Source organism: Haliotis asinina, chromosome 9 (assembly GCF_037392515.1).
Source record: "Haliotis asinina isolate JCU_RB_2024 chromosome 9, JCU_Hal_asi_v2, whole genome shotgun sequence".
NCBI lineage: Eukaryota > Metazoa > Mollusca > Gastropoda > Lepetellida > Haliotidae > Haliotis > Haliotis asinina.
This window is the reverse complement of record NC_090288.1, coordinates 1,234,082-1,306,170: the sequence shown is the minus strand read 5'-3', so window position 1 is coordinate 1,306,170 and position 72,089 is coordinate 1,234,082. Positions and strand designations below refer to the sequence as shown.

Below are 72,089 nucleotides of genomic sequence, written 5' to 3'. Positions count from 1 at the left end.
TACCCACCCCAAGCCTGCCACCCGAGATGTTTGTGTGTGCTGCATGGTGGTTACAGGGTGGAGCAGAGACAAGGTACCCACCCCATGCCCGCCACGCGAGATGTTTGTGTGTACTGCATGGTGGTTACAGGGTGGAGCAGAAACAAGGTACCCACCCCATGCCCGCCACCCGAGATGTTTGTGTGTACTGCATGGTGGTTACAGGGTGGAGCAGAGACAAGGTACCCACCCCATACCCGCCACCCGAGATGCTTGTATGTGCTGCATGGTGGTTACAGGGTGGAGCAGAAACAAGGTACCCACCCCATGCCCGCCACCCGAGATGCTTGTATGTGCTGCATGGTGGTTACAGGGTGGAGCAGAGACAAGGTACCCACCCCATGCCCGCCACCCGAGATGCTTGTATGTGCTGCATGGTGGTTACAGGGTGGAGCAGAGACAAGGTACCCACCCCTTGCCCGCCACCCGAGATGCTTGTATGTGCTGCATGGTGGTTACAGGGTGGAGCAGAGACAAGGTACCCACCCCATGCCCGCCACCCGAGATGCTTGTGTGTGCTGCATGGTGGTTACAGGGTGGAGCAGAGACAAGGTACCCACCCCATGCCCGCCACCCGAGATGCTTGTATGTGCTGCATGGTGGTTACAGGGTGGAGCAGAGACAAGGTACCCACCCCATGCCCGCCACCCGAGATGCTTGTATGTGCTGCATGGCGGTTACAGGGTGGAGCAGAGACAAGGTACCCACCCCATGCCCGCCACCCGAGATGCTTGTGTGTGCTGCATGGTGGTTACAGGGTGGAGCAGAGACAAGGTACCCACCCCATGCCCGCCACCCGAGATGCTTGTATGTGCTGCATGGTGGTTACAGGGTGGAGCAGAGACAAGGTAGCCACCCCATGCCCGCCACCCGAGATGTTTGTGTGTACTGCATGGTGGTTACAGGGTGGAGCAGAAACAAGGTACCCACCCCATGCCCGCCACCCGAGATGTTTGTGTGTAGTGCATGGTGGTTACAGGGTGGAGCAGAGACAAGGTAGCCACCCCATGCCCGCCACCCGAGATGTTTGTGTGTAGTGCATGGTGGTTACAGGGTGGAGCAGAGACAAGGTACCCACCCCATGCCCGCCACCCGAGATGTTTGTGTGTACTGCATGGTGGTTACAGGGTGGAGCAGAGACAAGGTACCCACCCCATGCCCGCCACCCGAGATGTTTGTATGTGCTGCATGGTGGTTACAGGGTGGAGCAGAGACAAGGTACCCACCCCATGCCCGCCACCCGAGATGTTTGTATGTGCTGCATGGTGGTTACAGGGTGGAGCAGAGACAAGGTACCCACCCCATGCCCGCCACCCGAGATGTTTGTGTGTGCTGCATGGTGGTTACAGGGTGGAGCAGAGACAAGGTACCCACCCCATGCCCGCCACCCGAGATGTTTGTGTGTACTGCATGGTGGTTACAGGGTGGAGCAGAAACAAGGTACCCACCCCATGCCCGCCACCCGAGATGTTTGTGTGTACTGCATGGTGGTTACAGGGTGGAGCAGAGACAAGGTACCCACCCCATACCCGCCACCCGAGATGCTTGTATGTGCTGCATGGTGGTTACAGGGTGGAGCAGAGACAAGGTAGCCACCCCATGCCCGCCACCCGAGATGCTTGTATGTGCTGCATGGTGGTTACAGGGTGGAGCAGAGACAAGGTAGCCACCCCATGCCCGCCACCCGAGATGTTTGTGTGTACTGCATGGTGGTTACAGGGTGGAGCAGAGACAAGGTACCCACCCCATGGCCGCCACCCGAGATGTTTGTGTGTGCTGCATGGTGGTTACAGGGTGGAGCAGAAACAAGGTACCCACACCATGCCTGCCACCCGAGATGCTTGTATGTGCTGCATGGTGGTTACAGGGTGGAGCAGAGACAAGGTAGCCACCCCATGCCCGCCACCCGAGATGTTTGTGTGTACTGCATGGTGGTTACAGGGTGGAGCAGAGACAAGGTACCCACCCCATGCCCGCCACCCGAGATGTTTGTATGTGCTGCATGGTGGTTACAGGGTGGAGCAGAGACAAGGTACCCACCCCATGCCCGCCACCCGAGATGTTTGTGTGTGCTGCATGGTGGTTACAGGGTGGAGCAGAAACAAGGTACCCACCCCATGCCTGCCACCCGAGATGCTTGTATGTGCTGCATGGTGGTTACAGGGTGGAGCAGAGACAAGGTAGCCACCCCATGCCCGCCACCCGAGATGTTTGTGTGTACTGCATGGTGGTTACAGGGTGGAGCAGAGACAAGGTACCCACCCCATGCCCGCCACCCGAGATGTTTGTATGTGCTGCATGGTGGTTACAGGGTGGAGCAGAGACAAGGTACCCACCCCATGCCCGCCACCCGAGATGTTTGTATGTGCTGCATGGTGGTTACAGGGTGGAGCAGAGACAAGGTACCCACCCCATGCCTGCCACCCGAGATGTTTGTGTGTGCTGCATGGTGGTTACAGGGTGGAGCAGAGACAAGGTACCCACCCCATGCCCGCCACGCGAGATGTTTGTGTGTACTGCATGGTGGTTACAGGGTGGAGCAGAAACAAGGTACCCACCCCATGCCCGCCACCCGAGATGTTTGTGTGTACTGCATGGTGGTTACAGGGTGGAGCAGAGACAAGGTACCCACCCCATACCCGCCACCCGAGATGCTTGTATGTGCTGCATGGTGGTTACAGGGTGGAGCAGAAACAAGGTACCCACCCCATGCCCGCCACCCGAGATGCTTGTATGTGCTGCATGGTGGTTACAGGGTGGAGCAGAGACAAGGTACCCACCCCATGCCCGCCACCCGAGATGCTTGTATGTGCTGCATGGTGGTTACAGGGTGGAGCAGAGACAAGGTACCCACCCCTTGCCCGCCACCCGAGATGCTTGTATGTGCTGCATGGTGGTTACAGGGTGGAGCAGAGACAAGGTACCCACCCCATGCCCGCCACCCGAGATGCTTGTATGTGCTGCATGGTGGTTACAGGGTGGAGCAGAGACAAGGTACCCACCCCTTGCCCGCCACCCGAGATGCTTGTATGTGCTGCATGGTGGTTACAGGGTGGAGCAGAGACAAGGTACCCACCCCTTGCCCGCCACCCGAGATGCTTGTATGTGCTGCATGGTGGTTACAGGGTGGAGCAGAGACAAGGTACCCACCCCATGCCCGCCACCCGAGATGCTTGTGTGTGCTGCATGGTGGTTACAGGGTGGAGCAGAGACAAGGTACCCACTCCATGCCCGCCACCCGAGATGCTTGTATGTGCTGCATGGCGGTTACAGGGTGGAGCAGAGACAAGGTACCCACCCCATGCCCGCCACCCGAGATGCTTGTGTGTGCTGCATGGTGGTTACAGGGTGGAGCAGAGACAAGGTACCCACCCCATGCCCGCCACCCGAGATGCTTGTATGTGCTGCATGGTGGTTACAGGGTGGAGCAGAGACAAGGTAGCCACCCCATGCCCGCCACCCGAGATGTTTGTGTGTACTGCATGGTGGTTACAGGGTGGAGCAGAAACAAGGTACCCACCCCATGCCCGCCACCCGAGATGTTTGTGTGTAGTGCATGGTGGTTACAGGGTGGAGCAGAGACAAGGTAGCCACCCCATGCCCGCCACCCGAGATGTTTGTGTGTAGTGCATGGTGGTTACAGGGTGGAGCAGAAACAAGGTACCCACCCCATGCCCGCCACCCGAGATGTTTGTGTGTACTGCATGGTGGTTACAGGGTGGAGCAGAGACAAGGTACCCACCCCATACCCGCCACCCGAGATGCTTGTATGTGCTGCATGGTGGTTACAGGGTGGAGCAGAGACAAGGTAGCCACCCCATGCCCGCCACCCGAGATGCTTGTATGTGCTGCATGGTGGTTACAGGGTGGAGCAGAGACAAGGTAGCCACCCCATGCCCGCCACCCGAGATGTTTGTGTGTACTGCATGGTGGTTACAGGGTGGAGCAGAGACAAGGTACCCACCCCATGTCCGCCACCCGAGATGCTTGTGTGTGCTGCATGGTGGTTACAGGGTGGAGCAGAGACAAGGTACCCACCCCATGCCCGCCACCCGAGATGCTTGTATGTGCTGCATGGTGGTTACAGGGTGGAGCAGAGACAAGGTACCCACCCCATGCCCGCCACCCGAGATGCTTGTATGTGCTGCATGGTGGTTACAGGGTGGAGCAGAGACAAGGTACCCACCCCATGCCCGCCACCCGAGATGCTTGTATGTGCTGCATGGTGGTTACAGGGTGGAGCAGAGACAAGGTGCCCACCCCATGCCCGCCACCCGAGATGTTTGTGTGTACTGCATGGTGGTTACAGGGTGGAGCAGAAACAAGGTACCCACCCCATGCCCGCCACCCGAGATGTTTGTGTGTACTGCATGGTGGTTACAGGGTGGAGCAGAAACAAGGTACCCACCCCATGCCCGCCACCCGAGATGTTTGTGTGTACTGCATGGTGGTTACAGGGTGGAGCAGAAACAAGTATACCCTCAACTACAGGATTTCCGTCAACGCCAGGATACACTCAACTCTAGAATACCCTAAACTACAGGACACCCTAATGCTTCAGAGTACCCTCATCTTCAGGGTATCCTCAACTCCAGAATACCCTCAACTAATGGATACCCTCACCCCCAGGATACCCTCAACTACAGGATACACAGTTTGGTTTGTGTTTGCAAGCCATTAGTGTGTGAGTGAGTTGAGTTTTGCACTCAATAAATTTCCGGCTTTATGGCGGCGGTCTGTACATAATCGAGTCTGGACCAGACAATCCAGTGATCAACAACATGAGCATCGATCTGCGCAATTGGGAACCGATGATATGTGTCAACCAAGTCAGTGAGCCTGACCAGCCTTAGTCGCCTCTTACGACAAGCATAGGCACCGTTTAGGGCAAGCATGGGTTGCTGAAGGCCTATTCTACCCCGGACCTTCACGGGTCGCAGTCATATCATTAGGCTCATCCTCTGGCGTTGGTATGAAGCTTCACATGGCAGCACGTAAACACAGTATATGGTGAACAGGGTCAGCATTGCTTCTACACATCCATAACTACACACGCCCACATGAGCATGCGCGGTATGTAATTGGGAGACTGCACACATGTATATAGAGGTGCATGTGGTCGGGCTCTTCTGCTGAATACACTATAAGTCTGCATACATCGTCTGTATATACGTCTGTATACAAATCTGTAATAGAGTACAGTTGTGCATGTCCAGCAGGTTTGACAGTATATTATTTACTCAAAGACAAAGGTTATTGTGACACATAAACAACAAACAGAATCAATATTAAATGTTTACTGCTGCGAATGAAATGTCACTACATAGAAGGTATGGTAACGATCACCAGTACATAAGACTACCTACCCGGTATGTGCAAGTGTGCAGCTCATGATCAGGACAGCGTGGTCAGTATGCCCACCTTGTGCATTGCACGGATCTGGGACGTACACCTCGCTGAGACCTCCAAACGTCGATGTATGTCTCGGAGAAACCATTCCATAGGAGTGACTTGGGCGAGTTTGAGGACGATTTGTTATCACGCCGTTAACGTCGCTCCATTTTATCATGTTTTCCCATGGGTGACAGATCATGGCATCTTGTGGGTATTGCATGCAAATCGCTACAAAGGCATAACAGCCTAGTGATGACAGCCTTCCTTCCGGTTCGATTCCTCACCTAGGTGCTATGTGTGAAGCCAGGTATGGTAGCGGCTGTACGGGTTGCTGCTTATAATCTGTGTAATAGGTGCGAGGTTCGAATGCATCGGTCTCGACTTGGAGTAGTTATCTGGAGAGCTACCACTACGAGGTCGGTCAGGCACTTGATTGTTTTGCCATAGGCGCTACGTGCTATGGATACATGACGTCATGCTGCGAGGTAGCAGACTGAAAGATGCCTGTAGCCATCTGTCATTTCCTCTTGGAGTGGGAAGTTGGACCTGTTCCAGAACAACGGATGGAAGTGGTTTTTGACTCGATATTAATGATAAGCATCTGATTGTCTGGCCGTTTAAAGTGAACAGATGAAGCCATTTTTAATGAATGCATCATACTTTACGAATGCATCATATTTTACGCAAATTTAGTGCATTTCAAATCACAACTGTTTGCATACATGTCTTCGACGATTTTAACACTTTTCGGGTTCAAATCCTAAAATCAATTTATAATATTACCAATAAAACCCTCTATGTGACAATCACTATCATGTCTGAGTACATATGCTGGTGTCTGTGTTTGTATGCGTGAAGCAAGCAGTATCTTGGGTCCAGTAAATCCTGGCTACTGAAACAGCGCACAAAGAGTCTCAGGCAGGTTTATAGTCACTCGACTGTAATTAATTTCCTTGAGTTTCTTCTGTTACCAGGGTGAGGTGGAGAGGGAACACATCGTGACTTGTTTGGGAGTTGATCTACCTGACCTCTGTCCCTACCTATAATCCGCACTGCAGCGCAACCTTGAGAGGTAATCACCTGATAAACTACCCGACACGCGCATTACACATCCAGGTAAACACCATAGATCACCAGGTTTGACAGTATCCGGTGACAAAGGTCAGGTCAAGGGTCACTTCCTGCCGACGATAAATGTCTCGGTGATGGTCGTAAACCAACATCACAATCTTTCAGATTTGTGGGAGTTGCTTCCCCTTAAAATTATAGAGTCCAATTTCTGAGGAAAAGGGCTTTGACAAACTTTTTATAATGGCCTATTTACGATAACCTGTTATCAAATCAGTATGCTCTGAATTCTAAGAGGCGGTGGAATAGCCTTGTGGATCAAGCGTTCGTTCGTCGCGCAGAAGACCCAGGTTTAATTCCACCCAATATGTGAAGCCCATATCCGATTGCCAAAAGTCGCGTGCAACTGAACTCTCGCACTCTGAATTTTCCCGGTATTAAATACCTCTGGAAGTATACAGGGGTACCTGTGGACATGTGTGTCACCTGAGTGTCTATGAAAGATGTAATCCATGTAATTCAACACAACAATTCAGCAACATAGCAAGGACACGAAACAACAGCGAAACAACGCAGTGGCGAAACCCCATAACACAAAGCACCTCGACGAACCATCACAATGCAACAACGAAACAATTCAAGTAACAGTGCAACAATGATTAAACAATCGATCTAATAGTAAATGCAACATCTTACGAGAGTGTATTTTCTGTAAATTGTATTATCAATTAAGTAATAATTATTATTGGGGCACAACGTTTATTGTTTTGAATGATAATTATTACGGTCACATTCCGTATCATAAATGTTCAGCGGTATTAGTATTTTATCGGCAGGCCGTGAAGGCTGTTCTCCAGAGTTACCTCCTTTTCAAAAGGTAAACACGAGACAACTACTGTTCTAGAGCTTTCCACGTTAGTGGCGATGGTCGTATGTGCTCAAACTTTCAGGAGATGACTGACTGTATATATAAAGGCTAGTTGCCGTGTTGACGACAAGGAAATACACACAGACTACTGAAGTACATTTCTGCCAGCATCTCCGTCAACGCTTTACCTACATAACCGCTGTCTGACCACTCGCTGTGTTACATTCTGCATTACTGTTTCTGACTCTCAGAATACAACAACGATGACACAATTGGCATACATACAACACAACAGAACAGCACAGCAATGATGAAACGATCCTACATACTTGTAGTAATGCAATAATGACGAAACAAGCAACATAGCAACACATTAATGGCGAAACAATCGACATGGCAATATAACAACGGCAAAAACATTGGACGTAGCACTACTGCAATAACGAAACTATCGACGTAGCAACCCACCAATGACGAAACAATCGACATAGCAATTCAACAGTACAATGACGAACCGCCACAATACGACATGACGAAACAATCGACATAGCAATACAACAGTACAATGACGAACCGCCACAATACGACATGACGAAACAATCGACATAGCAATACAACAGTACAATGACGAACCGCCACAATGCGACATAACATACTAATACAGTACAACGACGACACCTAAGACCTAAAGACGGCATAGGTCTGTGTATGAGTGTAGGAAGAACACCAATCGATCGGGACTCTTGAGTAAAGTCTGCTGACTGGCTTGTTTCATTGATTAGATGAATTGACAGGCGATGGAGCGATGCGGTAAATGTGGAAACAGAAGAAATATCTTGGGGAGTACACGGTACAATGAAGACAGAAGAAACATTGTCACACTCATTCATTATTCAGTAGTGGTTACTGTCCGGACACACTGACAATGGAACTTCTCCAAACCTCAGTGTAACTTACTGTCCGGACACACTGACAATGGAACTTCTCCAAACCTCAGTGTAACTTACTGTATGGATGTGTGCATTGGCAATGTCACTTCTAAAAAAACCTGCGTTTAACTTACTGGCTAGATGCACTGACAATGGAACTTCTCCTAACCTCAGTCTCGATACACTGACAAATGCAAATACGACAAAGGCCAATGTAAATGAAACAAAGAACGGAAAACACTCTTCTTAAAAGCAAACTTGGCTTCAGTGACTCATGCTGTAGGTTATAACTATGCTTGTGTGACGTCAACAAGTGTGATAATTTTGAAGAGCCGGGCACAATCCTGATGAAATCCCTGATGTATCAATAACGAATCACAAGGTCGATATCTGGTGCAACCTTCGCCATTGAATATATAAGATGTTGAATTGTTCGATAATCATATGTTCGTCCGGTGGAGAGGGGGCAAGTAATAGCCCAGAGACGGTGTGTAAACAATAAAGAAGAAGTTGACATCCATAACATTTTGTCATACATTATCATAGAATACCGACTTCTAAATGCCTCTCCTGTTCCCTCAGAAATGTTCGACTTGTCGAACTCATGAAGCTATTCTCGCTGAGGTACCCACAGACTTACACATTCTTTCAAGCTGAGATGAAGAGCCTGACTATAGACGGTATCCTTTTACTGACACATCGAAGTGCGCCTTTAAGCACACTCTATATTGGCCGCGTAGGGACACGGCTATTTCCCTGCATCAGTCTTGTTACGTAATCATATGCATAAAAAGCCGGCACTGCACTTTGATAAATGATTTTTAGAATTAGCTGCAGATTATCGACCAAGCCAAACTACCATCCATGCAATCACCACGTCATACTGTACACATCTACACTGATCAACAAAAAATACTTATAAAGTTTTGTCTCAGGGCGTTATATGGCCTCCCGACATGGATTCATATTGTACAGCAGTGTACATGTCAGCTTCATTCAGGGTACACAAAGCGAGACTTGGTGGGAATATCGCGTAGCTTTTCGAGACACGTGGATTCAGTAATGATTATCCGCATCTTCAAATATTTTCAATTATTTTGATGAAATCGCAGTTTGATGAATAACACTAAACCACACTGGAAAATGTTTTTATGGATTTCAATTATTTCACTCTCGGTAGATCCCGATGCTGTTGCGAGATTTATAAAAATCCAGTTGGAAATTTCTCTGATTTAGAACGCAGTCGATCTCACTGGATCTCTCACGCTGAGTCTGAAAATGAGCAAAAAGATTACTTTTATCGACCAGCGTGTGTGTATTCGGTAGTACTTTCTTCTGAAAGCTAACAAATAATCTCATGTTTCTCTAATTTGTCCAATGGGATGTTTGGGTTAAGTGAAAGCCATCCGCAACCTTCTCCCTGATTGATTATGCATGAGACCGCTGCTCCTCAAGAAGTTCGGCAATATCTCCGAGTGGTTTCTTGTGCAATAACAATGGAATAAAATGTTAAACTATGCTGTTGACTTGTATCGAGAAAATTCCACGTTTTGTACTTTAGCCTGGGTTACGAGCCGACGAGGATGTATATTTGGTCCGTCCTGGATACACAAGTGGTCAAGGCAGTCATGTGTAAGTTGTCCGGATTTTATCATGATTGCTAACCAAAGTTTAATATACAACAGCATGTGGAATCCCCTTGCGAGAAGTCCATATTTATGTGTCCGTTGTTTTAACGGTTGTGATAAAACAACGTTGTTAATGTGTCCATGTTCAAATGACTATCTTATATTACATTTCCCGGTCATGTTAACTGTCAGCATTTCAAACTATCGCCCTTGGCATTACATCGACTGAACTAGAATGAGAAGGACAACAAACATATTATGCTGATCTCACGGGCGAACGCGCGGTCGTCATTCAGGATAAACATCTTCAAGGCACATGTCAGACACCATGCTGCGGGTTGAGTGTAATTATGAAATATCAATTTAAGTCAATAAAAGACAAACAAACACACAACGGTTAGATGCGGAGAAGGTAATTTTGTTTAGAAACCTAATCTCCCTGATACTAACGGAAGACGCACGTGGACCCGGTAGAAGAAAGGAGGGGTGGGCGGAGAGCCCCTGGGGTGGGACTTATACCTTTGCTTGAAGTCCCGTGGGTAGGGCCAGGACGTGGGTCGGGGCAGAGCGGGGTGAAAAGGGCGCGGAGTGATACACCTTGTCTGTAAGGCACGTACAGTCTAATGCGTGCCACCTGGTGGTTGTAGAGGAAAAATACACTTTGTCTCCTTACAGACAGCAGCGTTGTATGATAATGAATATATGTGTGTCGATTTATGTGGGGCTAAAGTCCACTGGGACGTGCTCATAGCGCATGCAAGGGTCAAGGAAAATTGGTGGAAGTGCAAAGGTCACTTTAGAAGTATAGACGGAAAAGATGAGTCTTAAAGAGACACTTAAATTGTTCCAACGTCTAGTAGTCTGTGAGTGAGTCTGTCAGTGAGTTCCATTTAGTGGCAGCTGCAACATTAAAGGACATGTAACCAAAGAACGTTTTCCTCCTTGATAGCCTCTGTGTCATACTATCACAGTGCAGACACTCGCCTCTGTGTTATACTACCACAGTGCAGACACTCGCCTCTGTGTCATACTACCACAGTGCAGACACTCGCCTCTGTGTCATACTACCACAGTGCAGACACTCGCCTCTGTGTCATACTACCACAGTGCAGACACTCGCCTCTGTGTCATACTACCACAGTGCAGACACTCGCCTCTGTGTCATACTATCACAGTGCAGACACACGCCTGTGTGTCATACTATCACAGTGCAGACACACGCCTCAGTGACATACTATCACAGTGCAGACACTCGCCTCTGTGTCATACTATCACAGTGCAGACACACGCCTCTGTACCGTACTATCACAGTGCAGACACACGCCTCTGTATTATAGTATCACAGTGCAGACACTCGCCTCAGTGTCATACTATCACAGTGCAGACACTCGCCTCAGTGACATACTATCACAGTGCAGACACTCGCCTCTGTGTCATACTATCACAGTGCAGACACACGCCTCTGTACCATACTATCACAGTGCAGACACTCGCCTCTGTATTATAGTATCACAGTGCAGACACTCGCCTCAGTGTCATACTATCACAGTGCAGACACACGCCTGTGTGTCATACTATCACAGTGCAGACACACGCCTCTGTGCCATACTATCGCAGTGCAGACACTCGCCTTTGTGTCATACTATCACAGTGCAGACACTCGCCTTTGTGTCTCTAAAGAAACGATCGACATTATTCGACATAATACTCGGTTATATATCAGTAATTAACGCACAGCATCGCTGACATTCCGATTCCCTGCACAAACAAATGACTATCCTGCCTATCACACCCACCCGCCAAGCCAGCAGCCATTGGATGTACCCTACCCACCGACCTACAGACCATCGAATTTCCGCCCTCAACCAGCCATCTTATCTAACCTACCCGTCAAACTACATTCGCCACCCTATTCCCGCCACCAACGAAGCACCCGATTAACCCTACCTTCCCCACCGATCTACCGACCTCCAGACGATCGAATCCCACCCTCCCATCCTTCCGCCCTCCAACCAATGTCACAATTTGATTATGTTGGTTTCCCGAATTCGGCCCTGATTCAGAAAAGATCACGACATGATTGAAGTCATCTTTCTCAAGTCATTAAAATGAGTGATTGACAATATTCAAGGCACTCGTGTGAATTACAAATTGCAGCCCCCATCGATCAGTGTGCAGAGTACTGTTTTTGGACGGACTGACAAGAAACAAGCTCTTCAACACCGACACACGCGACACCAGTAAATCCCAGGGAATGGCGACTCGGCAAAAACTTACATTCAATTTGTTTTGTTTGTAGGAGAATCGATCGTGATTGCTGTGGGCCAACACCCCCGGGTGGTGGAGTGACGCAACTAGTTGTCTCCTACAGAGAAATGTCAAGTAAAACAGGACCGTTCCGGAACGAACGGAAGTGCTGTGTCGTGTCAAACAGCTGTAAAAAGAGAGAGCGTGTTTGGATGTCGGAAGCGAGGGGTTATTCTTTAAGATTTTTCAAAAACATTTTATAGGTCTTTGATGGCACTTTTTACACTAAAGCTGCATTTTATTTTTTTTCTTAAAATAAAAACTGATTTAATGGAACATAGTACATTATGAGCTGATCTCAATGTATGGGTTAGTCCTTCTAAGTCTCCAACAGCAGGTTCAGTAGCTAGGCAGCTCAAGGTTTATAAATATCCAAAGTAGACACCTCATTAGGAGTGTCTGAAGGTGTCTCCACCACCCCGTCAGTAGTACTTACAGGTGTCTCCACCACCCCTTAAGTTGTGTCTGAAGGTGTCTCCACCACCCCGTCAGTAGTACTTAAAGGTGTCTCCACCACCCCTTAAGTTGTGTTTGAAGGTGTCTCCACCACCCCGTCAGTAGTGTTTTAAGGTGTCTCCACCACCCGGTCAGTAGTGTTTTAGGGTGTCTCCTCCACCCCGTCAGTATTACTTGAGGGTGTCTCCAACACCCCTTCAGTAGTGTCTGAAGGTGTCTTTACCAACCCGTAGTGTGTGAAGATGTTTTCACCACCCCGTCAGTAGTGTTATGGGGTGTCTCCATCACCCCGTCAGTAATGTTTTAAGGTGTCTCTACCATCCCGTCAGTAGTGCTTTAAGGTGTCTCTACCACCCTGTCAGTAGTGTTTTAAGGTGTCTCTGCCACCACGTCAGTAGTGTTTTACGGTTTCTCCACCACCCTGTCAGTAGTGTTTTACGGTTTCTCCACCACCCCGTCAGTAGTATCTGAAGGTGTCTCTACCGCTCCCTCAGTAGTGTTTGAAGGTGTCTCTACCACTCCGTCAGTAGTATCTGAAGGTGTCTCCACCACCCTGTCCGTAGTATCTGAAGGTGTCTCTACCACTCCCTCAGTAGTGTTTGAAGGTGTCTCTACCACTCCGTCAGTAGTGTTTGAAGGTGTCTCTACTCTCCGTATGCAGTGTCTGAATTTGTCTCCTGACAACGCAGCAGTGTCTTTGTGAAGGTGCCTCCATCCCCATACATCAAACACTCACACACTTCCCGACAGGTAACTGACTTCCACTGTGAAGAGGACAAGGTGTAAATGTTTCTCTGATGCATTGCTTTTTCTTACTTCCTCCTTAACTGCAGCAGGGACCACGATCACATGTTATAGTTACGCAATGTATAGAGCGTTCTAGGAACTGACAAAAACCTGTACATGCCGACTGCGCCGATTGCTAAAAACTGCCCTCTTCATTCAAATGCTCTTCCACTGGCTACAACAACGACAATGTGTCACTGCGCCGCTCCCCATGAATACATCATGGGAAGTGTTTTCTCAGATACAGCTACAACAAAACGACTCCACAATGGTTCGGCTAACATAGCGAAATGTTTGGTTCAATATGAAACAGCTATATTTGGTTTGTGTGAGAGTCTTTTCCAATCGCCCTGTGACATTGGTCGGTGTTCCTCTTGATCACATTAAATATGCCGTTAGTGCTGGCGTTTAGTACCGGGAGGAATGCTTTTCAAAATTGGCTTGTTTGTCGTCGGGTAGACTTGCGCATGTCGTAAAGGTAATACTGTTACGAGAGTGTATTTTCTGTGAATTGTATTATTGATTAAGTGATAATTATTATTGGGTCACAATGTTTACAGTTATTATGGGTCACATTTGTTATAAATGTTCAGTGCTTTGAGGTAGTGCTCTAGAGTTGCCTCCCTTGACTAGTTGTGTGTTTACTCCCGGGAGTGTGCGAGGAAGATCTAAGTTGGTGACGATGTGGTCGAATATTCAAGAATCGGTGACTGTGTATATAAAGGTAACACACCTCTGTAAGTAGTGTTTGGAGGTTTCAACATCGACCTACATCAAAGACTGGCCGCTTGCCGCGCAACATCCAGTATAACCGTCTCTCGCTCTCAAAGCAAGACTTGGGTTAGTTGATGCCATATCTGTGACCAATTACTGTAGATTGGACTCAGTTGCGTTGTACTAGAAGTCTCAATTGTGAATCTTTCTATCTTGGCTTTGTTTGCTCAAAACATGATATTGAATATTTTAGGCTTGTCTGTGTTATATTTTGCTGGTTCCGAGGGGATTTCTTGCACCTTTTGTCTCATCAAATTACTCACCGTGACAACGCTTAATAAATTTTAGTTTAAACGATAATTCCGAAAAAAATATAAATATTCCTCTAACAGACTTGTCCTTACTGTCTCTTTAAAGGACAGAATTACCATTCATGCATTGACTTTGCCTGCCTTACAGCCATGAAGCAAGACTAGTCGGGGTTCATCGGTTACCCTCCCCTAGATGCTATTTATAAACGTTATGCAAAGCTAATATAAGTACATGGTGGTATAGCCTACACATGTTCATCACGGCGGAGCTTGCTATCTGAGGCTTCTGTAAACTTTGCTGTATGACGTCATCATGTTAATCTGATCGAACGCTTACCTGAGTGAGTATATACAACATGAGCGCTATCTCTGTAGATACTAGGAGGTACACGGCTAAATCTATATGTACGCTTTATTAGGTTCAGCAGTGTGCAAGATTATTTAAGACCTGAAAACCATTATTTCTGATTAAATTGATGAAACGTTGAGATATGTACTGCTCAGGTCGAAGAAAGGTAAGGGTACTGGTTTTCAAAAATAGGATTTCACAAATACCCATGTCAAGTGTTTTGTACGAAAACTGTTTATTTTCTAAAAAAATGTAAACGTTGTAAATTAAATTTTATATAAAATCGCTAAGATAAGACAATACCAATCTAAAATTAAAATATGACAAAGTGAATAGTGACTGAAGATGAAACATACAACTTTATGGATTAAAACGTCTTGTTTATTACGTTGAGGGACGTTTCGATGTAGATTCTTATATTGTTATCAAGCAAAAAGTGAATACAACCAAATAGTGAGATGCTTTGCATACATGGTATGTTGTGACAAACAGCGGATTAACATAAACAACGGCAAGTAATAGACAAAACAAACGGTACATGATTGAAAAAGGCCAATCGGGAACAAAAACAAGAAATAGCACCAGTGATGAAGTCAGTGACAAGTCGGATTGAGTAGTAACAACAAACAGAAACAATGCTTAGAAAGACTATGGCTGAATGTTTCAGTTTTGACTCACCAACTTCTAGAATTCCCATTAAACAAAAGTGTAACTGATTCCTCCGGTCATCTCCTTGGAACGATACCTACCGAAACATCGATTTTTCACTTCATGTGAAAAGATAAGGTAGTTTACCCGTATTTCAGCGTTAAGCTACGACAAGTCTACAGGTATCCCCATTGGCGTCAGTGACTGTGACGACGATCCATCCTGGGGGCTTAGAGTAGCAGGTGTGTGACACCCCTCTGTCCCTAGCCAACACTGACTGGCTTGGTTCTGTCTGGGCGTTTGACCATGTAGAACGATTCAATGACCGGCTGCTCAATTCAGTGGCACAGCTGCAATAAAAGAAAGTACATATGTTTATCTTTGTATGCCTATTTGACCATAAGCGAGGCCCAAGGTGCCTGTGTCCAGCCAGAACGCGTGTATACTACCAGGACCTGGACCCCCTCGGCTCTTCCGTGTGGAATTGATTATGATGACATTGTGTAATTCACATCGTTGTGTTATCAAGTTGTCATCCAGGTAGGGCACCTTGGGGTATCTTAACGGTTAAAGCGTTCATTCCTCACCCCGGAGACCCGGGTCCGATTTCCCACATGGGTACAATATGTGAAGTCCATTACTGGTGTCTCCCGTGGTGATATTGCTGGAATATTGCTAAAAGCGGCGTAAAACAATACTCATTCACTAACTTACTCACCTAGATAGTTTCTTTAAAATACGGACGAGAATCCTGGCACATACTCGAGTGTATATCTTGTTTAGAAACTGTGTATCGACTTTGTTCTTCATTCAGTTCTAGTTCTAACCTGACACATGCGTTTGATCCTGGTGAAGCGAGGACGGACGTGTGTCTCAGCATCACTATTCTAGATCTGTTCTTGAACCAGTCACAAAGTCATGTATATTTATTCCGTCATCATGTTCATAACGTGAATCTGAGAGTCAGTTCTTGAAGTCTACATGGACTTGAATGTGCGCACCACTAAACATATATCCAGAAAGTTGGGCGCTAGTTTGTTTTCAAGTTTATATCCTAGGCTTCCTACTTACAGTTTTATTTAAGTTTGCATAAATAGTGTGTGTTATTTAAATACCCGTATCATACACACTTTAAACAGTTATTCCAACACTTGTCCATTCGGCACCTGTATTTAACACGACATCATGCCCTAATAGCCTTCTGTCGGGTCACCAATAAGCATCTCCAGACTCAGAAATAAACTTGGATCTATTTTACCCATGTATACAATTTCACATATCCCGAAATATGCCATGTATTTGTGTGTGAGCGTCAGCAGCCGGCTTGAGTGGCCATTATATATAAGGTTACGGCACCTGGAGCCGGTGGCGCAGTGATGGTCTACAGCTTGTTGTTGAAGGATGATACTGGCAAATGTTCTGGGTTGCCGGCGGGAACGTCTCTGTTTATCCACTGGGCAATGCCTTGTGGTAAGGCATGTCTTTGCCATGGCCGTGCTCCTCTCTGTATGATGCATAAAGACGCTTCGCAAGCTGCGCGTATCAAGAGACCCTGTGGAAGTCACATGTAGACACGCGTTATGTGGAAGAAGACATAAACAGTCTGAAATAGAAACATAAACTCGACGCAACATGCCTGACCTTTCAAAGCTGACATGCGACAAGGACTACAGCAAGAAAAGCGTCTATCATGCAGCATCTCACAGGTGTCAACAGGTAGATACTGACTTCTAAATAAACATATTGATTTGTCATACAAACACTTGTCCACTCAATGTGAGCCTAAATCTGGATGTTTGGGACGTTTAACTAAATGCTGAAGAATTCCAGCGGAATTTTAACCAGTGGAACATTTACACATAGCTTATTTAATCGTGAATGCTTCATGTTGACGTAGTCACAGATGACGTTTTTGTAGTTGACGTGTGTTCAGATGGCTTCCTGGCACGTACATACACGTGACATATGTGCATGAAACTTGGTGAGGTAATTACAGGTGACACATTCACATGGTGAGATAATTGCAGGTGACGCATTCACATGGTGAGATAATTACAGGTGAGGCATTCACATGGTGAGATAATTACAGGTGACGCATTCACATGGTAAGATAATTGCAGGTGACGCATTCACATTGTGAGATAATTACAGGTGACGCATTCACATGGTGAGGTATTTTACAGGTGACGCATTCACTTAGTGAGGTAATCACAGGTGATATACCCACTTGGTATGATAATAATGGGCTATGTATTCACCTGGTGAGCTAATTGTAGGTGACATATTCACTTGTTAATGTAATTGTAGGTGCCATATTGACTTGGAGAGGTATTTTACTGGTGACGTATTCACTTGGTGACTTTCACAAAGGTTGTTCCTCTCTGATTACAGATCATGTAGCACACTGGTTAAGTCGTCCGCTTACAACGACAAAGTTCTGGTTTGATTTGGCCAGGAACATCGTGTGAGGGCTGTTCCAGTGTCCACTCTCGTTATACCACTGCAGTACTAACAAATCAACGTGTAACCGCTATCCCCATCCTGTTGACTACTTATAGACAGGTGTATGGAATGTACACTTGTGTGCGTGGTATGCCATCAACAGTAAACAATGGTCAGCCCTTGGTCTGTGTCCCAGAAACCACGAGCTGGTCAGTCCTTGTCAGATCCTGACACGGCTTGCCTGGGGCAGAGATTCCTTCTGTTATAGTGTCTACTTCAGGGCAGCCATGTCAAATATTTCTACAGACCAAAACCTATGTGACCAGGCTATATGATATTTAGTTATTATCATTCAATCTACAATCTTGATCTTTATCACTACCGCAGAGTACGTTGTTTTGTCAGCTACCTTGTTCGTCTTTGTCACTTCCATTAATTACTGTATATGGCATTTATGGCCTTTATTGGTTATCCCCCTTGGCTGTGTCTGTCATCACATCAATTGCAGAAGGAAGTGCTATTAGTTTCTCTATCTGTCCATTGTTGAATCTTTGCCTCTCTATTGTTGTTGAAAACTGTATATATGTATGCTCACATCTATACTGCACGTTAGACGTGAGTGTGGAGACCGGCATTCCGATTGTCTTTGTAGGGACGACCGCGAGCAGGATTATGCCGCTCGCAGGAAAGGCCCTGGGGTTGAGCTGGAAGTCTGTTCACCTCTTTCATGTATACTTGTTTGTCATGTCTTGTGAAACCAACTAAAGAAGTTTGAACAACTAAACTATGCCTTCGTCTTCATCAACGTATTCATTCATCATTTCGTCAAAGCATTGCATGTATGTAATCACGTCAACCATATACTGCGCGTTGACACTTCAACCACGTGGGAGGATTATTGGACATTTATAGTGAAATAAACCTCTCCTGACCCCCACACCTCGCCCCGTCATCAATGACGACTAGCAGTAGGTGGGAGATTTACAGTGGGTACACATACCAAATGGTCTTTGAACAAAAATGGTTTCAGGTCTAACTTTCGAAACGAAGGAAATGAAATATAGTGAGAGTTCTAAACACTTGTCTCAGAATGTTTGGCAGAAGTGACTAACGGGATCGGAGGTCAGGTTCCTTGACCTTGATGTTCTATGTCAATTTATCCTCCGTTGATATGTGCTCATGATGTCAGTCACCGATTGTGTGCTGCTCAAGCTGCTGTCATATAGATAGGCGTTAGAACCAACCAAACAAACTGGAATGGACAAAGGAGTAAAGTTTAACTTTAACAATGGCTTGAACAAGCACAAGGAACCAGCGGGTTGCGGACATTGCAGTACGTTACAGAGGCATACACCATGGATTACAAGAATTAGTCGTGGAAACTGAAGCTGTATTCGCATGTAGAAGAGTATAACATACGTTGAGCACTAAATGAGCTTAAACAATGTATCCATAAGTAAGACACATCAAAATGATATACTGAATTTTAAACCTTCAAAGTATGCTTTGTAAGAATGGCAGTAATGGATATCGCTTCGAGGCTACTTAAAATAGTATCTTTCCAAGATAACAGCACAGCAAACTATGGCATGAATGTTGGCAATTCCATGATGCCAAAGTGCTGGTACTATTGGTTTCGGAGGCTGCGCCGTAGAACGACGCCATGGATACATGTTTGTAATACGAACCAGCACTTGGTCGGTCTTCAGCAGATATTAAAGAGATTGCGTAAGATGGAGTGGGCTGGTGTTGCTCTCTTTCCAAAGAATGTGATTCATATTGCTGCTCCGTGACAAAAACACAGGCCCCACGTAGACTCTCGGCACCGGGATCGCTCGTTAATCAACCCTCTGTTGCAGGTAAAAACCCAAGGACAGTCGGATCTCCCTACATCTCGGAACCATTCGTTACGTCGCGAGAACCCAGGGGGCACTGAATTTAAACCTATAACTTCCGGTGAGGAAACACACGTTGTTAAGCTAGTTGGTTTGACCAGGTCAAGATGACCTAGTTGCGGTACTCTCAGACTCCAGTTTCACAATGTATGTAAACTTAAATGTTGTCAAATATCCAATGCTACCGACACAACGCCGGTTAGACTAGATTATGTAATTGACGTAGCCCGGGGACTGGAATGGTTATATACGGTCCAAGACGGGCACCTTGTTAATGGATCATACACAGATCCGACAAGCGACCCTCTAGTTGTGACTGTACAATCAACCCAATCAGTGTACACGACACGATCGGCTCTGTGTGACGTCGTTCCTGACCTACTGTTATCCCGCTACCCGCACCCCACTGGAAGGATTTCATGTTGACGTATGACCATCAGAAGTTCTTCATGCAAGAACAGCTACATTTCTGTTTTCTTCCACCGGTAATACACATGAAGGACGAAGTTGGCTACTTTTACCAATTTCGTACAATAATAATATTTGTGTACATCACGGTTCTCATGTTTTCTGTTTTCACCAACGAGTTCGTTGGCATGCTTTCATGATTTTACGTGCGCTTTCCGACATGTACATGTTTCAAAACCTTTCCAATTTACAATTCTTATTTAGAAATTACATCTGAAAATATAAGGTGAACAATTGTAATAATTACGTTGGAGTATGTTTTCAACATGTCGCCATCGTCACCATTGAAACCGGTTAAAATCTCTAATAAGCAGAACGACATTGTGACGATAATGTGAACTCTTTCCAAAAGGTGAGAGGATGGGTGAGTTAGCGGGTGAGCTGGTGGGTAGATGGATGAGAGAGTGAATGAGTGAGTTAATTATGGGCAACTTCATGTAGACCGGAAGTGATGAGGATGCCAGTTACAAGTGACGCCTTGAAGGAAGAGTATGGTAGTTGCGCCATCCTAACTTGGCACTCGAGTCAACAATCAGACAGAGGATTCTGAAACGGGCAAGGGGCACAAACCGGTGTCCGAACGAAGTAATCACATGACGTTGCGGTCAGTTACTGCGTTTATTTGCTCAGGTAAGTGTGAAGTGAGGTCACTATTCGTTGGAGTAGAAGTCGTCAACGTCTTCGTCCTCTTCAGCAGCACGTCTCAGATCCGGATCTGACAGCAGAGAGTGGATAGGTACATAACACCCAATACATAACAAAGGAGACATTGATCTGACAGCAGTGAGTGGATAGGTACATAGCACCCAATACATAACAAAGGAGACATTCATACGTACACGTATTTCGAGTGAGTACGTTGGATGGAGGTTTCGTTGGTCACAGTGCCTGTTATCCTTAACCATGTTATCCTTGATTATCCTTGATAGCGTCTTTCCGCTTTACTCAGTGATTTCAATTACTGGTTTGTCTTGTCAAGACTTGACTAATTTTAGGATCAATATTGTTTCAGTTTAGTCGACTGTGGTGTTACAGGAACATTCACTGGAGTATGAACTCTGATATGCTTATAGCTGGGCTACCTGCATCAATAGTCAGCAGGCCTCGCATGGTCCTGGTGAACTCATCGACGCTCACTTCAGAATTGCCTGCCAATATTACAACATTACAACATTACAATATAAGATTAGAACACAATAATACAATGAAATACTACAATAAAATATAATAATGCGATACACAAAATGTATTAATACAGTAAAATAACAGAATGCGTCCAGTTTAAATGTGTTACTAGCATGGTGACCAGTCACGTCCAGGGTAGATGTGTTGCCAGCTGGGTGACCAGTACCGTCCAGTGTAAATGTGCTACCAGCAGGGTGACCAGTCACGTCCACTGTAAATGTGTTACTAGCATGGTGACCAGTCACGTCCACTGTAAATGTGTTACTAGCATGGTGACCAGTCACGTTCAGGGTAGATGTGTTGCCAGTACGGTGAATAGTCACGACCAGGGTAGATGTGTTGTCAGCAAGGTGACCAGTAACGCCCATGGTAGAGATACTAGCAGGGTGACCAGTAACGCCCATGGTAGATGTGACACTAGCAGGGTGACCAGTAACGCCCATGGCAGAGATACTACCAGGGTGACCAGTAACGCCCATGGTAGAGATACCAGCAGGGTGACCAGTAACGCCCATGGTAGAGATATCAGCAGGGTGACCAGTAACGCCCATGGTAGATGTGTTACGAGCAGGGTGACCAGAAACGCCCATGGTAGATGTGATACTAGCAGGGTGACCAGTTACGTCCAGGGTAGATGTGATACTAGCAAGGTGACCAGTAACGCCCATGGTAGTTGTGATACCAGCAGGGTGACCAGTAACGCCAATGGTAGATGTGATACTAGCAGGGTAACCAGTAACGCCCATGGTAGATGTGATACTAACAGGGTGACCGGTAACGCCCATAGTAGATGTGATACTAGCAGGGTTACCAGTAACGCCCAAAGCAGATGTGATACTATCAGGGTGACCAGTAACGCCCATAGTAGATGTGATACTTGCAGGGTGACCAGTCACGCCAATGGTAGATGTGATACTACCAGGGTGACCAGAAACGCCAATGGTAGAGATACTAGCAGGGTGACCAGGAACGCCCATGGTAGATGTGATACCAGCAGAATGACCAGTAACGCCCATGGTAGAGATACTAGCAGGGTGACCGGCAACGCCCATGGTAGATGTAACACGAGCAGGGTGACCAGTAACGCCCATGGTAGATGTGATACTAGCAGGGTGATGAGGAACGCCCATGGTAGATGTGTTACGAGCAGGGTGACCAGTAACGCCCATGGTAGATGTGATACTAGCAGGGTGACGAGCAACGCCCATGGTAGATGTGATACTAGCAGGGTGACCAGCAACGTCCATAGTAGATGTGAGACTATCAGGGTGACCGGTAACGCCCATGGTAGATGTGAGACTAGCAGGGTGACCAGTAACTCAAAGGGTAGATGTGATACTAGCAGGGTTACCGGTAACGCCCATGGTAGTTGTGATACCAGCAGGGTGACCAGTAACGCCCGTGGTAGATGTGATACTATCAGGGTGACCGGTAACGCCCATGGTAGATGTGAGACTAGCAGGGTGACCAGTAACGCCCATGGTAGATGTGATACTAGCAGGGTGACCAGTAACACCCAGGGTAGATGTGATACCAGCAGGGCTACCAGTAACGCCCATGGGAGTTGTCATACCAGCAGGGTGAACAACAACGTCCATGGTAGATGTGATACTAGCAGGGTGACCAGTAACATCCATGGTAGATGTGATACTAGCAGTGTGACCAGAAACGCCCATAGTAGATGTGATACTAGCAGGGTGACCAGTAACGCCCATGGTAGATGTGATACTTGCAGGGTGACCAGTAACGCCCATGGTAGATGTGATACTTGCAGGGTTACCAGTAACGCCCATGGTAGTTGTCATACTAGCAGGGTGACCAGTAACGCCCATGGTAGATGTGATACTAGCAGGGTGACCAGCAACACCCATGGTAGATGTGATACTAGTAGGGTGACTAGTAACGCCCATGGTAGATGTGATACTAGCAGGGTGACCAGGAACACCCATGGTAGATGTGATGCTAGTAGGGTGACTAGTAACGCCCATGGTAGATGTGATACTAGCAGGGTGACCAGTAACGCCCATGGTAGATGTGACACTATCAGGGTGACGAGTAACGCCCATCGTAGATGTGATACTATCAGGGTGACCAGTAACGCCCATGGTAGATGTGATACTAGCAGGGTGACCAGTAACGCCCATGGTAGATGTGATACCAGCAGGGTGACCAGTAACTCCCAGGGTAGATGTAATACCAGCAGGGTTACCAGTAACGCCCATTGTAGTTGTGATACCAGCAGGGTGACCAGCAACGCCCATGGTAGATGTGATGCAAGCAGGGTGACAGGTAACACCCATGGTAGATGTGATACTATCAGGGTGACCAGTAACGCCTATGGTAGATGTGATACTAGCAGGGTGACCAGTAACGATGATAGTAGAGATACTAGTAGGGTGACCAGAAACGCCCATGGTAGATGTGATACTAGCAGGGTGACTAGGAACACCCATGGTAGATGTGATACTAGTAGGGTGACGAGTAACGCCCATGGTCGATGTGCGACTAGGAGGGTGATCAGTAACGCCCATCGTAGATGTGATACTAGCAGGGTGACCAGTAACGCCCATGGTAGATGTGATACTATCAGGGTGACCAGTAACACCCATGGTAGATGTGATACTATCAGGGTGACCAGTAACGCCTATGGTAGATGTGATACTAGCAGGGTGACCAGTAACGATGATAGTAGAGATACTAGTAGGGTGACCAGTAACACACATGGTACATGTGATACTATCAGGGTGACCAGTACCGCCCATGGTAGATACTAGCAGGGTGACCAGTAACGCCCATGGTAGATGTGATACTAGGAGGGTGACCAGTAACGCCCATGGTAGATGTGATACCAGCAGGGTGACCAGTAACGCCCATGGTAGATGTGATACTTGAAGGGTGACCAGTAACGTCCATGGTAGATGTGATACTAGCAGGGTGACCAGTAACGCCAATGGTAGATGTGATTGTAGCAGGGTGACCAGTAACGCCAATGGTAGAGATACTAGTAGGGTGACGAGTAACGCCCATGGTAGATGTGATGTTAGCAGGGTGACCAGATACGCCCATGGCAGATGTGTTACGAGGAGGGTGACCAGAAACGCCCATGGTAGATGTGATACTAGCAGGGTGACCAGAAACGCCAATGGTGGATGTGATACTATTAGGGTGACCAGTAACGCCCATGGTAGATGTGATTGTAGGAGGGTGACCTATAACGCCCATGGTAGATGTGATACTTGCAGGGTGACCAGCAACGCCCATGGCAGATGTGATACTAGCAGGGTGACCAGTAGCACCCATGGTAGATGTGATACTAGAAGGATGACCAGCAACGCCCATGGTAGATGTGATACCAGCAGGGTTACCAGTAACGCCCATGGTAGATGTGATACCAGGAGGTTGACCGGAAACGCCCATGGTAGATGTGATACCAGCAGGGTTACCAGTAACGCCCATGGTAGATGTGATACTAGGAGGGTGACCAGCAACACCCATGGTAGATGTGATACTTGCAGGGTGAACAGTAACGCCCATGGTAGATGTAATACTACCAGGGTTACCAGTAACGCCCATAGTAGATGTGATACCAGGAGGTTGACCGGAAATGCCCATGGTAGATGTGATACTGTCAGGGTTGCCAGTAACGCCCATGGTAGATGTGATACCAGCAGGGTGACCATTAAGGCCTATGGTAGATGTGATGCTAGCAGGGTGACCAGTAACGCCCATGGTAGATGTGATACTTGAAGGGTGACCAGTAACGCCCATGGTAGATGTGACACCAGTAGGGTGACCAGTAACGCCCATGGTAGATGTGATACTAATAGGGTGACCGGTAACGCCCATGGTAGTTGTGATACTAGCAGGGTGACCAGTAACACCCATGGTAGATGTGATACTAACAGGGTGACCGGTAACGCCCATAGAAGATGTAAAACCATCAGGGTGACCAGTAACGCCCATGGTAGAGATACTAGGAGGGTGACCAGTAACACCCATGGTATATGTGATACTAGCAGGGTCACCGGTAACGCCCATAGTAGATGTAAAACTATCAAGGTGACCAGTAACGCCAATCGTAGAGATACTAGGAGGGTGACCAGGAACTCCCATGGTAGATGTGATACCAGCCGGGTGACCAGTAACGCCCATGGTAGATGTGATACTGTGATGGTGACCAGTAACGCCCATGGTAGATGTGATACTATCATGGTGACCAGTAACGCCAATGGTAGATACACTAGTAGGGTGACGAGTAACGCCCATGGTAGATGTGATACCAGTACGGTGACCAGTAACGCCCATGGTAGATGTGATACTAGCAGGGTGACCAGCAACGCCCAGGGTAGATGTGTTACGAGCAGGGTGAACAGTAACGCCCATGGTAGATGTGCAACTTGCAGGGTGACCAGTAACGCTCATGGTAGATGTGATACTAGCAGGGTGACCAGTAACGCCAATGGTAGATGTGATACTAGCAGGATGACCAGTAACGCCCATGGTAGATGTGATACTATCAGGGTGACCAGTAACGGCCATGGTAGATGTGATACTAGGAGGGTGACCAGTAACGCCCATGGTAGATGTGATACCAGCAGGGTGACCAGTAACGCCCATGGTAGATGTGATACCAGGAGGTTGACCAGTAACGCCCATGGTAGATGTGATACTAGCAGGGTGACCAGTGACGCCAGTGGTAGATGTGATTGTAGCAGGGTGACCAGTAACGCCCATGGTAGATGTGATACCAGCAGGGTGACCAGTAACGCCCATGGTAGATGTGATACTTGAAGGGTGACCAGTAACGCCCACGGTAGATGTGATACTGGCAGGGTGACCAGTAACGCCAATTGTAGATGTGATTGTAGCAGGGTGACCAGTAACGCCCATGGTAGATGTGATACCAGTACGGTGACCAGTAACGCCCATGGTAGATGTGATATTAGCAGGGTGACCAGTTACGTCCAGGGTCACACCCAGGATAGATGTGTTACTAGCGTCGTGTCCAGACAAGTCCGGGTTAGATGTATTATGAGCATGGTGATCAGACAATGATTAACATTCATGTGTGATAATAAACAGTCACTTACCGTCTTCATCAATAAGAGGAAGAAAGTCCTTCACTGCGCGCGCATCAAAAACTTTCTTGGCCTCTGATTGGTCAATTATGCCATCCTTATTGATGTCAAGGTCGTTGGCATCACGTCCGTATATGTAGTGACCTTCAACGAAAAGAGAACGGTTTAGCAGTATTCCAACAATTTCCCACCGGGTACACCCGAAATGATATTCGGACATTCTGCTCTTTTGGAAAACCGATGTGCGACAGCTGACAAACACGACAGTAAAGCTCAAGCCTTACGGAAACAAGGCTGGACTACTGTTAATCTTTCAAAATGCTCGTAAAATAAATAACAGGTTCGTTTCAGAAAGATGGGGGGATGGGGGGGGGGGGGGGGGGGGGAGGGGGGAGGAGGAGTTGGGGATGGTGGTGGTGCTGGTGGGTGGGTATGCGTGGGAAAGTGGGTACGAATCCACCAATCCAATTGGCGGCTCTAAGGAGGCCATATCTTTCCTTGCCTAGTAGACTATTACAGTTTTACCTCTTTGAATGTTCTTGTATTTTCTGTATATTCTGTATATCCTCCTGCCAATTCTCTTTACCCGTCCAAACCACCGCCGTCGAATAAACCAACCCTCGGCGTCCGGCAGCAGGATGAGTCCCAGGAGCAGAAACACCAGCAGCAGACGCATGTCGACTGTTGTTGACGTTACCGACGTGATATACTCTTCAAACAACAACAATGAAAAAACAAATTGAATTTTAGGAAAATGTTTGGCACAAACCAATCCATGCTGAATCCCAACACGTTGGGGTATGGTTGCCGACGGCATAACGCTACACTTCTTTTAACCTAAAGTTACCACCGCCGCCCAGGATCTCTACGTCCGGTTGAGACATCTTCGTACAAACACCACGGTCGCATCATCAACAACAATCAAAATCCTGGAATGCACCGAATCTCCATCCAGAGCGAAATTGGCTGTGGGATCTTTTGAGAAGGGGCCAGTTCAACGTAACGTCAATGGTTGATCTTTGAAGCATGACAATTCTCGCCCTCACTTTGCATGCGTTTGTACAGGACTTTGACAAGCCAAATAATAAATAATAGTCCTTCACATTCTTAGCCACCCGATTTGACCTCCACTGAACATCAACCGATATCATAGTGAGAACAGAATATTTTTACGCCAGTGTGGGACCATTCCCCACTCCCTCCCACTTTGTGTATTAACACCATCTCCTAACTAGCAATGGCAAGTATTGGTTTGGAGATGATAATGCACTTGTCTATTTCTGTCTTGATTCTACGATACGTTGCTGGTAGAGCCTGAAAACCCTGGATTATACAACACGTTGGTGGTTCTTTGTGGTCGTAGAGCCTGAAAACCCTGGATTATACAACACGTTGGTGGTTCTTTGTGGTCGTAGAGCCTGAAAACCCTGGATTATACAACACACTGGTGGTTCTTTGTGGTCGTAGAGCTGGAAACTCTGGGTTATACAACACGTTGGTGGTGCTTTGTGGTCGTAGAGCCTGAAAACCCTGGATAATACAACACGTTGGTGGTGCTTTGTGGTCGTAGAGCCTGAAAACCCTGGATTATACAACACGTTGGTGGTTCTTTGTGGTCGTAGAGCCTGAAAACCCTGGATTATACAACACGTTGGTGCATGGTTCTTAGTGGTCGTAGAGCTGGAAACCCTGGGTTATACAACACGTTGGTGGTGCTTTGTGGTCGTAGAGCCTGAAAACCCTGGATTATACAACACGTTGGTGGTGCTTTGTGGTCGTAGAGCCTGAAAACCCTGGATTATACAACACGTTGGTGGTTCTTTGTGGTCGTAGAGCCTGAAAACCCTGGATTATACAACACGTTGGTGCATGGTTCTTAGTGGTCGTAGAGCTGGAAACCCTGGGTTATACAACACGTTGGTGGTGCTTTGTGGTCGTAGAGCCTGAAAACCCTGGATTATACAACACGTTGGTGGTTCTTTGTGGTCGTAGAGCCTGAAAACCCTGGATTATACAACACGTTGGTGCATGGTTCTTTGTGGTTGTAGAGCTGGAAACACTGGGTTATACAACACGTTGGTGGTTCTTTGTGGCCGTAGAGCCTGAAACCCTGGATTATAATACACAACACGTTGGTGATTCTTTGTGGTCGAAGAGCCTGAAAACCCTGGATTATACAACACGTTGGCGGTGCTTTGTGGTTGTGGAGCCTGAAAACCCTGGATTATACAACACGCTGGTGGTTCTTTGTGGTTGTGGAGCCTGAAAACCCTGGGTTATACAACACACTGGTGGTTCTTTGTGGTCGTGGAGCCTGAAAACCCTTCGACGAAAGACTTCCTTGTCAAAGTTATCGAACGTCTGTTTTCTTCGTGGTTTAACTTTTGAGACGATCCCTACATGTTTTGTTTTGTTTACAGGTGAACAGACTTTGTGACATGAAACTGACAATGCTCGACTAGTGCGGTACAAGATTTCCCCTAAATCTAACTAAAGAAGTTGAACACGTGACAAGTTTCAATGTCCTGACTCATTGTGACTGTGCACGTGACAATCAACGCCGTACATATGCAAGATGATAACCTTGTGATAACACTACAAGTGTGAAATATACTTTAAATCTACATTTACTCATGTGATTCAGTTTGTAAACATTGATGAAAATATCTTAAACATCTATAAATGAACTACCAGTCAAGGCGAGGCGTACGTCCCTGTAAAGACATAGACTGAATACTGATATATATACAGAGGAGACACCTATTCCTCTCAACTAAATTTATCATATCATTACTTTTGAAAACATCTTTAAAACTTTGAAAACAGAAACGTTAAGTGTTTGGAAAATAACCAACACATTTAAAACCCTGCAAACATTTCAAGTGATTCTCAGCAAAGTTTCTATTGAACCAATCTTGTTTTATTTACCCAACCACAGATTACTACTCACAAACTATTGCTATGGTATAAACACTCATGTCAGTGACCAAACGCACATGAGATTCTGGAAACACGAGAACTGCATAAGAAAACGACACATGAATATACGCGTTTGTCAAAGACCAAATGCCCGTAAAGTAATATGAATGGCTGATTGACAGCATATTCTTGCGGACGTCATGTGTAAATTTAAGCGAGTGAGTGAGTGAGTGAGTGAGTGAGTAAGTGAGTGAGTGAGTGAGTGGTATGGGTGCTGGGTTTTCACAGTACTCCAGCATGATGCAGACTCCTGACTCTCTTCAGTAAGACAACGAGCGTACATTTTGCGCTGCCACAGGTAGTTAGGTAGAGAGGGTGATAAGAGAGCCAAACCCGGGAATACATGGCTATCTGGGATGCCAAAAGGATCCATAAAATATAATTCAGTTAAATATCCAACCGAATTATTCCCCACCCCGTCCTCCCAGTCCGCCCTGCAATGCTGAAGCCATACATTGGGCAAGTAGAGACTTCCTCAGGTTCTGGTCAGAATTTCCCATCTGCCTGGGGATCCTTTTCAGTTTGTTCCAATCCAGATTCTATATATTCAGAGACTAAACAGTAGTCTAGCCAGTACCTGGCACATGTGTATTATGTCAGGACATTGTGAAGATGAACGGAACCGAGGTATCAACAAGACGGACTTACCTGTAGAGTTGTAACTGAGACTCTGTCACCTGTTGACTGCAGCAGCGGTGATGTGGCTGTCCTGGGTGGTCCTATTTATATACAGTTATTGCTGAGTGAGCAGACCGAGATCACTGATAGGTGACATTTCCTTGTAACACACGTTGTGAACAGGTAGTACTACCAGCTAATAAGTTTTTGATGTACCAAACAGATACGGGTGATCGATTCTACATGAACCTGATGTCAAATTCAGACGCTAGGGAAAAATCTAGACTGGCTTCACTGTGGGTGATAGTATTGTAGAGAGGCCTAGGTAGTGGAGAAATAAGATGTTTCAGGGACTACGAGTGAGTGACTTAGTTTTACACCGCCTTTTAGCAAAATATGACGGGGGACGCCAGAAATGGGCTCCACACATATGGGGAATCGAACGTGGGTCTTTGGAGTGACGATCAAAGGCTTTAACCACAATGCTAACCTGCCGCGTCTCAGGGCCTGTGAGGCTAGGGAGAGAGGTGTTGGTGGCTGCGATCTAGCAGTGAATGAGTGAGGGTGTGTGAATGGGTGACTTATTGTTTGTTATGTAACGTCCAACAATAGTGATTGAGTGACCTTAGCTTTACGCCAAACACAACAACAATCCAGCCATATGAAGGTGGTTTGTTAGTTATCGAATCCAGACCAGTCCAGATGTAATCCTGTGACTGGCATCATCGATATTAGCGATCCTGATGACAATGGGTTCTTGTGTAAAGTACGTATTAATGACCATGGTATAATACCGCTTTGTGCATGTCGTCTCTCATACCGCTCCTTCATCATGAAATTCGGGTCGGGGTCCAGGGGCGCTGGGGTATTCTGGTGGTTAAAGCTTTCGCTCGTCACGCCGATCATCTGGGTTTGAATACCGACATAGTTGCGATGTGTGAAGCCCAATTCCTGGGCCCCCGCCTTGATATTAATGGAATATTGCTAAAACTGAACTCACTCACTCCCTCCCTCCCTCACTCAGTCACTCACTCACTCACTTGTATGCCACGTGTGTTGCAGCAAACTTGGAGTTGTATTCAGTCACTCTCTCAAAAAGTGTTCCCTTGTACACGTAGTTTACAACTGGGCAATCTGTGCAGCTCTAAATGTTGGCACGGTGTGGATTTCACACCTAACGGGACACATCAGATTGAAGCAAAGCATTAGTTGAGGTGTGACAGAGCCATTACATCCTGATTGCGTGACACACCTGTCCATGTCATCAGGTGTGAACCACCATCCGCGTCCACTGCAGCATGGCAAGGTTTATATGCCTACATAAGTGGGTGAGTGAGTTTAGTTTTACGCCGCACTCACCAATATTCAAGCTATATGGCGGCGGTCTGTCAATAATCGAGTCTGGACCAGACAATCCAGTAATCAACGACATGAGCATCGATCTACGCAATTGGAAACCGATGACATGTGTCAACCAAGTCTGCGGGCCTGAGCACCCGATCCCGTTAGTCGCATCTTACGACAAGCATAGTCGCCTTTTATGGCAAGCATGGGTTGCTGAAGGCCTATTCTACCCTGGGACCTTCACGGGTCACATGCCTACATAATATGAAACGCAATAGATATATTATGAAAATACAGAGAAATCATGTGAAGTGAAGTCATGTAAACTTTGTGAGATTGCCTAATTAACATCACGAAAACAAACCTTCACCCAAAAGGAAAGTTAGACTCAATCTTAATCAAAAGTGCCTGTGTTTCCGTTTGATGATAAAGTTAGCAAACAATCTTCCGTAACCGTTTGCCCTATCGCTTGAAGATCCAACCTGTATTCAGTGACTAACGAACGCACATAAGCTCTGTATACAGTGACTAATGTATACTAGCTCTGTATACAAGGACTAACATACACATAGAAGCTCTTTATACAGTGACTAATATACACATAGTAGCTCTATATACAGTGACTAATGTACACAGAGTAGGTCTGTATACAGTGACTAATGTACACACAGTAGCTCTGTATACAGTGAGAAATGTACACACAGTAGATCTGTATACAGAGACTAATGTACACAGAGTAGCTCTGAATAGTGACTAATGTACACAGAGTAGCTCTGTATACAGTGACTAATGTACACACAGTATCTCTGTATACAGTGACTAATGGACACACATTATGTCTGTATAAGTGACTAATGTAAACAGAGTAGCTCTGTATAGAGTGACTAATGTGCACACAGTAGCTCTGTATAAGTGACTAATGTACACGCATTATCTCTGTATAGAGAGACTAATGTACAAAGAGTAGCTCTGAATAGTGACTAATGTACACACAGTAGCTCTGTATAAGTGACTAATGTACACACATTACCTCTGTATACAGTGACTAATGTACACACAGTAGCTCTGTATAGAGTGACTAATGTACACACAATAGCTCTGTATACAGTGACTAAAGTACACAGAGTAGCTCTGAATAGTGACTAATGTACACATAGTAGCTCTCTATAAGTGACTAATGTACACACATTATCTCTGCATACAGTGACTAATGTACACACAGTGTCTCTGTATAAGTGACTAATGTAAACAGAGTAGCTCTGTATAGAGTGACTAATGTACACACAGTAGCTCTGTATACAGTGACTAAAGTACACAGAGTAGCTCTGAATAGTGACTAATGTACACAGAGTAGCTCTGTATAAGTGACCAATGTACACACATTATCTCTGTATACAGTGACTAATGTACACAGAGTAGCTCTGTATACAGTGACTATTGTACACACAGTAGCTCTGTATACAGTGATTAAAGTACACAGATTAGCTCTGAATAGTGACTAATGTACACACAGTAGCTCTGTATAAGTGACTAATGTACACACATTATCTCTGTATACAGTGACTAATGTACACACAGTGTCTCTGTATACAGTGACTAAAGTACACAGAGTAGCTCTGAATAGTGATTAATGTACACACAGTATCTCTGTATAAGTGACTAATGTACACAGAGTAGCTCTGTATAAGTGACTAATGTACACACAACATCTCTGTATACAGTGACTAATGTACACACAGTATCTCTGTATAAGTGACTAATGTACACACAGTATCTCTTTATAGAGTGACTAACGTACGCACAGTATATCTTTATAGAGTGACTAATGTACACACAGTATCTCTGTATAAGTGACTAATGTACACACAGTATCTCTGTATACAATGACTAATGTACGCACAGTATCTCCGTATACAGTGACTAATGTACACACAGTATCTCTGTATAAGTGACTAATGTACACACAGTATCTCTTTATAGAGTGACTAACGTACGCACAGTATATCTTTACAGAGTGACTAATGTACACACAGTATCTCTGTATAAGTGACTAATGTACACACAGTAGCTCTTTATAGAGTGACTAATGTACATACATCATATCTGTGTAGAGTGACTAATGTACACACAGTATCTCTGTATAAGTGACTAATGTACACACAGTATCTCTTTATAGAGTGACTAACGTACGCACAGTATATCTTTATAGAGTGACTAATGTACACACAGTATCTCTGTATAGGTGACTAAAGTACACACAGTATCTCTGTATACAGTGACTAATGTACACACAGTGTCTCTGTATACAGTGACTAAAGTACACAGAGTAGCTCTGTATACAGTGACTATTGTACACACAGTAGCTCTGTATACAGTGACTAAAGTACACAGATTAGCTCTGAATAGTGACTAATGTACACACAGTAGCTCTGTATAAGTGACTAATGTACACACATTATCTCTGTATACAGTGACTAATGTACACACAGTGTCTCTGTATACAGTGACTAAAGTACACAGAGTAGCTCTGTATACAGTGACTATTGTTCACTCAGTAGCTCTGTATATAGTGACTAAAGTACCCAGAGTAGCTCTGAATAGTGACTAATGTACAAACAGTAGCTCTGTATAAGTGACTAATGCACACACATTACCTCTGTATACAGTGGCTAATGTACACACTGTAGCTCTGTATACAGTGACTAATGTACACACAGTAGCTCTGAATAGTGACTAATGTACAAACAGTAGCTCTGTATAAGTGACTAATGTACACACAGTATCTCTGTATACAGTGACTAATGTACACACAGTAGCTCTGTATACAGTGACTAAAGTACACATAGTAGGTCTGTATACAGTGACTAATGTACACACAGCATCTCTGTATACAGTGACTAATGTACACACAGTATCTCTGTATAAGTGACTAATGTACACACAGTATCTCTTTATAGAGTGACTAACGTACGCACAGTATATCTTTATAGAGTGACTAATGTACACACAGTATCTCTGTATACAATGACTAATGTACACACAGTATCTCCGTATACAGTGACTAATGTACGCACAGTATCTCTGTATAAGTGACTAATGTACACACAGTATCTCTTTATAGAGTGACTAACGTACGCACAGTATATCTTTATAGAGTGACTAATGTACACACAGTATCTCTGTATAAGTGACTAATGTACACACAGTATCTCTGTATACAATGACTAATGTACGCACAGTATCTCCGTATACAGTGACTAATGTACGCACAGTATCTCTGTATAAGTGACTAATGTACACACAGTATCTCTTTATAGAGTGACTAACGTACGCACAGTATATCTTTATAGAGTGACTAATGTACACACAGTATCTCTGTATAAGTGACTAATGTACATACAGTAGCTCTTTATAGAGTGACTAATGTACATACATCATATCTGTGTAGAGTGACTAATGTACACACAGTATCTCTGTGTAGAGTGACTAATGTACATACATCATATCTGTGTAGAGTGACTAATGTACACACAGTATCTCTTTATAGAGTGACTAATGTACATACATCATATCTGTGTAGAGTGACTAATGTACACACAGTAGCTCTTTATAGAGTGACTAATGTACATACATCATCTCTGTGTAGAGTGACTAATGTACACACAGTGGCTCTGTATATATTCACTAACACACTAACTCACAGTAGCTATGCACATTGAACTGGCAGTAAAGTTAGAAAGTATTTTACAAAATACTACCAGCAATACAGGAGTGCATATGGCACAGCACAGTGCGATCGTGTCTCCATCACTGTTCAGGTGATGGGTTTAATATAAAAAGTTGTCGTTGCGTTACGAGATGCAGCTGATGCACATCGCTAGTTGATAACGTGCTGGTTCAGATTTCACACGACCCAGGTGAATTTCGGCAGGTGTACTACAAACTGAATGGAGTTGAAATGTAACTGGATACTCGCCCTTATGCGTTATATTTTTCTGGTTAGAAAACGACTGAAATAAATACATAAATAGCCAGTTTATGTCTTTGGTACTTAAAAGATAAACATTCGATTCGATTTGTTTTTTACCGTTATCTGTACAGATAACTGGTACATTGGCATCGCTAATGTTACTGGTACAGGTTAGCAGTCATGGTGACAGTTGATTATACATAAAGCTAAAGAGGGAGGAAGATGTACAATTACTGTTTACTGATTAATTCCGTTCTTAATAGAGACGCCTTACATAACTATTTCCCCAAATTACCCAAAACTAAGTAGCTGAATACTGCTTGCTTGAATACTTATGGACATTCATAGTAATATGACTTAATACACATTGGTCTATAGTTATGTTGGACATTTTATATAAAGTGTAGTTCATCTTCAATATCATCTTTACACATTTGACATTTTCAAGTTACGTTTTCATACTTATCAGTTTCTCTTGCTAAATTATGGGAACTGAGTCTGAATTTAGATAGGCAGTTCCTGCAATGATATGGAATAGATTTACATAAATAATACTGAAGCGTACACTGGTTAATAATATATTTAGATATTGCACATTTCCATGCCTTGGACAGCTGACTATAGTTTAACTGAATAGCCTGATCATTTATTCTTTGCCATGTAACTGTTAGATAATCCAGTGGAAAATCCTGCCTTAATTTCAATGAATCCAGTTTCACCTGATACGCCTAATATTTTACACCACGGGTGTAGAGAACATTGAGTGATAGTTATTATGGGTCACATTTCGTAAAACAGTAAAAGTGTTTTAGCGACACGCTTTTAAGGTTTAGAGTTGCCACCCGTTGGTGTGTTTTGACTTTTGTTAAACACGAGACCGATCGCGATGCTTCTATACTTCGCTGGAATGCTCAAGAATCAGTGACTGTGTATATATAGGGCTGGTTGTGTTGACCACACAAAAACGGACTTACACTCAGAGTAATACAGGAGCTGTGTCATCATTCGGCCTCTCTACATCTGTCTTCCTCTTCGCCAACGTTGGCCTACATTCGAGAAAGTTCGCTGTGGAAGATTTAAAATAACATTAGTGATAATACTTCTCATTGCATTAAGCCCAAACTATTTCTAAATACTGGCTTTTACAACTACCGATCCTCACACATGACCTTACGTTAAGATATAACGGATGGATAACCGATAAAAGCTTCCCTCTGTCGCCCAATTGTGCTAAGTCGAACCATACTTTACATCTGTCTACTGAATCAGAAGGCTTTAAAATCCACAAATGCACAATACAACCATTTTTGCTGTTTAGTGCACGACTAATCACTGCATGGCCGCGCTGAGATACGGACGGAAACCAAACTGAGCATCGGCAACAGAGTCATGCTTCTCGACCCCACTGAGGATTCTCTGTTTAAGATCCCTTGTCAACAACTTTCCAAAACAACTAATAAGGTCAATTAATCTATAATTACTAGGAGCTCTTGGATCACCTTGAAAACTGGAATAATAACACATGAAGCCCAGCCCTGGGGGAAAATCCAGTGGATAGAACACAATCAAATATTTTGTGTGCAATAGGCAATAAATACTTGTAAAATTTAACGAAATATTCATTTACAATGCGATCAAGACCATGGTTGTATCCCGTTTCAAACCGTTTATGGCTTGCGTTATTTAATTCGTTGTTATTTCATTATCAAGTTCTGGTAGCACATCTGAGTCACCCAGGTTAGCGTCAGTAGCAGAGATATTGTCATCATTACAATCACAATCCAATAGTTTCTGAAGTCATGGTAGAATGTTCATTATTTGGTGTTATTTTTAATGCAAAAAATAATAAATACCCATATACATTCCTGAATCACAGACCAGTCAGAGTGTCACTGACAATGGCAAGTTGTGTCCGACCTCGAGATGTGATGTCTCCCCATACCATGACTCTTTCGTAATCTGTCGGTTCCTGACTAGATGCAACTGTTAGTCTGTTAGTATGTTAATTATTCCTTAGGGAATACAAACAGACCATGTCCATATATCCACCTTTAGAGAATACAAACAGACCATGTCCACATGTCCATCTTTAGAAAATACAAACAGACCGTGTCCACATGTCCACCTTGAGTCACAATATACATGTCACTGTTGATTGCTAATGGAATTCAAGTAGTGTTTCGTACACTTCATAGGTACATGCTGGGTGAAGGTTGACAATCAGATATTCTCGTCTCACTCAAGGTTACCGAGAGAGTTGACGGATGTATACAGATCTCGTATTACTGACAAACACGGTGATCAGGCTACATTATAGCTGCTTCACACAGTTCAGAAGAATGTACATACAAATTTAAAGTGACATCGTTTCTCCCATCTTCGGAGAAAGCAACAGTAACGAAGAGAGCCACCAAAACAGGTACTTGATAACGGTGGTAGCTTCTACACCGGAACGTTATCTATCAATAGGACTTTATATGTTAATCCCAAACATAACATGTATTATATTTGACCAATTTCTGGCATTGTGTATCCGAGGCAAATCCACTGACTCGTTATCTACAGTACTTAATCATTTAAATGTTTACCTTTCTACAGGTAGGCACGTCCAGTGTTCAAGATTTAATCAACCCTCTTTCGATTAAACAGATCATGGATCAGTTTGGACTCTGGGTATATTTCGTCTTAATTTTGACCCCGTTCACATCCATATGGCAGCTCACCAACCACGTCATCCACGTGTCTAGTCCTTTTGACCCCTCTGAAACCATGTCACCAGTCGCCAACTAATGACAACCTCTACAACCATGTCACCAGTCGTCAACTAATGACAACCTCTACAACCATGTCACCAGTCGTTAACTAATGACAACCTCTACAACCATGTCACCAGTCGTTAACTAATGACAACCTCTACAACCATGTCACCAGTCGTCAACTAATGACAACCTCTACAGCCATGTCACCAGTCGCCAACTAATGACAACCTCTACAACCATGTCACCAGTCGTTAACAAATGACAACCTCTACAACCATGTCACCAGTCGCCGACTAATGACAACCTCTACAACCATGTCACCAGTCGTCAACTAATGACAACCTCTACAACCATGTCACCAGTCGTCAACTAATGACAACCTCTACAGCCATGTCACCAGTCGCCAACTAATGACAACCTCTACAACCATGTCACCAGTCGTTAACAAATGACAACCTCTACAACCATGTCACCAGTCGCCGACTAATGACAACCTCTACAACCATGTCACCAGTCGTCAACTAATGACAACCTCTACAACCATGTCACCAGTCGCCAACTAATGACAACCTCTACAGCCATGTCACCAGTCGTCAACTAATGACAACCTCTACAACCATGTCACCAGTCGTTAACTAATGACAACCTCTACAGCCATGTCACCAGTTGTCAACTAATGACAACCTCTACAACCATGTCACCAGTCGTTAACTAATGACAACCTCTACAACCATGTCACCAGTCGTCAACTAATGACAACCTCTACAACCATGTCACCAGTCGTCAACAAATGACAACCTCTACAACCATGTCACCAGTCGTCAACTAATGACAACCTCTACAACCATGTCACCAGTCGTCAACTAATGACAACCTCTACAACCATGTCACCAGTCGTTAACTAATGACAACCTCTACAACCATGTCACCAGTCGTTAACTAATGACAACCTCTACAACCATGTCACCAGTCGTTAACTAATGACAACCTCTACAACCATGTCACCAGTCGTTAACTACTGACAACCTCTACAACCATGTCACCAGTCGTCAACTAACGACAACCTCTACAACCATGTCACCAGTCGTTAACTAATGACAACCTCTACAACCATGTCACCAGTCGCCAACTAATGACAACCTCTACAACCATGTCACCAGTCGTTAACTAATGACAACCTCTACAACCATGTCACCAGTCGTTAACTAATGACAACCTCTACAACCATGTCACCAGTCGTTAACTAATGACAACCTCTACAACCATGTCACCAGTCGCCGACTAATGACAACCTCTACAACCATGTCACCAGTCGCCGACTAATGACAACCTCTACAACCATGTCACCAGTCGTTAACTAATGACAACCTCTACAACCATGTCACCAGTTGTTAACTAATGACAACCTCTACAACCATGTCACCAGTCGTCAACTAATGACAACCTCTACAACCATGTCACCAGTCGTCAACTAATGACAACCTCTACAACCATGTCACCAGTCGTTAACTATTGACAACCTCTACAACCATGTCACCAGTCGTCAACTAATGACAACCTCTACAACCATGTCACCAGTCGTTAACTAATGACAACCTCTACAACCATGTCACCAGTCGTTAACTAATGACAACCTCTACAACCATGTCACCAGTCGTTAACTAATGACAACCTCTACAACCATGTCACCAGTCGTTAACTAATGACAACCTCTACAACCATGTCACCAGTCGTCAACTAATGACAACCTCTACAACCATGTCACCAGTCGTTAACTAATGACAACCTCTACAACCATGTCACCAGTCGCCGACTAATGACAACCTCTACAACCATGTCACCAGTCGTTAACTAATGACAACCTCTACAACCATGTCACCAGTCGTTAACTAATGACAACCTCTACAACCATGTCACCAGTCGTCAACTAATGACAACCTCTACAACCATGTCACCAGTCGTCAACTAATGACAACCTCTACAACCATGTCACCAGTCGTTAACTACTGACAACCTCTACAACCATGTCACCAGTCGTTAACTAATGACAACCTCTACAACCATGTCACCAGTCGTTAACTAATGACAACCTCTACAACCATGTCACCAGTCGTCAACTAATGACAACCTCTACAACCATGTCACCAGTCGTCAACTAATGACAACCTCTACAACCATGTCACCAGTCGTCAACTAATGACAACCTCTACAACCATGTCACCAGTCGTTAACTAATGACAACCTCTACAACCATGTCACCAGTCGTTAACTAATGACAACCTCTACAACCATGTCACCAGTCGCCGACTAATGACAACCTCTACAACCATGTCACCAGTCGTTAACTAATGACAACCTCTACAACCATGTCACCAGTCGCCAACTAATGACAACCTCTACAACCATGTCACCAGTCGTTAACTAATGACAACCTCTACAACCATGTCACCAGTCGTCAACTAATGACAACCTCTACAACCATGTCACCAGTCGTTAACTAATGACAACCTCTACAACCATGTCACCAGTCGTCAACTAATGACAACCTCTACAACCATGTCACCAGTCGTTAACTAATGACAACCTCTACAACCATGTCACCAGTCGTTAACTAATGACAACCTCTACAACCATGTCACCAGTCGTTAACTAATGACAACCTCTACAACCATGTCACCAGTCGTTAACTAATGACAACCTCTACAACCATGTCACCAGTCGTTAACTAATGACAACCTCTACAACCATGTCACCAGTCGTCAACTAATGACAACCTCTACAACCATGTCACCAGTCGTCAACTAATGACAACCTCTACAACCATGTCACCAGTCGTTAACTAATGACAACCTCTACAACCATGTCACCAGTCGCCGACTAATGACAACCTCTACAACCATGTCACCAGTCGTTAACTAATGACAACCTCTACAACCATGTCACCAGTCGCCAACTAATGACAACCTCTACAACCATGTCACCAGTCGTCAACTAATGACAACCTCTACAACCATGTCACCAGTCGTCAACTATTCACAGCCTCGACAGCCATGTCACCAGTCGACTGCACTGCCCCGCCTTACACCGTCCCGTCCCGTCCCGTTCCACATCGCCCCGTCCACGCACCGTCCCGCACCTCACCCTGGTCGGCAAACCTACGACAGGCACCTCCCAACGGTTGATGGACGTTTATTGATTTGAAGTTACTGTTGACATTTGACATGATATGTAGAACTGCTGTGATCCATCTGTCCATCTGATCAAGAGACCGTGGATGGGCGAACCCAACAATGACGAATGCACACTTTACACTTTGCATGTTTTACCACCGTCCATGTTTCCGCTGGCACAGGTCCATTGTTGGTGAAAATGGACACATCTGACTAATTGTTTGATCGGCATTCTAGAAGTTGCTGACTCAAAATTAAAACATTCAACTCTATGCATTACAGCTTCTTGTTTATTGCACAACACGACGTTTTGATGTAGATTCTTACATTTTTATCAAACTAAGAGTGAATACAACCAGGTGATGAGAAGGACATATACATAGTATGTCTTGACAAACAGCGCACATCTTGGTTTGATAACGATGCAAGAACCTACATCGAAACGTCGCTCTATGCAATAAATAAGAAGGTGTAGTCATAAAGTTGTTTGTTTTAATTTTGACAGAGCTGTCAACTGTCAAACTCCGACAGTCATTCACGTTTTGAGTTCGATACTATCATTAAAGATGATTAATGATTGAAAATTTTCATAGTTTGTTGCATCGGTCTAGAATTTGCCAATTTCTTTGCATCAGAATTTTCAAGAAAATGGTGTTGGATTATACACAAACTCTTTCTAACAAATTTGTACTGCGCTTTTGTGAGATTTTGAGAAAAGAAAACCTACTACCCCACTAACTTTTGACAGATGCTAGTGTGATACTCACTGTTTGGCAACATGTGGATTATCTGACATCAAAACCCGCCAAGATCGATTGTGACTGGGGTGTGAAGATGTAACGTAGCCCACTACGGTGTGGATATCAGACCAACACAAGCGTATGTTGCCTACAATAAGTTTTGATTAATGACTACGGAACGGTGCTGAATATGTCTACATCTCGCTGCTGTCCAGGCTTATATTCACTGACATTACTTGCGGACCACTCACGGATCTCTTATAGATAAATTAGATAAATTAATTTTCACGACTGATAATACATTCAATTATTGGCCCGCTCAACATTTCGCTAATATGTATTGGCATGCAATGTCGGTTGGTCGGTATGATGGAAAGAGTGCTTGACAAAAGACCCCTAGAACAAAAACCCTTTAGGACAAAACACATGAGGACAAAAAACCCCAATGAGCACCTTTGGACAAGTTAAGGTGCTAATTATACATGTATACAAAGAACAGGAAAGAACTGGGAAGTCATACATTCACTAGGAATACTGCCAGTTAATGCCAGTACTCATTGGTCCATTGTGATGTTGGATAAGTAAAATATACTGAGTCGAAATCAGTGCCAAATCAACTTTTGCACCTGCAGTCGACCACGTGATCTTCGCATCGAAGTTTTTTTCATTTGACTATAGGTTGTGATCTGCCGTGATCATGCTGCCAGACTATACCCTCTACATGGAACGTCAGTTCATGGACATATACGTGAGTGAGTGAGTGAATTTAGTTTTACGCTGCACTCAGCAAATATTCTATATATATACCGGCGGTCCGTAAATAATCGAGTCTAGACCAGACAATCCAGTGATCAACAACATGAGCATCGATCTACGCAACTGGGAACCGATGACAAGTGTCAACCAAGTCTGCGGGCCTGACCACCCGATCCCGTTAGTCGCGTCTTACGACAAGCATAGTTGCCTTTTATGGCCAGCATGGGTTTATGAAGACCTATTCTACCCCGGGACCTTCACGGGTCTGGATATATGCGACGAGGAAACAGAGGTTATACTTGTTACACGCCAGTTCAAGACCGACTCCCAGATGACCCTACCATTCAGTTTTGTTCATCATCAAGAAACGACCTGGGCACGATGTGACATAATGATATTGCAGTTCAAAATTATTGCCTATAATTTAAGGGATTTAGACTATGACAGGACGTAACATTAAGTCATCATGATGCTAACCAATCAATCACAAACAATCACACCCCAGCATCCTACTGATCATTGTCCAGGCATGTCACCAACAATCACACCCCAGCATCCTACTGATCAATGTCCAGACATGTCACCAACAATCACACCCCAGCATCCTACTGATCAATCTCCAGACATGTCACCAGCAATCACACCCCAGCATCCTACTGATCAATCTCCAGGCATGTCACCAACAATCACACCCCAGCATCCTACTGATCAATGTCCAGACATGTCACCAACAATCAGACCCCAGCATCCTACTGATCAATGTCCAGGCATGTCACCAACAATCACACCCCAGCATCCTACTGATCAATGTCCAGACATGTCACCAACAATCACACCCCAGCATCCTACTGATCAATGTCCAGGCATGTCACCAACAATCACACCCCAGCATCCTACTGATCAATGTCCAGACATGTCACCAACAATCACACCCCAGCATCCTACTGATCAATCTCCAGACATGTCACCAACAATCACACCCCAGCATCCTACTGATCAATGTCCAGGCATGTCACCAACAATCTCACCCCAGCATCCTACTGATCAATCTCCAGGCATGTCACCAACAATCACACCCCAGCATCCCACTGATCAATCTCCAGGCATGTCACCAACAATCACACCCCAGCATCCTACTGATCAATCTCCAGACATGTCACCAACAATCACACCCCAGCATCCTACTGATCAATCTCCAGGCATGTCACCAACAATCACACCCCAGCATCCTACTGATCAATGTCCAGGCATGTCACCAACAATCTCACCCCAGCATCCTACTGATCAATGTCCAGACATGTCACCAACAATCACACCCCAGCATCCTACTGATCAATGTCCAGGCATGTCACCAACAATCACACCCCAGCATCCTACTGATCAATGTCCAGACATGTCACCAACAATCACACCCCAGCATCCTACTGATCAATGTCCAGACATGTCACCAGCAATCACACCCCAGCATCCTACTGATCAATGTCCAGACATGTCACCAACAATCACACCCCAGCATCCTACTGATCAATGTCCAGGCATGTCACCAGCAATCACACCCCAGCATCCTACTGATCAATGTCCAGGCATGTCACCAACAATCAGACCCCAGCATCCTACTGATCAATGTCCAGGCATGTCACCAACAATCACACCCCAGCATCCTACTGATCAATGTCCAGGCATGTCACCAACAATCACACCCCAGCATCCTACTGATCAATGTCCAGACATGTCACCAACAATCACACCCCAGCATCCTACTGATCAATGTCCAGACATGTCACCAACAATCACACCCCAGCATCCTACTGATCAATGTCCAGGCATGTCACCAACAATCTCACCCCAGCATCCTACTGATCAATGTCCAGACATGTCACCAACAATCACACCCCAGCATCCTACTGATCAATGTCCAGGCATGTCACCAACAATCTCACCCCAGCATCCTACTGATCAATGTCCAGGCATGTCACCAACAATCACACCCCAGCATCCTACTGATCAATGTCCAGGCATGTCACCAACAATCACACCCCAGCATCCTACTGATCAATCTCCAGGCATGTCACCAACAATCACACCCCAGCATCCTACTGATCAATCTCCAGGCATGTCACCAGCAATCACACCCCAGCATCCTACTGATCATTGTCCAGGAATGTCACCAACAATGACATTCAAGCCTCCTACTGATCATTGTCCAGGAATGTCACCAACAATGACATTCCAGCCTCCTACTGATCATTGTCCAGGCATGTCACTAACAATCACACTCTAGTCTCTTACTGATCATTGTCCAGGCACGTCACCAACAATCAAACTCTAGTCTCTTACTGATCATTGTCCAGGCATGTCACTAACAATCAAACTCTAGTCTCTTACTGATCATTGTCCAGGCATGTCACCAACAATCACACCCCAGCATCCTACTGATCAATGTCCAGACATGTCACCAGCAATCACACCCCAGCATCCTACTGATCATTGTCCAGGCATGTCACCAACAATCACATCCCAGCATCCTACTGATCAATGTCCAGGCATGTCACCAACAATCTCACCAGCATCCTACTGATCAATGTCCAGGCATGTCACCAACAATCACACCCCAGCATCCTACTGATCAATGTCCAGGCATGTCACCAACAATCACACCCCAGCATCCTACTGATCAATGTCCAGGCATGTCACCAACAATCACACCCCAGCATCCTACTGATCAATGTCCAGGCATGTCACCAACAATCAGACCCCAGCATCCTACTGATCAATGTCCAGGCATGTCACCAACAATCACGCCCCAGCATCCTACTGATCAATGTCCAGGCATGTCACCAACAATCACACCCCAGCATCCTACTGATCAATGTCCAGACATGTCACCAACAATCACACCCCAGCATCCTACTGATCAATGTCCAGGCATGTCACCAACAATCTCACCCCAGCATCCTACTGATCAATGTCCAGACATGTCACCAACAATCACACCCCAGCATCCTACTGATCAATGTCCAGGCATGTCACCAACAATCACACCCCAGCATCCTACTGATCAATGTCCAGACATGTCACCAACAATCACACCCCAGCATCCTACTGATCAATGTCCAGACATGTCACCAACAATCAGACCCCAGCATCCTACTGATCAATGTCCAGACATGTCACCAACAATCACACCCCAGCATCCTACTGATCAATGTCCAGGCATGTCACCAACAATCTCACCCCAGCATCCTACTGATCAATGTCCAGGCATGTCACCAACAATCACACCCCAGCATCCTACTGATCAATGTCCAGGCATGTCACCAACAATCAGACCCCAGCATCCTACTGATCAATGTCCAGGCATGTCACCAGCAATTACACCCCAGCATCCTACTGATCAATGTCCAGGCATGTCACCAACAATCTCACCCCAGCATCCTACTGATCAATGTCCAGGCATGTCACCAACAATCAGACCCCAGCATCCTACTGATCAATGTCCAGGCATGTCACCAACAATCACACCCCAGCATCCTACTGATCAATGTCCAGACATGTCACCAACAATCACACCGCAGCATCCTACTGATCAATGTCCAGGCATGTCACCAACAATCACACCCCAGCATCCTACTGATCAATGTCCAGACATGTCACCAACAATCACACCCCAGCATCCTACTGATCAATCTCCAGACATGTCACCAACAATCACACCCCAGCATCCTACTGATCAATGTCCAGGCATGTCACCAACAATCTCACCCCAGCATCCTACTGATCAATCTCCAGGCATGTCACCAACAATCACACCCCAGCATCCCACTGATCAATCTCCAGGCATGTCACCAACAATCACACCCCAGCATCCTACTGATCAATGTCCAGGCATGTCACCAACAATCACACCCCAGCATCCTACTGATCAATCTCCAGACATGTCACCAACAATCACACCCCAGCATCCTACTGATCAATCTCCAGACATGTCACCAACAATCACACCCCAGCATCCTACTGATCAATCTCCAGGCATGTCACCAACAATCACACCCCAGCATCCTACTGATCAATGTCCAGGCATGTCACCAACAATCTCACCCCAGCATCCTACTGATCAATGTCCAGACATGTCACCAACAATCACACCCCAGCATCCTACTGATCAATGTCCAGGCATGTCACCAACAATCACACCCCAGCATCCTACTGATCAATGTCCAGACATGTCACCAACAATCACACCCCAGCATCCTACTGATCAATGTCCAGACATGTCACCAACAATCAGACCCCAGCATCCTACTGATCAATGTCCAGACATGTCACCAACAATCACACCCCAGCATCCTACTGATCAATGTCCAGGCATGTCACCAACAATCTCACCCCAGCATCCTACTGATCAATGTCCAGGCATGTCACCAACAATCACACCCCAGCATCCTACTGATCAATGTCCAGGCATGTCACCAACAATCAGACCCCAGCATCCTACTGATCAATGTCCAGGCATGTCACCAGCAATCACACCCCAGCATCCTACTGATCAATGTCCAGGCATGTCACCAACAATCTCACCCCAGCATCCTACTGATCAATGTCCAGGCATGTCACCAACAATCAGACCCCAGCATCCTACTGATCAATGTCCAGGCATGTCACCAACAATCACACCCCAGCATCCTACTGATCAATGTCCAGACATGTCACCAACAATCACACCCCAGCATCCTACTGATCAATGTCCAGGCATGTCACCAACAATCACACCCCAGCATCCTACTGATCAATGTCCAGACATGTCACCAACAATCACACCCCAGCATCCTACTGATCAATCTCCAGACATGTCACCAACAATCACACCCCAGCATCCTACTGATCAATGTCCAGGCATGTCACCAACAATCTCACCCCAGCATCCTACTGATCAATCTCCAGGCATGTCACCAACAATCACACCCCAGCATCCTACTGATCAATCTCCAGGCATGTCACCAACAATCACACCCCAGCATCCTACTGATCAATGTCCAGGCATGTCACCAACAATCACACCCCAGCATCCTACTGATCAATCTCCAGACATGTCACCAACAATCACACCCCAGCATCCTACTGATCAATCTCCAGACATGTCACCAACAATCACACCCCAGCATCCTACTGATCAATCTCCAGGCATGTCACCAACAATCACACCCCAGCATCCTACTGATCAATCTCCAGACATGTCACCAACAATCACACCCCAGCATCCTACTGATCAATGTCCAGGCATGTCACCAACAATCTCACCCCAGCATCCTACTGATCAATCTCCAGGCATGTCACCAACAATCACACCCCAGCATCCTACTGATCAATCTCCAGGCATGTCACCAACAATCACACCCCAGCATCCTACTGATCAATGTCCAGGCATGTCACCAACAATCACACCCCAGCATCCTACTGATCAATCTCCAAGCATGTCACCAACAATCACACCCCAGCATCCTACTGATCAATGTCCAGGCATGTCACCAACAATCTCACCCCAGCATCCTACTGATCAATCTCCAGGCATGTCACCAACAATCACACCCCAGCATCCTACTGATCAATCTCCAGGCATGTCACCAACAATCAGACCCCAGCATCCTACTGATCAATGTCCAGGCATGTCACCAACAATCACACCCCAGCATCCTACTGATCAATGTCCAGGCATGTCACCAACAATCACACCCCAGCATCCTACTGATCAATGTCCAGACATGTCACCAGCAATCACACCCCAGCATCCTACTGATCAATGTCCAGGCATGTCACCAACAATCACACCCCAGCATCCTACTGATCAATCTCCAGACATGTCACCAACAATCAGACCCCAGCATCCTACTGATCAATGTCCAGACATGTCACCAACAATCACACCCCAGCATCCTACTGATCAATGTCCAGGCATGTCACCAACAATCTCACCCCAGCATCCTACTGATCAATGTCCAGGCATGTCACCAACAATCACACCCCAGCATCCTACTGATCAATGTCCAGGCATGTCACCAACAATCACACCCCAGCATCCTACTGATCAATGTCCAGGCATGTCACCAACAATCACACCCCAGCATCCTACTGATCAATCTCCAGGCATGTCACCAGCAATCACACCCCAGCATCCTACTGATCATTGTCCAGGAATGTCACCAACAATGACATTGCAGCCTCCTACTGATCATTGTCCAGGAATGTCACCAACAATGACATTCCAGCCTCCTACTGATCATTGTCCAGGCATGTCACTAACAATCACACTCTAGTCTCTTACTGATCATTGTCCAGGCACGTCACCAACAATCAAACTCTAGTCTCTTACTGATCATTGTCCAGGCATGTCACTAACAATCAAACTCTAGTCTCTTACTGATCATTGTCCAGGCATGTCACCAACAATGACATTCCAGCCTCCTACTGATCATTGTCCAGGCACGTCACCAACAATCAAACTCTAGTCTCTTACTGATCATTGTCCAGACATGTCACCAACAATCAAACTCCAGCCTCCTACTGATCATTGTCCAGGCACGTCACCAACAATCACACTACAGTCTCTTACTGATCATTGTCGAGGCATGTCACCAACAATCTCACCCCAGCATCCTACTGATCAATGTCCAGGCATGTCACCAGCAATCACACCCCAGCATCCTACTGATCAATCTCCAGGCATGTCACCAACAATCACACCCCAGCATCCTACTGATCATTGTCCAGGAATGTCACCAACAATGACATTCCAGCCTCCTACTGATCATTGTCCAGGCACGTCACCAACAATCAAACTCTAGTCTCTTACTGATCATTGTCCAGGCATGTCACTAACAATCACACTCTAGTCTCTTACTGATCATTGTCCAGACATGTCACTAACAATCAAACTCCAGCCTCCTACTGATCATTGTCCAGGCACGTCACCAACAATCACACTACAGTCTCTTACTGATCATTGTCCAGGCACGTCACCAACAATCAAACTCCAGCCTCCTACTGATCATTGTCCAGGCACGTCACCAACAATCACACTACAGTCTCTTACTGATCATTGTCCAGGCATGTCACCAACAATCAAACTCCAGCCTCCTACTGATCATTGTCCAGGCATGTCACCAACAATCACACTACAGTCTCTTACTGATCATTGTCCAGGCACGTCACCAACAATCAAACTCCAGCCTCCTACTGATCAATGTCCAGGCACAATAATCAATAATCATACAAGAAACAAACCAGTATAACCCTAAAACAAAATAGAACCCCCTTCCCTCCCACCCACCCACGCACGCACGCACGCACGCACGCACGCACGCACACAGAGACAAATAGCAAAAGACAATAGCGAAATAACCAGAAGAACATATGTATGTTATTGAGAATAACAACGTTGTATGTGTACCTTGATGAGGATATTACTGAACTCTACACCGTATATGATTTATGAGAGGGGTGTCAGATGTGGGGTGGGGTTGATTCCAATCTTCACGTTTGTGCAGATACAGTTACGTAACCAAATCTACCAGGGCAATGTCACACCGACGGCGGTAACGGCAATTAACACCTCCCTCGACGTGCAACACACGTGACCTTGTCCTTAAAAACACAGTGAATTTGTTTCACCACCCAAAACACCCCAGTCGACGATGTTGTCCAGTGTAGCAGTTGCTGTTGTTGCGGTTACCTGCCTACTGCAAGATACCTCGGGGATCGTGTAAGTGATTGTTTCTTTTATTTACTATGATTTTACAATACTGCCAAGGATTTCATAGATTACTAGTTGAAGATGTTGCAGTAGGAATAGTCGTTATGGTAGTTTAAGAGCTAGGGTAGGTCAAGCTTCAAAAAAGAAAAGAAAAACAACAAATCCCCCGCATTTAGTTAATTTCTAAATGTTTTGACAGCAATGGACATTAAGACATTACCTGTGTTTGAAACCTGCTGATCAAGCCGTGGTTGTTGATATGTGTATTGCCCCTAGACACATCCGAAATGAATTTGTAAACTTTTATCATATAAATATGGAAACGATGCATGGAAAGTGTAGTAGGCAGTGTTTGCAATACTTTCATTTTCCAGTTGGCCATCAGGGCCTGCTGCCGCCTGCAGTCTTTAAAATCTACAGTCCCTGAATGAAATCTGCAGGTCCATTTTGTTTAGGTCAAACCTATAAAAACAAAACAGACTTCACTGTACATAGATTTACACTGTGTCTACGAAATCAGTTATTGAAGACAGACAGACAGCATATTTAGTATTCAGGCCACGTGACCTATAGTACAGTTGTGTTGTTATACTTTCACATTGCACAGTCACTTGGATGTAAATATATACATACATATATTACTGTCCAATTTCAAAATCTTTTTAGGAATATTGATAACAGATATTATAACATTTATATTTCTTGAGTTTAATAGGATTTTCATTTGTTGTTCATCTTTGTACACAGTTTAGATCCTAGGGGATATCAGCTTTTAAGAAACAAAGTAACATGAAGGTTGATTTCCAAATGTTAAACAAATATGGGAAAGATTCTATTTGGATAATAAAATGGCAGATAATTTACTGTAGGCCACAAGGGTCTGCAAATATTTGAAACTGCCGGCCCGGTACAATATATATATAACAACCGGCACCGGGCTTCCAGGCCGGCGGATATTTCGAAGGCCTATGCACATAAGAAAATGGTATTTACCAAAGAATTTTGATTTTTAACTTTTAATAACACCGTATTTCTATATTTTATGTCTAGGTGTAGACAGCATACGTTAACTAAGAAATCGCAGACTGCCCTGTTTGATAAGATTGTAAAGTGATTCACAATGCATCTGGTTCGCTGGTTAAACCTGTTACGTGTTTTTTTGCGCTTATTCAGTGCAGTTCAGTAACGCACAATGAGATTGTTATAAAATCAGTCCCGTACAACACCGCCAAGTTGTACGACAGAGCTCACTGTACGACAGAGCACGCTGTACCACGTGTTTGTAGGACATAGAAGGAGCTTGGTGTTGCAATAAACAAGTGCTTAGACGTACCAACTCATGCTGATTAATAATTATGTATCTAATTTAATGAATTAGTCTAAAAAATGTGGACTGGTTATCACACTAAGTTCCGCAGTAGCTCAGGACCCAGTAAACGGTAATGAGACTGTTCTGTAATGTTTTTGACTTGAATTTCGGGGACGGTGGGTAATGTAGTGGTTAAAGCGTTCGCCAGTCATCCCGAAGACCCGGGTTCGATTCTCCACATGGATGCAATGTGTGAAACATATTTCTGGTGTTCCCCACCGCTATGTTGTTGGAATATTGCTAAGATCGGCGTAAAATCATACTCACTCACGAGAGGAATATCCGACCAAACCTTCATAAATCGTCTGGGAGCAGTGGGGATTCGAAATATCGGTGATGGTGGTGGTGGTGATGGTGATGGTGGTGATGGTGGTAGTGATGGTGGTGGTGGTGGTAGTGATGGTGGTGGTGGTAGTGGTGATGGTGGTGGTGGTGATGGTAGTAGTCATGGTGGTGATAGTGATGATGGTGGTGGTAGTAGTGATGGTGGTGGTGGTGGTGGTGATGGTAGTGGTGATGGTGGTGGTGGTGGTGGTAGTAGTGATGGTGGTGGTGGTAGTGGTGATGGTAGTGGTGATGGTGGTGGTGGTGATGGTAGTAGTCATGGTGGTGATAGTGATGATGGTGGTGGTAGTAGTGATGGTGGTGGTGGTAGTGGCGATGGTAGTGGTGATGGTGGTGGTGGTGGTGGTGGTAGTGATGGTGGTAGTGATGGTGGTGGTGGTAGTGGTGATGGTGGTGGTGGTGGTAGTAGTAGTCATAGTGGTGATAGTGATGATGGTGGTGGTAGTGATAGTGGTGTTGTTGTTGGTGGTAGTGATGGTGGTGGTGGTGGTGGTGATGGTGGTGGTAGTGATGGTGGTGGTGTTGGTAGTGATGGTGTTGGTGGTGGTGTTGATGTTGGTGGTGCCGGTGGTTGTGATGGTGGTGTTGTTGCTGTTGGCGATGGTGGTGGTGATGGTGTTAGTGATGGTGGCGGTCAGTTCACGCAGCATCATCCCATCCATGCCTAGTCATGTACGCATGTATTAATGTCCTGTGTTTGTTCCAGCGTCAGCTACAAATGCAGAAGGAGACATTTCTGGAGATCGTGAGTACTAAGAGTCATTTGAACACGTCCAGCCTATTTTTTTCCCGCAAAGTCGTAGCCACTGAATCCCGATGTAGCACCTACTATATCTGGTGCGTTCAGTACCAGTGAAGGGTTCGAACACTTTTAACACCAACTTCCAATTATTTGAAATGCAGGGTTTGTAGGTGTAATGATTTCGATTTCCTTACCAGAGAGTAAGGACACCCGCACTATCGCAACTACCTAGGGAGGAAACCAGAAATTTCTTTAACGTTGTATTGGACGACTTACAGTATACAATCTTGAAGTGTTTATTATCTTGTCCCTGTTTCACTTATCTACAGGTACTATTCGACCTGCTACAGGATTCAAGCTCGTGAGTATCCTGATATATTATATAGCTATATTATTAATCAATACCTGTATAAACCATTGAATACGAATATGATTCCCAAGAGGTCTGCAGTCTTCACGTCCGTGGCGAATTTGACTCGTGTCTAGAATGGTCGTACCGAGAGATGACGTGGTTGTATGGAGGGATAACATGGTTGCATGGAGGGATAACGTGGTTGTATGGATGGATGACATGGCTGTATGGAGAGATGACATGGTTTTATAGAGGAATGACATGGTTGTATGGAGGGATAACATGGTTGTATGGAGGGATAACGTGGTTGTATGGATGGATGACATGGCTGTATGGAGAGATGACATGGTTGTATAGAGGAATGACATGGTTGTATGGAGGGATGACATGGTTGTATGGAGGGGTGACATGGTTGTATAGAGAGATGACATGGTTGTGTAGAGAGATGACATGGTTGTGTAGAGAGATAGTGTGACTGTGTCGGGGGTAACGTGGTTGTATGGAGGGATGACATGGTTGTATGGGGGGTTGACATGGCTGTATGGAGGGATGACATGGTTGTATAGAGAGATGACATGGTTGTGTAGAGAGATGACATGGTTGTGTAGAGAGATAGCGTGACTGTGTGGGGGATGACGTGGTTGTTTAGGATGATGCTTGTGTGGAGGGATGATGTGGTTGCATAGAGGGATGACGTGGTTATATGGAGGGAAAACATTTTTGTATAGAGGGATGACGTTGTTGTGTGGAGGAATGACGTGACTGTATGCAGGGATAACATGGTTCCTTAGGTGGATGAGGTTGTTATATGGACTGATCACGTGGTTGTATGCAGGGATGACATGTTTTTATAGATGGATGATGTAGTTATATGGAGGGATGGCGTTGTTGTGTGGAGGATTGACGTGGCTGTATGCAGGGATGACATGGTTGTATGGAGGGATGGCGTGATTATAAAGATGGATGACGTAGTTGTATCTATGGATGACATGATTGTTTCCAGGGATAACATGGTTCCTTAGATGGATGAGGTTGTTATATGGACTGATGACATGGTTGTATGGAGGGATGACATGTTTTTATAGATGGATGATATGATTGTATAGATGGATGATGTAGTTATATGGAGGGATGACATGGTTGTGTGGAGTCATGACATTGTTGTGTGGAGGGATGACATGGTTGCATAGATGGATGACGCGGTTATGTGGATGGATGACATTGTTGAGTGGAGGGATGACTTGCTTGTGTGGAGGGATCATGTGGTTGTATGGAGTTATGACATGGTTGCACATGGGAGATGACGTTGTGTGGAGGATGACACTTTATATGGAGGAATGACGTGTTTGTGTGAATTGATGACGTGGTTGTATGGAGGGATGCCATGGTTGTATGGACCGATGACGTGGCTGTGTGGAGTAATCACGTGGTTGTATACGTGGATGACATAGTTGTATAGAGGAATGACATTGTTGTGTGGGGGGATGACAGTGTTCTGTAGATTAATGTCATGGTTGTATAGATGGATGACGTGGTTGTATAGAGGGAACCATTGGTTGTATGGAGGTATAGCATTGTTGTATACAGGGATTACGTAGTTGTATGGAGGGATTTCATGGTCGTGTGGAGGGATCATGTGGTTGTGTGGAGTGATGGCCAGGTTGTATGGAAGCATAACGTGTTTGTATGGAGAGATAACGTGGTTGTATGGAGGGATGAGATGTTTTTATGGAGGGATAACATGGTTGTATGAAGAGATAACATGGTCGTGTGGAGGGATCACGTGTTTGTATGGAGAGATAACGTGGTTGTATGGAGGGATGAGATGTTTGTATGGAGAGATAACATGGTTGTATGAAGAGATAACATGGTCGTGTGGAGGGATCACGTGTTTGTATGGAGAGATAACGTGGTTGTATGGAGGGATGAGATGTTTGTATGGAGAGATAACATGGTTGTATGAAGAGATAACATGGTCGTGTGGAGGGATCACGTGTTTGTATGGAGAGATAACGTGGTTGTATGGAGGGATGAGATGTTTGTATGGAGAGATAACATGGTTGTATGAAGAGATAACATGGTCGTGTGGAGGGATCACGTGTTTGTATGGAGAGATAGCGTGGTTGTATGGAGGGATGAGATGTTTGTATGGAGGGATGACATGGTTGTACATATGGATGATGTGGTTGTATGGAGGGATGAGATGTTTGTATAGATTGATGACGTTGTTGTGAGGAGGGAAGACATGGTTGTCTGGAAGGATGACATGATTGTATGGAGGTATCACATGGTTGTATAGATCGATGACGTGGATGTATAGATCGATGACGTGGTTGTGTAGATGGATGACATGGTTGCATGGACCGATGACATGGTTATATGGACTGATGACGTAGGGATGTCGTGGTGGTATGGATGGATGACCTTTTTGTATAGAGGAATGGCGTTGTTGTGTAGAGGGATGACATGGTTTTATTTAGGGATGACGTGGTTGTACGGAGGGATAATGTGGTTCTATGCAGGGATGACGAGGTTGTATTGATTGATGATATTGTTGTATGGAGGGATGAGGTGGTGCTGTGGAGGGATGCATGGTTGTATAGATGGGTGACATGATTGTGTTGAGGCATTACGTTTGTTGTGTAGACGGATGACATGGTTGTGTGGGGGGATGGCATGGTTGTGTGGGGGGATGGCATGGTTGTGTGGGGGATGACATGGTTGTGTGTGGGATGACATGGTTGTGTGGGGGGATGGCATGGTTGTGTGGGGGATGACATGGTTGTGTGTGGGATGACATGGTTGTGTGTGGGATGACATGGTTGTGTGGGGGATGACATGGTTGTGTGGGGTGATGGCATGGTTGTATCCGATAGTGGCTTGAGTAGTTAAAGACCAGTTTGGATGGATACGCGGATGTTCGGGACTGGTCTGCGCAGTGATCACTGCAATCTGGAACCAGAGCCGGAGATGGGTCATCCGTATCTGTCTGTCGATCGTGACCTTGAGGAGCGACGTCCTGCACGTGGGTGGTCAGCGACTTCATTATTGTTCTGATAACGTCTTATGATAACGTTGAATGCGTCGTCACCTGACGCTGAGACATTCCCGTCCCAACAGCTTGAAAAAGCAGTCGTCAGTCGTGGCATGATGTACTGTTTGTCGTCCGTTCATTTTGACGAGCAAACGTCAAACACTTAAGGCTCCAAAACAAACAGCTATTCTTGACATGCATGTGCACCAGGCAGTATTCCGGGCTGCACATGCACAAACGTGGTGCACGTGGCAATATCTGTTCAATCCACTAGTTCCTGACTGAGTTTACTTCTTTTGTTTTTGCCCTGTTGGAGCTCCAATAGAGATGTTGATTTCCTACGTGCACGGTTTCTCTTTATGACCACGGTATAATGGTCTAAAAATACACAATGCAATGGTTTCAGAAAACGGGGGCTGGTCAAGCTGGTCGCCCTGGAGAGATCTGGATGAGTGTAGTGTCTTGTGTGGGGGCGGGACCAAGGACCAGGACCACTCTCGGTCATGCACCAACCCCCGACCCACCCACGGCGGATCCTACTGCCGGGGTGACGCCTATCAGAACAGGACCATTCCCTGCGGCACCAACCTCTGTGGAAGTAAGTACTGTAGAGTGTGTGAGCTAGTGAATGAGTGAGTGAGTTTTAGCTTTCAGCAATATTTCAGCAATATTACGGAGGGGGGCACTACCAAAAATGGGCTTCACATGTTGCATTGAGGGAAATCACACCATGGTCTTTGCCATGATGAGCGGGCCCTTTAAGTAAGATACACCGGCGTACAAACGAAATTGTATGAATGAGTGAGTGAATTTACTTTTACGCCGCACTCAGCAATATTCCATATATATGGCGGCGGTCTGTAAATAATCGAGTCTGGACCAGACAATCCAGTGATCAACAGCATGAGCATCGATCTGCGCAATTGGGAACCAATGACATGTGTCAACCAAGTCAGCGAGCCTGACCACCTGATCCCGTTAGTCGCCTCTTACGACAAGCACAATCGCCTTTCATGACAAATATGGGTTGCTGAAGACCTATTCTACCCCGGGTAGACCTTCACGGGTCTTGTATGAATGAAGAAATCTCAATCCAACAAGTTAATGTTATGCAGCCTGACCCGTATTATTTGATTTGTTCCCCAAAACGCTTGGTTTAAGTAGTTGTAGAAAAACAACACAAGCAAGCATGTTAAGAAAATATGTCTTTACACTATTGAAGTTGGGAGAGAAAAACGATGAAAATGAGTGTGTATAATTCCATTTGAGTGAAATTCGGAACGTCCGACGTTTAGTAGCGGTATCGGTAGCTATAAGCTCGTTCAAAACATGTTGTCATTGTCTAACTGCAAACAATGCAGGTGAAAATGGCCTTTGAAGACACTGTGTATACAAACAAACGGTAAATGTAAGAGCGATGGAACTTTTACCATCGCCTCTGTTACATTCTCACCAGAATGCTAAACACAATCCGATGCACGGGGACGGACCCAGAGAGGCATTTCCCCTTAACCTTTGGCCTTTCTGATTTATGTATATCAACTGGCAGCAGTACTGGACCTATATGTCTCGTTACTTCTGGAACTAAGCTGGTTTCTTGCCCTCTTTACGCGCTTGATCTTGCGATGTCCGAGACGGTGCCCAGCTTACTTCCGGTCCAAGGGTTTTGGTGAGAGCCAGTATTAAATCCAAACTGCACGACTGCCAAATACATCTTTACAAGACCATACCAAGTGACTCAGTGTACAACCGTGATTTTTTACAGGAGTTGACAGTCGTAATAGTAGACTAATATGGGTATGGTTAGATCGGAAATTTGTTATTCCTGCAATGATTATCTGTTCTTCACTGTCAAATGACAGTATGAAGGTATGAAGCGTTATTTGTCACCAGATGCACTAAGGTCTCGCGAAGTGCCGTGACTTACAGTCGGGTCCAAATGCACAACCTCGTCCACATTCAAACAGATCCAGCGGTGAATACTGAATGGGCTGTGTGTAAAGGAGGTTAACACGAAACTGGGACATATATGGATTTCACGAAAACTAATATGTTTGGTTAATCATGTTTGGTTCCTGACAGGTTGCCATTCAACAGTTCCATTATGTACTTTACGATGGCGATCAGGTTTACTCGCCCGATTCCAATGCCTACTTTGGAAGCAGTCTGGCATGGAGTGTAGGAACCGGCTCATCTAGAGGAAAGGATTTTACTATAGGTAACTGATATTAGGTACTTGCCAGACTGTATTATGTGATAGTCACGTCAGCAGGTGAAACTAGTCAATTCCTTCTCGTGTTGATTTGGGGAGTTATTTGGTGACGAGTCTGATTGTGTGGAACCATGAGGAAAGAACAGAATGAAATAATTTCTCTCAAAGAAGAGTTATCTTTAAACGTGCCATTTTTGTTTCGACTTTGTAACAATTATACTCCGTTTCCCATCCAGGAAAATGTCCCAAAGGTAAAGCCACCTTCATCACTCACACTACCAATCCACAACGTTTCTACCAGTGCAGCAACAGCATAGCATACTTACGCCAGTGCGCACCTGGAACAATGTTTGACCCTGCACGACCCGGATGTACCCAACTAACATCAACTCCCGACAGCGTATGCGTCGGGCTAGGCTATCGGATGTTTGCTCATGGCACCGACTGCAGGAAGTACTATGAGTGTTCCCATGGCACCAAGGTTGAGAGAACGTGCCCGACCAAAACAAAGTTCGACAGCAAACTCGGAAGATGCGTCCACGGAAAGTGTTAGTATTGACACACACCGGAAAGAAGCGACAATCCTGAAGAATATAATAAAATCTGCAATCGTTGTTTCTTTCGTGCTTTTGTCAGAAATCGCTGATACATCACTGAGCACATCAATAAGAGCCCCAGTGCTGACATAATTATCGAGATACCTTCTGACGTCACGTTATTGAGATACAAAATTTTGTAATGTCATCATACTGAGACACCATATGACGATATCACAGCACTGAAATACCATCTGCCGTCATCACACTACTGAAATATCATCTCACATCATAACACGACGGAGATATGTTCTGACGGCACCACGTTATTGAGATACAATCTGATGTCATCCATGAGATACCATGTGACATTATCACACCACTGAAATACCATCTGACGTCATCACACTATTAAAATAACTTCTGACGTCATCGCACTACTGAAATACCATCTGACGTCATCACACTACTGAAGTATCATCTTACGTCATAACACTACTGACATACCTTCTGACGTCACCACGTTATTGAGATACAATCTGATGTCATCCATGAGATACCATGTGACATTATCACACCACTGAAATACCATCTGACGTCATCACACTATTAAAATAACTTCTGACGTCATCGCACTACTGAAATACCATCTGACGTCATCACACTACTGAAGTATCATCTTACGTCATAACACTACTGACATACCTTCTGACGTCACCACGTTGTTGAGATACAATCAGATGTCATTACACCACTGAAATACCATCTGACATCATCACACTACATAAATACCATCTGACATAATACAACTAAAATACCATCTGACGCCATCACACTACTGAAATACCATCTCATGTCATCACACTGCTGATATATCATGTGACGTTATCATACCACTGAAAGTTTATCTAACGTCATCACACTACAGAAATACCATCTGACGTCATCACGCTACTGAGATACCTTCTGACGTCATCACACTACTGAGATACCATCTGACGTCATCACACTACTGAGGTTCCTTTTGTCGATATCACACTACTGAGGTCCCTTTTGACGCCACCACACTACAGAAATACCATCTGACGTCATCACGCTACTGAAATACTATCTGACGTCATCACACTATTGAAAAATACTGAGTCAAAAAAAGAAACTTGACATTCTTTCTTCAGGGCACTATAAACGAACAAGAGATGGTAAGATGGTAAAATTGTTATTATTTAAATTGCTGAGATCTGTGTGATGTACTCGATACACTGCCTTCTCCCAAGTACATCCCAAACGTCCTCTATTGGGTTAAGGTCAGGGGACCTCAATGACCAGTCCATGACGTTGATTCCAGCATTTTGAAGGGAATTTCGTGTCAACATCGTGGTATGCGGCCGAGCATTATCATGCTGGATCTGTAGACCTGGGCGTCACACGTGGACGACCCGACCTTGGGCCAAAAAATACAATTTGTGAAGTTTCTTTTTGACTCAGTATAGCATCTGACGTCACCACACCACTGACGCCATCTATTGACATCACCACACAATGATATTTCGGCCTCGTGTTCTCCTTGTTTCGTGAATAACGATAGATATACCATCCAAATGAAATGTAAGCATAGTATTTAAGAGTAAAGTTGAATTATTATATTTTAGGATATTCTATTCAAAGGAGTAGTCATTATTACCTAAAGGTGTTGGTCTATCCACTCCACCATGTTTGAAGTCAGATGATCGAACCCCCAACATGTCACTCCGAGCAGACACACTGCCCACTACACCAAAGAGGATGATCCGCTGGCCACTGCTATGAATAAATACACACGAGTTCCATTTTGTTTTTAGCAGATCACTGTTCGAGCGATGGTACATGTCTTGCAGAAACAGAAGCGATAGGACTTGTTTCTGTTTTTCCTAACATAGCTGCTAGGTGGCTCTGCGTATTCATAGAAAAATAAACGCAAATATTCCCTTTCTGAAACTGATTGATATACTTGATTTTAATTAAACACCATTCACTAAAAGTCTTAACAGAAATAAATGTGGCTCTCTCCTTTCTATTAGTTCCTGGTAAAAAAGCGACATGAACATTTCCACATTCGAGCAAGCATGAAGGATGTTTAACAGAAGCAAGTGTTCGTTCATCAATACTTTATTGTAAATACAACAATGTTATAAAGGTGAAAACAGTTGGAATATACCTAGCTGACATCTCACATTGACAACTTCTGGAACAACAACAAGTACCGACCACAAGTATGTAATAAAGGTAACAGTGGTGATCGGGAGTGAGGGAGTGTAGGACAATGGCGAGATCATTTACACTCCAGCACAGTCATCCAGCCAATGGACTCAGTACAGAAGGAAGCATTCACACAAAGGTCAGGGTGGGTGGAAGTCCCATTTTATACGTTGTTTATTTTTCCAAATGGTAAAGCATCTTTGGTGGGATGAGTACACTGTCGATGACGTGGATGACACCGTTGGTAATGCTGACATCGGCATCGATGACGTTAGCTGTGTTAGAGCCGGTGTTGATGCTTACACCGCCTGTCAAGTAAAACAAGGAGATTATTGCTACGAGTAAAGCATGTGAAATGTGATATGTACAAACAAACCATACATATCATTATAGTAAGAACGAGCGGGGTAGCCCAGTGGGCAAACCTTGATCTGGGTTTGATTCCCATCATGGGTGTTATGTGCAAAGCCCATTTCTTGTGTAACGTCGTTGTGATATTGTTGGAATATTGCTAGAAGCGGTAAACCCCAACGTTCACTCGATGCCCATGACAAGACAACACCATCAGCAAAGTAACTCTACCTAAAGGCGATAATTTATGGATCTAAACCCTATATTTCGAGGGACACGAAGCATATTCGTATTACTCTATCAGGTGAATGAAAGACTAGACATCTATACGTATATATACACATGCGAAACATCATTAGTGAAAAGAAGTCCGACGAAGGCAGTTAATTAGCGCTAAATTAACCAATCCAGCACTGAAACCCCCACTGAGGGAGAAGCATGGTGTTCTGTGTACCTGACATAGTGCCGAGAGGTCCCCAGTAGGGAGACAGGTAGCATGTATCTGAGACAAGCATAGGGTACCTGAGATTCACTGTGCCGATAACCCGATACCCCGCAACCCAACCCAACACGCACGCACGAACGCGCACACACACACATACACAAGTGTGTGGTATATGAGATATCCTAGACAAGCATAGGGTACCTCAGATTCACTGCACTGGGAAATTCCCACAGCGAGACACGTATGACATCGTCATGCTCACGATCGTACTCACCACTGGACACCATGACGGTAAAGTCCTTTTTGTTGAGGGTCGTCACCTTCATGTTGTTGGTCAGTCCGGCGCTGTAGACGGTGCCGCTCACAACGTGGTACTCAAGCAGACCTGGAAGTAACGCAGAGCTGAAATCATCAGCATATCCGCTACGCGCGGCATTATACACTCGGCTGTGACTAAGTTAGTCAGTCTGCGCGGTTGTCTTCTGAGCCCGTCTGAAACCCGTTTGTTTAGATCACACGCTGTAACTACGTGTCTTAATTGTTTGATCAGCTTTCTAGAAGGCGGAGAGTCAGTAATGAAGCATACAAATACACATACATGTAAAACAACTTCTTGTTAATCACGCGGAACGACGATTCGGTGTACATTATTTTGCTCCGTGACTGCAATTAATTACGATGAGCAAAATATGTTACGTGCGCTTCCGGCTCTACACAAGGTTCTACAGTCAACAGATAAGTAGGACATGTATATAGTAATGTGATACAACATCATGTAATTGAGTTACATTAACAGATAACATATTTAAATGAATACCTGGGGTGGTGGACGAAAGGGTGGACGAAGGGGTATGCACAACAAATAAAAGACATGAAACAAATAAGCTAAGGAATTAAGTAGTTCCACTCCCACTAAAAACCTAAAACAACCCACATTAAACATATTCTAGTAACTTGAAACCCCGAAATTACTCAACAACATAACGACAAGGGAAATCAAGCACTCCGACTGGGAATTCCAAGTAGACTGCGGTAGCGTCACGGCACAGTACGTCTAGGTTACTGAACAGCTACACTGGGTGCTGCTTACTGGTGAGCTGTGTTACTTACTGGTGAGCTGTGTTACTTACTGGTGAGATGTGTTACCTCCTGGTGAGATGTGTTACCTCCTGGTGAGCTGTGTTACTTACTGGTGAGCTGTGTTACTTACTGGTGAGCTGTGTTACTTACTGGTGAGCTGTGTTACTGGTGAGGTGTGTTACTGGTGAGATGTGTTACTGGTGAGCTGTGTTACTTACTGGTGAGGTGTGTTACTTACTGGTGAGGTGTGTTACTTACTGGTGAGGTGTGTTACTTACTGGTGAGCTGTGTTACTTACTGGTGAGATGTGTTACCTCCTGGTGAGATGTGTTACTTATTGGTGAGGTGTGTTACTTACTGGTGAGGTGTGTAACTTACTGGTGAGCTGTGTTACTTACTGGTGAGCTGTGTTACTTACTGGTGAGATGTGTTACTTACTGGTGAGCTGTGTTACTTACTGGTGAGCTGTGTTACTTACTGGTGAGATGTGGTACTTATTGGTGAGATGTGTTACTGGTGAGGTGTGTTACTTACTGGTGAGATGTGTTACTTACTGGTGAGTTCGGTGGTGTTCTTCAGGAGGTTGTCAAAGGTTCCTGGCGGGAGTTTGGCGAAGGCCGCATCAGTTGGAGCAAACACGGTGAAGGGTCCATCACCTACAACATGTCAAGATGGCACGTTTCCATCTTTCATCTAAATGTCACCGGGACACGTGTTTGACCCTAACCATTACCTGTAAGTATGACAGCAGAAATCAAGCAGCATGAAATACACACTGATTCATTGGTCAGTGGTAGAGGATTGCAATTAATTAGGATGAGCAAACGACATTGTATTTACTGACAGATCACCAGAATATGACACTGGGTAAGGCCTACCAGCCAAGACATCGAGCAGTTTAGCAACAATGACGGCTGTATTCAGATCGCTGAAGTCAGGGACGTTAGACACCACATCGACGACCGTTCCCGTTGGGGGCAGCATGACGCGACTCAGGGTGTGGATGACGCCGTTGGTAGCGTTCTGGTTGACGAGGGCGATGGGGGAGCCCTGCGCTGTCACCACCTGGGGGAAACAATCAGTAGTGACGTCACACAGGTCATAGTTAACCACCTTAATCCAAATAGTTTTCTTTGTTGTCTTAAGTTTAACACTACACGACATTCAAGCTACACGACATCCTTCTGTGTTGATGGTATAGTATGATGCGCATCACCGATCCCCATCCCGGGACAGTGCCTGACACGAATTACAGTTAACACCGTGAGTTTAGTTTTACGCTGAACTCTAGCAATATTCCAGCAGTATGTCGTCGGTCTGTAAATAATAGGACCAGACAATCCAGTGACCAACAGCGTGATCACTGATCCACACAAGTGGCATCCGATGACGTTTCAACCGAGATAAGCGAACCTGACCACCCGCCATCATGTGTCGACTTTCACGACAAGCATGGGTTACTGAAGATCAATTCCAACTCGGATATTCGGGGTTCTGCTGTTAACAGGTTCTATTTTCGGGTTTTCCTTCATGTATGTTGTCGTAAACGTTGCCGTGGGAGGCACTCACCTTTCCTTCCTGGTAGATGTTGATCCTGATGGGTAGGCCGTTAGAGAGGGATTTGGCGACCATCTCATTAGTCAGTTTTGTGGAGTAGACCACCCCCGACAGCACGTGGTACAGCAGAACTTCTTTGAGAATGGTCACGTTGTTCAGCAAGTCTTTGGTTGGTTGAGAGAGAGCGGCGAAGGCGGCATCTGTCGGTCCGAATACGGTGAAGGGTGCAGGGGGATCTGGAAGAAATATGAATTCCGTCAGTATCCGAACATCCATACTGATATTCTGGAAGGGTTAATCAGTACTCACTCTGCATCAATGAAATACAGAATATCTGACGTAGAATATCATTCTATTCGTCACCACTCGCCCCTTTTTGGTACCTTCCGGGAAGACTCGCCCCTTTCGGTACCTTCCGGGAAGACTCGCCCCTTTCGGTACCTTCCGGGAAGACTCGTCCCTTTCGGTACCTTCCGGGAAGACTCGCCCCCTGTGACTCGATGCTTGTTGTCGATGCTTGGGAAAATGCGACAAACCACTAAGAATGTCCGTAATGGTGTGTGGTGCTTTGATAAAAATAATCCCGACTACGTAAATCGTGTATGACATTATATTATTGTTTAAAAAATCATGAAAAAAAAATATCGACATATTGAAAGTACTAAGAACGCAGCTAACAGAAGAGTGTTGCCTAATGTGAAGTTTTTTTTAAAAATAAGACTCATGCAGTTGACGACGAGAGATTCCAATACACGAGCGAGCGTTTGTTGACATGGATATTCTCACTAGACCAACTAAGTCTATTTCTGATAATCTCGCGGGCTTGTAGTGGTGATTGTACATGCGCTTCCAGCGGTTTCAGGAAATGTGACCATAAATGGCTGTCTCAAATCAATATCAATATTATCAGTGTGTAACCAATCAACGTTTTCTTTAAACGAGGTATATATTTCACATCTACAGGAATACTTTAGTCTGACTTTCATAAGTCATTCTTTCATGTTTCAGCGAATTCATTGAAAATTGCTCTTGGGGTGAGGCAGCAAAGTTACACGCAGGTGCATCTTGAGAAACATTTTAAAGTCATTTTTGAGTTTCTGCTTTGGGATTTAATGTAGCTGGGTTTTTCATTAATTTAAACTTATTTGCTGTTTCAATAGAACCAATCCCATTTATGATTATTAAGCCATATATTTACACACACACAGACACAGACACAGACACAGACACACACACACACACACACAGACACACAGACACAGACACGCATACACAGACACACAGACACACAGACACACAGACACACACACACACACACACAATTATAATAATTTCCAGAGGGGCGCGAGTCGTTATTCCTCCTGTCCTGGAATAACTCGAGTCGATCACAAATGGTGGAATACATGTCAGATCCTGATAACTCGAACTCTGTTTACTCGACATACTGTTCAAGACGACAGAGTCGAACAGTAGATCTACGTTGAGCTACGGTGAAGCCTATATGTCATTAAGCACGATGTCAACTAAGGTGCCGGCACAATCTGACAATCGCCTGGGAAAATCTTAATGAAACTTGGATTTCCCCGGAATCGTGACGTCATTATAACAACGACAAAGTGATTTCTCTCATTACCTAATTGGTTAATTTGCTGATTAAAACTGTCAACACCGACTACATCACGAAGTCAGCGTGTCTTGCAGATTATAAGTGAAGCGTGTAACACATATAGCAAAGCGTAAATATTTAACCACAACTGGCTTTGACAGTCACGGGTCAAGGTCGACCAATTATTTGTGAAGCGGCTGAGGGTTGTAACAATCTTCTGTCAATATGCTGGCCGAGATGATAAGTCGGGAAAAAATTGTATTCAGAGGTATTTATAAATAGGAATGTCTGAATGTATATTATGTTCATTGCATCGAAGATATCATAAATCCTTTTGAACAGGGTAAACCTTTGCCGGCCTGAGATAAGCAAACTAACAAATTCAGTGTCTGCCAAATCGGCTGACTGTGCAAAAATATCACGTCACTAAAGCACGTGACCACTATACGAGGCATTATATAAAATGTTATTCAAGGCCAGCGAACCTGTGTTGTGTGTCATTTGGAGCAACCGGTACATAATGGCTGTTAAAACGTTCTGACATTTTATCACAGTGTCAAAGAGTAGGTAGATCATTTTTTATCATTTCAAAATTTACATATATCCCTTACTATTTTTGTCCAGTATATTTTGATTATATAACACAGAATTATGGAAGGAAGCAACATAGCTCCATAGAGTCCGCTGTCCTCAAGTCGAAACAGAATCGTGCTTAGGGCGTATGAAGAAAACCGCCCCACGAAACTAATGTCAACACCAAACTCTACTTGTACAAAGAACATGTTCATCTACAACATCCGTGACGGTACATGTCACAGATGAGGAGAAGCTGACTTTTGTTGTTAGCAAACAGTCACAATGGGCTGTTGGTATAATGAGAAATTGTGTTTTGCCTCACTAACAACCACTGTCATAAAGTACGTTTGTTTACAAACAAGACCTCTAATGCAGGTCATTGTAATATATTCTAATAAATATCCAAAGTATCTAAAATCAAGATTTCATGATCAGTAGTTTCTCAATATGAATAGGTCCTCTCCTGTTTATTTCTATAATTTCTAAAATTTAGTTTAACAACTTACATGTTATACATATATTAAAATTTAGTTTAACAAATTAAATGTTATACATATTTTCACTGAACTTGACGTTATTCGAAATGCTAAAGATTCTCCACTTGGAACTTACAAAGCGAAAGGTTTAATGACGAATTGAGAACTTTTGGAGTATAATTTGAGAATCGTGTCGACCATTCGAAGACCATTTACAAACCACTACCGTGACCTCCCCCTGGTATGCGAGTACGGGTGCCCCGTGAGGTCGTTGACTCACCGTTGCTGGACAGCGTGTCGGCGAGGTCAGCTTTCGTGACAAGCTCCACCAGTGTCTTCTCCCCTAGGGCTGTAGCAAGCTGGGGGATATTTACACCACCTTTTACTCCTCCACCGAAGTGCATCTGCAACCAGATGCCTTCCCGGGTAAGAGCCGTGCACGTGCATGCAAGTGCAGCTAGAACACAAATTACAGAATTCATTCTTGGAGCCCTCTGTTGCACGTTTCTTCCTTGCTGAGAACCGTGTGCGTCTAACCGGTGAAGACGATGAGGCTATTTATAGCAGTTCTACTTTATGTAATTGATCACATGATCAAAGTCTCGTGACCGTGTATTGATGCGTGACGTGGAGACCTTGAACCGGCCGAGGACACCCCGAACTAACACTCACTCACTCACGAGGGCAGTTACTGTTTATATAATATACAGGACTGTTACGTAGCATTGACTTACTGGGCTCATCGATTTAGAATTTCACAGTAACCAATTAAAATACACGTGGGAAAGTATTTAAACATTGTTACAGCAGCATGATCATAACACAACTAACTTCTGTAAACAGGGACCTGGTGTAAACAAATTCCTGCTTAAACCACGACAAATCAACTTACACTCTGCAGTTGAAAACGTGCACGCATCGTCTCTGACAAAATATTAATATATGTCAGCCAATGTTTTTCTTGTAAGCAAAACAGTTGTCAAAGCTGTTTGTTTAGATAGTACTGATGACTTGTCCAACTTTTTGAGCAACACTCCGGTGTAAGCGCGGGGTCTTCTGTATAACAATTAGCTATGTCACTGAATGTTTCCGTTCAAAATCAAACGGTATCAATATGATGACTAGAATCTTAACACTTAACACGTCAGTGCATTATGTCCTCTATGTTATTCCTACTGGTCACCAGATGCAGAGAGCAAACAAAGTGTTTTTAAAACAGATATGTCATGCATTGGAGAACCAATATAACTGGGAAATTAAAACGTTACTTTCAAGTCCATAGTGTGTGCTAGAGTTTTTGAGTTGGATGTCTCCAGTACACCGTGTGTGGCAGCTAGATAGGCATGTTGTCATGTGACTGGTGTGTACAATCATCGGGGTTATGCTGACGACGACCATACACCATGAACAGTCAGTTTGAGATTTCCTTTCAGTATTTTCCAAGTTTCAAATGGAACTTAAGTGAATGATTCTGCTTTGAAACGAAATAGCTGACTTTTCTGTGTCGAGTATTTCTCTTGTCCACAATTCGTTGCTACATTCCTCTCTGGCGGGGGTTGAAGCACCGTAAAATTTTTTTTTTTAATTGCGAAGGTATATAAGGCCACGTCATTCAAAGTCTTTTATTATCTACCAGAGTTTTAATCGTAGTACAAATGTATGTGTTCTTTGATAGTTTGCATACGTTTCTCTATCAACTGTAGCCGAGTGGTTAAAGCGTTCTCTCGTCACGCCGAAGACCCCACATGGATACAATGTGTGAGGCCCATTTTCTGTTGTCCCTTGCCGTGATATTGCTGGAATATTGCTAAAAGCGGCGTAAAACTAAACTCACTCACTCACTCACTCACTATCAACTGAAGGGATTATGTACATCAACACGGGGTTCATGCAGGCAGTCAAGGTGCTGTAAATCAACGTTGGGTTCATGCAGGCAGTCAAGGTGCTGTAAATCAACGTGGGGTTCATGCAGGCAGTCAAGGTGCTGTAAATCAACGTTGGGTTCATGCAGGCAGTCAAGGTACTGTAAATCAACGTGGGGTTCATGCAGGCAATCAAGGTACTGTAAATCAACGTGGGGTTCATGCAGGCAGTCAAGGTACTGTAAATCAACGTTGGGTTCATGTAGGCAGTCAAGGTGCTGTAAATCAACGTGGGGTTCATGCAGGCAGTCAAGGTACTGTAAATCAACGTGGGGTTCATGCAGGTAGTCAAGGTGCTGTAACTCAACGTGGGGTTCATGCAGGCAGTCAAGGTGCTGTAAATCAACGTGGGGTTCATGCAGGCAGTCAAGGTGCTGTAAATCAACGTTGGGTTCATGCAGACAGTCAAGGTACTGTAAATCAACGTGGGGTTCATGCAGGCAGTCAAGATGCTGTAAATCAACGTGGGGTTCATGCAGGTAGTCAAGGTGCTGTAACTCAACGTGGGGTTCATGTAGGCAGTCAAGGTGCTGTAAATCAACGTTGGGTTCATGCAGGCAGTCAAGGTACTGTAAATCAACGTTGGGTTCATGCAGGCAGTCAAGGTGCTGTAAATCAACGTGGGGTTCATGTAGGCAGTCAAGGTGCTGTAAATCAACGTGGGGTTCATGCAGGCAGTCAAGGTGCTGTAAATCAACGTGGCGTTCATGCAGGCAGTCAAGGTACTGTAAATCCCCATGGTCCTTGGTGTAATGATATATGTTCTGTTGCTGGCGATGTGAATTCTTTGCGCATATCATTTTACCCTGTATAGTGATACCTTGAGTGATTACTTACTTTTAAATACAAATATAAGATATTTTAGTTGTTTTATTGCGCTTGTCGACTGATTGTTGTCAAAACGAATCAGCACCGGGGACGATGCGGTAGCCTAATGGTTAAAGCGTCAGCTCGTCACACTGAAGTCCCGAGTTCGATTCCCTACATGGGTACGATGTGTAACGCCCATTTCTGGTATCGCCCGCCGTGATATTGCTGGTATATCGCTAGAAACGGCGTAAAACTAAACTCCCTCACTAATTCTCATCGTGTGAAAATTGTCAAATAGAAACTGAAAAAATGCCGATGTGATGTAAATTTTAATTTAGTCATTCACTATTAGCGATCGAATTTCGAGACATTCAACACTGCACATACACAGAAAATGTACTTTAGTGTCGTGTTACGTAAAATATAGTGTTGGACATGCTTCGTCATGCTGTAACAACACGAACTCAGACCTGTCTAAACTTGACTACACTGTCACACGGGTCCGGATGAGAAAGGTTGTACAGCATTGGATTGTTTCATAACTTACATAGGGTATTCTCTCCCAGTTTCTTTGGGTGAGTGAATTGTGTGTTCCACATTTCCACTCCCTGTTTTCACTTTGATTAGGAAGCCACAGTTAAGGAGCAATCTCGTGTGTGTGAAGCCCATTTGTGGTGTCCTCGCTGCGACATTGCTAGAATGTTGCTGAAAGGGGCGTAAAACCATACTCACTTCCTCAATTTGCATATTCTCAGTAGAGATTCCTCATTAACGAGTGTCCGATGGATGGGATGATATAGCAAAATCTTCTCTTTTAAATTTCAACGGAAATATTTGACCCACAATGACATATGGAAGTGTTACGGGGGGTGTTAAATTAAATAATGTGAGTGAGTTCTGTTTAATGTCGCTTTGATCAAAGGAGGCCTCAGACGTTGCTGGTTCAGAATCAGTGAGTGAGTTGAGTTTTACGCCACTTTTAGTAGTCTGATGAGAAAATGGACTTCACACATTCTATCCATGTTGGGAATCTAACCCGGGCACTCGGCGTGACGAGAGAACCGTTTACCCGCTAAGCTACCCCGCCACCCGTGGATCACACTGAGAGCGAATGCGAGGGATTTACTGAATGTTTCCACAACTAATTATTGGGTGTCGTGTGTTAAGTAAAATCCTTCTAAAATATGTTATTTGCATTTTCGAAAGCACACCCAAAGTCTATGAAGATGAAAACCCAGAAGATGCAGGGAGAGTTTGAACAGACACTATACTTGATATACACGGTCACCTGGGGGCGAGACCGAGACGTCAACAGGGTGCGACAACCGAGATGGGTTAACCTTTGGTTGTACAGTTGAATGGAGGTAGCTTAGAAGTCCAAACTTCACTGAAGACAAAAGGTCAAACACATTACGGTTTACAACATTCACTAAAAGTAATCTATCTGTATATCCCCAATTTGCATGGTTATTTTATAGCCATTTTACAGCCATGTGTATATAAGTGATGTTGAGCAGTGGGAATTAAACTGTAACTTATTAAGATAAATTTTGACATACCTTTTAACGAACTAAACGTGAAATCTCCTTGTAACCATCTAAACGTGAAATTCCCTTTCCAACGAAATGAGAAATAAGCTAATAATTTATGAACCTTAAACTGAATATGAAACTGTTGTCTGTTTAGATACTCTCAAACTGTCAGTAATTTTCTCCAACTATGTTTTTATTTCTAATATTCTAAGACTTGGGGAAAGCAACCCATCAACACTCAGTACCTGACACTCCAAATAA

General features: G+C 44.8%; 3 protein-coding genes across 5 annotated transcripts; 1 reads left to right on the top strand and 2 right to left on the bottom strand.

The window, feature by feature from the left end:
- Window positions 1-20,906: 20,906 nt before the first annotated feature.
- Window positions 20,907-31,289, bottom strand: LOC137296214 (uncharacterized). 3 transcript variants are annotated; one of them, XM_067827948.1, is made up of 6 exons: window positions 31,203-31,289; window positions 30,193-30,263; window positions 27,091-27,276; window positions 26,578-26,709; window positions 21,385-21,450; window positions 20,907-21,017 (listed from the first exon to the last, which is right to left on the bottom strand). In XM_067827948.1, the coding sequence occupies exons 3-6, from the start codon at window positions 27,239-27,241 to the stop codon at window positions 20,953-20,955; spliced, it is 414 nt and encodes a 137-aa protein (XP_067684049.1). In that variant the 5' UTR covers window positions 27,242-27,276; window positions 30,193-30,263; window positions 31,203-31,289; the 3' UTR covers window positions 20,907-20,952. The 3 variants fall into 3 exon arrangements, with proteins under 3 accessions (XP_067684049.1, XP_067684050.1, XP_067684051.1); XM_067827949.1 differs by lacking the exon at window positions 31,203-31,289 and having other exon boundaries at window positions 30,189-30,262; XM_067827950.1 differs by lacking the exon at window positions 31,203-31,289 and having other exon boundaries at window positions 27,091-27,246; window positions 30,193-30,245.
- A 19,157-nt stretch (window positions 31,290-50,446) lies between these two features.
- On the top strand, window positions 50,447-59,316 carry LOC137295873 (netrin receptor UNC5C-like). Its single transcript, XM_067827434.1, has 5 exons — window positions 50,447-50,657; window positions 53,069-53,107; window positions 53,434-53,465; window positions 56,897-57,088; window positions 58,939-59,316. Exons 1-5 carry the CDS (start codon window positions 50,590-50,592, stop codon window positions 59,253-59,255), a joined length of 648 nt encoding a protein of 215 aa, XP_067683535.1. The 5' UTR covers window positions 50,447-50,589; the 3' UTR covers window positions 59,256-59,316.
- A 2,051-nt stretch (window positions 59,317-61,367) lies between these two features.
- Window positions 61,368-68,135, bottom strand: LOC137296019 (protein sll1483-like). The gene is made up of 6 exons (XM_067827647.1): window positions 67,845-68,135; window positions 64,919-65,142; window positions 64,228-64,414; window positions 63,904-64,005; window positions 62,544-62,654; window positions 61,368-61,781 (listed from the first exon to the last, which is right to left on the bottom strand). The coding sequence occupies exons 1-6, from the start codon at window positions 68,044-68,046 to the stop codon at window positions 61,648-61,650; spliced, it is 960 nt and encodes a 319-aa protein (XP_067683748.1). The 5' UTR covers window positions 68,047-68,135; the 3' UTR covers window positions 61,368-61,647.
- Window positions 68,136-72,089: the final 3,954 nt, after the last annotated feature.

What these genes read in the sequence shown, in the direction of transcription:
- LOC137296214 (XM_067827948.1), bottom strand. Translation starts at nt 27,241, where the DNA reads ATGCGTCTGCTGCTGGTGTTTCTGCTCCTGGGACTCATCCTGCTGCCG. An exon ending in TCCTCTTATTGATGAAGACG is followed by an intron (nt 21,451 to 26,577) that starts GTAAGTGACTGT and finishes TAATATTGGCAG; the next exon opens with GCAATTCTGAAGTGAGCGTC. An exon ending in CCTGCTGACTATTGATGCAG is followed by an intron (nt 21,018 to 21,384) that starts GTAGCCCAGCTA and finishes CTCTGCTGTCAG; the next exon opens with ATCCGGATCTGAGACGTGCT.
- LOC137295873 (XM_067827434.1), top strand. Translation starts at nt 50,590, where the DNA reads ATGTTGTCCAGTGTAGCAGTTGCTGTTGTTGCGGTTACCTGCCTACTG. An exon ending in CAAGATACCTCGGGGATCGT is followed by an intron (nt 50,658 to 53,068) that starts GTAAGTGATTGT and finishes TGTTTGTTCCAG; the next exon opens with CGTCAGCTACAAATGCAGAA. An exon ending in AGGAGACATTTCTGGAGATC is followed by an intron (nt 53,108 to 53,433) that starts GTGAGTACTAAG and finishes ACTTATCTACAG; the next exon opens with GTACTATTCGACCTGCTACA.
- LOC137296019 (XM_067827647.1), bottom strand. Translation starts at nt 68,046, where the DNA reads ATGAATTCTGTAATTTGTGTTCTAGCTGCACTTGCATGCACGTGCACG. An exon ending in CGACACGCTGTCCAGCAACG is followed by an intron (nt 65,143 to 67,844) that starts GTGAGTCAACGA and finishes TATTTCTTCCAG; the next exon opens with ATCCCCCTGCACCCTTCACC. An exon ending in ACTGCTCGATGTCTTGGCTG is followed by an intron (nt 64,006 to 64,227) that starts GTAGGCCTTACC and finishes GACATGTTGTAG; the next exon opens with GTGATGGACCCTTCACCGTG.